Source organism: Tasmannia lanceolata, unplaced genomic scaffold (assembly GCF_043159265.1).
Source record: "Tasmannia lanceolata isolate RefF3 unplaced genomic scaffold, GAP_Taslan_0.1 ptg000018l, whole genome shotgun sequence".
Classification (NCBI taxonomy): Eukaryota; Viridiplantae; Streptophyta; class Magnoliopsida; order Canellales; family Winteraceae; genus Tasmannia; species Tasmannia lanceolata.
This window is the reverse complement of record NW_027518695.1, coordinates 26,276,650-26,348,738: the sequence shown is the minus strand read 5'-3', so window position 1 is coordinate 26,348,738 and position 72,089 is coordinate 26,276,650. Positions and strand designations below refer to the sequence as shown.

At 38.5% G+C, this 72,089-nt stretch overlaps 1 protein-coding gene and 1 long non-coding RNA gene across 11 annotated transcripts; one reads left to right on the top strand and one right to left on the bottom strand.

Annotated features, from left to right (window-relative positions):
* Positions 1-28,729: 28,729 nt before the first annotated feature.
* Positions 28,730-32,156, bottom strand: LOC143851955 (alpha-terpineol synthase, chloroplastic-like). Its single transcript, XM_077361469.1, has 7 exons — positions 31,685-32,156; positions 31,190-31,451; positions 30,438-30,819; positions 29,856-30,074; positions 29,617-29,755; positions 29,270-29,518; positions 28,730-29,164 (listed from the first exon to the last, which is right to left on the bottom strand). The coding sequence occupies exons 1-7, from the start codon at positions 31,811-31,813 to the stop codon at positions 28,862-28,864; spliced, it is 1,683 nt and encodes a 560-aa protein (XP_077217584.1). The 5' UTR covers positions 31,814-32,156; the 3' UTR covers positions 28,730-28,861.
* A 2,239-nt stretch (positions 32,157-34,395) lies between these two features.
* On the top strand, positions 34,396-69,017 carry LOC143851039 (uncharacterized). 10 transcript variants are annotated; one of them, XR_013236186.1, is made up of 9 exons: positions 34,396-34,733; positions 35,480-35,501; positions 41,774-41,940; positions 42,029-42,139; positions 56,952-57,032; positions 65,363-66,414; positions 66,515-66,738; positions 67,231-67,471; positions 68,095-68,570. It is a non-coding gene; the product is annotated as an uncharacterized LOC143851039 (long non-coding RNA). The 10 variants fall into 10 exon arrangements; XR_013236184.1 differs by lacking the exon at positions 35,480-35,501 and having other exon boundaries at positions 34,397-34,733; XR_013236182.1 differs by lacking the exons at positions 34,396-34,733; positions 35,480-35,501 and adding an exon at positions 68,645-69,017 and having other exon boundaries at positions 35,815-41,940; positions 68,095-68,422.
* The last annotated feature ends 3,072 nt before the right edge of the window (positions 69,018-72,089 follow it).

Sequence of the window (72,089 nt, the reverse complement as noted above, 5' to 3'; positions counted from 1 at the left end):
ATTTTCTAGAATTTTCGAGATCCGAGCTCTAAATGTGTTATTAGGGTTATAATTAGCCTAATTACTATCAGATTAACTACTAGATCTCTTAGAATTTCAAATTACATTGAATTCCATTGTAGATCTATGGGAATTATGGAGAAATTGTCCACACTTCTCATGATCTTGCATTTGATCTCACTGGAATTTGAAACTACAATATAAATCTAAATAAAATGAGAAAAAACTTAATCTAGATATATCAAAATTGGGAGAAAACCTTGAGAATTATAGTTGCAAACCCTTCCAACCATAAGTCCCTAGGTTTTCGCCTAGACCTAGATTAAACAATGTTAGAAACTGAAATTAAACAAAACAGGAACCTAATTGGAGTGAAGTTCTACCGATTTCTGGCAATCCAAGCAGCAGAGCTCCAGTCCCTCAACTTTTCTCTCTGGCAATCTTGATATAGAATTCATCATAAGAGATGAAAAAAGGCCTTTAAAACCTTGTTTCCCCTCTAGAATTTCTCATGCAAGAATTCTGATTGGAATCCTATCGACTCCGGTGAGAATTTGAACTCTCTCTCTCTCTCTCACACACACACACACACATAAGGGAGGGAATTTTTCCACTTTTGAAGAATTTTGAATTTCAAATTTTTCTCCTCAAATACATATTAGGGCTTATTTATAGGCACATATGGGAGGGAAAATTCCCACTCATTTGAATTTTTTGTCTGAAAACTTGACATTCGTACAATCTGGAATTCGTACATTTGAAATTTGTACAAATGGAATTTCGTACATTTTAAAACATACGAACGTGCAAATTGACAGTGGTAGGCTAGCTCAGAGTAGTTTATGCTGGTTTCTTGGATCCTTCTCAAGGGTCTCAGACGTTCAAGATCAGGACTGTAATTACAATCTAGGTGGGTCAAATTTGAACATACTTTGAAGGTAATTTCAGGGTCAAAAGGCTATAAGCTGGAAATTCTTCCACTTTCTGTGCCTACAATAGAGCATCATTCTACTTGTCCAAAGAGTGTTGAAACTTTTCAGATCTCATTTTGGAGATACAATATGACAAGGATATGGATGTGTGGATCCCATCCCGAGGGGGGTCCACGAGGGTGTGTGTTTTTATGATGATAGCGCCTTTGTCCATTGGATTTGAATATAGTTGCTTTTCTCATAAATTTGATATAAAAATCCTAATTTACGAGAGAAGTCAGGACCAGAGTCGCCACCTAGATTAGGGATCTAGGACCCATGATTAACTCTGTATATTTGGTCTACGATTTAAATTCTGGGTAAGTTACCTGATTACGAGATCAGAAGGTGTACCGCACGAAGTGTACAGTATCGATCTTGCCTGACGAAAGTCAAACTTTACCTTTTAAATGCTTTAGTGGTTTAAGTTTTAACTAAAGGGGGTAATTGTGAGTTTTATTTGGGAAATCTAAATATTACTAATGATTTGGCCGTTCACAATTTTGACTCATGCGGGCCAGGAGTGCATCCTACATGCAACTACATGCCTATGTGCCTATGTGAGTGTTTTTTATATTTTATGAAGTTGGGGAGATTTGGTTGAAGTTGAATTTGATTGATTAATTTGAAGTGAAGTGACCTATGCTATATGAACCTAGATGTAATGCAATTGACCTAATTTGCATTTTTACAATATTTGTGAACTTTGGATTCTAAGAATTCTATTTTGAGGACCTAGAGTGTGATTTCTAAGTTTCGAACCTTTAACTTTATGTTTTGGAGATTGAGATTTTCCAACTTAGATGATTAGGAGTTCTTAGATTCTTTAGGATTTTTAAATTCTTTTGAGTTCTAAATTTAACAAACACAACTAATCATGCAAAGAAAGCAACTAGCATGCAAAGTACCAAAACAGGCAAAGAGCAAAGCAAAACAACTAGCATATGATTCTAAGCATACGATAAGAACAATTAAAGAGATTGAAACATGCAACTAATCATGCAACTAAGCAAAAAGAAACATCTAACATGCAAAAAGGCTTAAGTAAAATGAAAGAGTGAACAAGGGAATGGAAGGGATGAAGAAGGGTGTAGGGGAACGAGAATGATGGAGAAATGTGCGACTGAACTTAGGAGTGCCAAGTTGCCTACGTACCTCGTGGTGGGATCAAGCCACACGTAGTTCCATAAGGGACGAAATTGGGTTGGGAATGGATTTTAAGGATTTAGGCCAATCGGGTTTGGGCATATGGATGCAACTTGATTAGGATCCAGGGGTTCCACTAGGGGGGCTTACTTGACTGGGGTGCGTCCACTTGATTAGGCATGGGGTGCAACTCGATAAAGAAAGAAGGTCCAACTTGGTTGGACTCAGTTAGATGATGGGTGTATGATATGGGTTATAGCCGCTGTTTGGTTGCAGGAAGTGGGTTTCCGAGGGCTGTTTGGTTGCAGGAAATGGGTTTCTAGGTGCTGTTTGGTTGCAGGAATGGCTTTAGGGTGCTGTTTGGTTGCAGGAAATAGGTTTCTTGATGCTGTTTGATTGCACGAAATGGGTTTTTGGGTGCTGTTTGGTTGCGGGAAATGGGTTTCCGGGTGCTGTTTGGGACTAGATTTTGCAATTCAAGGGGCTGTTTGGGAGCGGATTTTAGGTTCCAATCTTAGGCACTAGTTGGCATCCTTAGGCACTGGACAGGTAATTTCTGGGTGGGCGTGTTAGGCACTGGACATGCAATTCTGGATTTCGACTTTAGGCACTAAATAGGCGTTTTCAGGCACTGGATAGGCAATTCTGGGTGGGTGTCTTAGGCACTGAATAGGCAATTCCAGGCACTGGACAGGCAATTCTGGGTGGGCGTCTTGGGCAATTCTGGGTGGGTGTCTTAGGCACTAGACATGCAATTCTGGGTGGGCGTCTTAGGCACTGGAGAGGCAATTCTGGGCACTGGAGAGGCAATTCCAGGCACTGGAGAGGCAATTCCAGGCACTGGACAGGCAATTCTGGGCACTGGATAGGCAATTCTAGGCACTGGATAGGCAATTCTGGGTTAAGGTTGGGTATGGGTTATGCAACATGGCCGAATGGTTGGGTTCACTTGGGTTTTGATCTTCGGCTCATGGATCAGATGGATTTGGGTACAAAATAAAAGAAAAGAGAAAAGAAATACCAAAATGACAATCCAAATTTCTAGCCAATTTTAAAGTTATATCTTTAGAAAACTTGATTTCCGAGGTTGGAAAATAACTTTCTAAAAATATAGCCTTCTAGATTTGAAAGCTTCTAACTTAAAAAAAAGAAATACCAAAATTACAATCCAAATTTCTAGCCAATTTTAAAGTTATATCTTTAGAAAACTTGATTTCCGAGGTTGGAAAATAACTTTCTAAAAATATAGCCTTCTAGATTTGAAAGCTTCTAACTTAAAAAAAACTTGTATAATTAACTTAACTTCCATTTTAAAAGAAAGTGGGCCTACCTCGCTACGATGCTTGAAGTTGATCCTCGCCTTTTGATGTAATCCAACGGAGCCCGATCCTTTAATGAAATTTTGCCGAGAGTTATAGAAGATGATTGGCCACGATGTGCGCGGTGGGGGTATGGAGGTTTTTCTTATTGAAGGGGAAGGAGACAGAGAGAGAGAGGGGAGAGGGTGGGACGAATTTGGAGAGAGAGAGAGAGAGGGAGCTGAGATTTTTTGTATGGGCTCTTGGAGTATTGAGTTATGTCCAGAGGAGAAGAGAGCATGGGTATTTATAGGTGAAGGGTGAGCTAGGTTGCCTTCTTAGGAGCCTAAAGGTGTACGGTGGAGATTGAGTGATGAAAAAAGGAATGCAAAATGATTGTCAGGATTGTATTATTCCATAATATTCTTCTTGCTCTTTAGCAGCTTCTCTTTTAAACATGATCTTTTAAAAATAACAAGTATTTGTGTGGCATGGATTGAGCACTAAAGATTTAGAATCAATTCAAGGTCCAGGACGACGCCACTTGTCCTTAGAATCTTTGTGGATTTGGAAGAAAATTTCAAGACAAGGGAAACGTCCAATTTGGTTGCCTTTGTAGAGAATGGCAATGATTTGGATGGCTGCGATTAACTGCAATCTCCATGTGATCGAAAGAACGGGCGAGATGAGGTCTCCAAATATCCTGAAATCTTTGCAAAGATTCAGACTAAGATTGGGTGGTTGAGATCAATTGCAATCCTTAGGGGATCAAAAGAATGGATGAGATGATGCCTCCAAATCTCCTAAAATCTTTGTGAAAGATTTTCAATATATTTTGAATGTGAAAATCGAAAAATGCGGTTTTCAGGAGATTTTAAAGTCCGATTTCGATAATTCTTTCACCGTTGGAATCGTTGATTTTTTCTCTTTCTTTTAAGCCCGATATTGCCATAGAAATACTGATTTTGAAATTTTCGACCAGTGAGGGCTCCCGATCTCCGCCTGGAGATCGTTTTTCCAAAGATCGAGCAAATCGGCGATCTAAACGAACCAACCGATTCGATCAACTTTGGGTCAACGGTTAAAACCATTAAAACATGATATTGACAATGATTGAGACATTAGAAAGTTTTGATATCGATGATTTAATGGGATGATTTCGACGGATCTCGCTTATCCCGCCTTGATCCGTAACTTTTCACTGGGTTTTTGCTTAATTAAAGTGGCCCAATGTTTAATCCAAATTTTGAGATTGACCTTAATTGATATTATTTTGAATAAATGATCACAAATTCTTGGTAAAGAAATATACCCAGGTCAAAAATTAGCCCTCGATCTGACGATTTACGGAAATCGGGTCTCGGGATGGAATCAGGGTCCGAGTTGTGATGTGACCCTAGCTTATTTTATCCCGATTGATGATCCGTAAAGTCAGATCGAGATATTAATGCCCTAAAACATATAAATCCATGATAAAGGGACTCTTACATGGATTTAATACTCTAAAGTCACGAATCAGGGCATTTTTTCAATTTTTCGGATATAATCATCTTACCAGGTACATCTCTTTATTATTTTAATTTTCAGGGAATTTAAGGATGCATATTTTACCAGTGAAATTCTACGGATCAATATATTAGGTTATTGTTGGTTAAAGTGTAGCAAAATGAGGGAGTCTACAGGATGGTCCCCCAAGCATGGATTCATCATTGGGACCATCATCGTGCCAGACTATCGCTAGTCTGATCTTGGAAAAATGGGATGTCTACACAAAGATACTACAAATAGGGGTGACCTTGGGGCTGTTTTTTGTAAGGGTGCCTTTGGTTTATCATTTATCCCTAAAAACCCTATGCCTCTTGTATGCCATCCGATCCATTGATCTATGCCAAATGCACTTGACAAAAGACCCCGGCCCTAGATCAAACGATACTCATTAAGGGTTCAACTAAGTAAATCTAAACCGTTGATTTTGTACTCCTTTCAGAATGGGATGAATATCATGGGTCGCCTACTGATGACCTGCAAGATCATGGTCTTGATCTCACATTGATGCCCCCCTTAAGAAACTTCTTATATTATGCACATAGAGATTTTACATGGCGTGTGGCCGTATGGTCCAATATTTTTTTTCAAAAAGTACTATACACCGTAATTCAAGGATGATCCAAACCGTTCATCTGTAAAGACACAACGTAAATAGGTTGCACCCCAATCCTATTTACATACCATGATCCTAACCCTCTGATCTGTAGAGGTTTAAATAGCGATTGGAGGGTTAGGATCATCCTATGAAAATGAATTTTTGGGTTCAAGAAGCATTGTACCGGCCACACCATAGGATGATCCAAACTGTCCATTTGTTGGGCCACACAACATAAATAGGTTTTGCCTCAAAAATTATTTTCGTAGGATGATCCCAACCCTCTGATCTAGAGGGTTTCATAATATGTAGATTCTGATCTGAGGCCTAGAATCATACTATGGAAAATGATTTCTTTGGGCACAACCTATTTATGTTGTGGCCCATCCAAATGGACGGTTTTGATCATCCTATGGTGTGGCATATAAAGTACTTTTTGAAAAATACTGGCCTAAACAGGCTTACACCATATAAAAACTCATTAACAGTGTGACTTTAGAGAGATTTTATATGTTGCAAGCCCTTATAGTCCCTTATTTTTCAAAAAGGTATTGTACAGTCCACATCATAGGATGATCCAAACCATCCATCTGGTGGAACACAATGTAAATACGTTGTGCCCCCAAAATCATTTCCAGAGGATGGCCCTAGCCCTCCGATCGATAGAGGTTTCCATAATATGTTGTTCCTCATAGATCGGATGGCTAGGATCATCCTCTGGAAATGATTTTTATGGGTACAACCTATTTACGTTGTGGTATGGATCATCCTATCATTTGGTCTGTACAGTACCTTTTGAAAAATAAGGGACTATAAGTGCTAATACCATATAAAATCTTAGCTTTAGAAATGGACAGTTTGGATGTAATTTTTGAGAAAATACTGGACTATACGGCCGTATTTATAAAATTCTCATCAGTTGAGACTTGAGATCACAGGCTTTGGTGTGGCCCGTACAAATACGAATCTTCTTCGGTGATAGTTTTTGGTTAATGATATCCTCTGCCACCCCACTAAATGGTTTCTATGAGAATGGTTCACTGCTTGAGGATAAATTCATCCCTCTAACATTTTTTCCCTTTAAAACTTAACGAATAACGTCAGGGGAGATGATTTTTTCCGCCAGGGGGTGTATCATTTCTCTTTATTCAAAAGGGGAAAAATTCTAAAAAAAATATAATATCCTTACGGTAACAATAAAACAATGAAATTGAGAAAAATACCATAAATTGATGGAATGATAACTAAAATGCCCTACTAGGGTGTGAAACTCAGTTAGAAGAGGGCATTTTGGTTATTTACAAAAATTTTAGTATATTTATAAATAGCAAAGATGATACGGGTGTTATAGGGTCTCACAATTTTTTTCCAATTTTCGGGTATTTTTATAAGATTTGTAACTAAGTCACACAAATTTAATGTGGATAACGTGTGTTCGGCAACCATCTAGATAATGACTTCTGCCTAATTTTTCGGGGTGGAGAATGAAAAAAAATAAGAACTCCTAGAATCTTGTTTGGCACACCTGACCCATCAGAAGCCCGTTTCTAAATTTTCACACTTTTACGCGTTTTATACCCCAAAAAAATTGGGATTCTGTGGAGCGACTCAGAGTTGTTTCCCATATCTCATCAATCTGTTTCTCGCCTTGTTAAAATGAGAAGCCTTGACAAACTGTAAGCCCAAGGGTTCCCATGGGTTCAATCATTCACCTTTACCTTCTTGTTTTGATGCTAGCAAACCCAAATTGATTAGTCTTTATGGACTAATGGGTTGTGTTTGAGTGTTGTGCCTTAGACAGGAACTTGACATGTCATATCGTCACTACACAACTCAACACAACACATAGCTTGCGGATCAACACACACAAACCAAAGAGCTTGTACACATATGGGAGACATCATCATTGGAAGATGTTCAAGTCAATGAGCTCAAGTTGAGGATCCAACAAGCAAGCCTAGCATATGCCAAGAGGAGCTTGAAGATGAATAAGCATTGGTTACCTACTCATGCATTCAAAGTGAAGATCCATTCAAGAGAGAGAGAGAGAGACAGAGAGAGAGAGAGAGAGACTCACATGGACCTAAGCAATTCAAGTATTCACTTCCAAGCCCAAGACCCCAAGGAAGACCTTTGAAGCCAATACGATCAAGGTGCTAAGTAGTTTTACATTTCTAGATTGTATTGGAGATTTTTTTCATGTGGTTTTATATTTTAAAGAGTTTTTCATACCTTTTTCAAAACCACCATTGAGACGAAATTATATTTCATGAAAAACTATTTTCAAAGGTCCTAAACATTCTTAAAACAAAATGTCCTAGCCCAAGGATTTAAATCTCAAGTGCTAAGTTAAGTTGAAAAGTGAATGACATCAAAATTGGCACTTGAATAGTAGACAGCAGCTTATTTCCACTTTAATTGATTCAAAACATTTTCAAATATTTTTGAAAATATTTTTAACAGATAGCGCTCATTTTTCTCATGTCTGTAGACACAAGATCTTTAAAATCTGACGAGAAATGAGTGAGATAAATTTTACAAGCTCGAGCAAAAAACTGTTTTTTGCAGCCGCGGTCGACCGGGGCAGTAAAAATTTCATTTTTTAGAATTCCAGCAGCTCTCCCGCGGGCGACCGTCCTACCCCGATCGACCGCCACAGCGTGAGAAACTAGCAGTTGGGGCATAACGGCTAGTTGGGTTTTTGACCCGTTTTTTGTCTTTTGTTGCCCAAACTACCCCCAAACGGTCATGAATCATTGTGGGCTATAAATATGTTGTTCTATCATAGATTAAAAGACTTTTGGACTTATTAAAAACCTCATTTGAGCTTAAACCTTTATATCCATTGGTTTTCTTCAAGAGCTTTGAATTTGCATTTTCCATACTTGATGAAGATCTCCATAGGGCTTTTATTTGCTTAATCTTTTGGAGAGTTTTATGAGTTATTATCTTTGTATCAAGCCTATTAAGAGGCTATGAGGGTTTTTCCTTTTCCTTGTTCTTCATTATATTGAGGGTCTCCAATTCGGCCCGGCAAGAAAGGTGAATCAACATTGTGGAGAGGGGTTTTCGCTTCAGCCTTGAAAGGAGAAGCTTGATTGGAAGAGGGTCTCCGATTCGGCCCATTAAGAAAGGATAATCCGGAGCTAGAGGGTTTATCCCCTCGGAGGCGGAGAAGATGTTTGTAACGCTTGGAGATTCGGCGTGTAGAATCTCAACATTAGTGGAGTACCCAAGTTGCCAAACTTGGAAGAGTGGAGTAGGTCTTGTTGATAGACCGAACCACTATAAATCTTGGTGTCTCTTCTTCTCTTGCTCGCCCCTTTCTCACATGTGGTGATTGATAATCTCTAACCTTACTTGTGTTTATGTTTAATTGAACAAGGGTTACATATAAATGGCTTAAAATTGATATTATATCATTCTGCATTTTCAACCAAGCATATTTGAACAAGGGTTAGAATAATCTAGGATTAATCTCACACACCCTTGTATTTAAGGGAAAAAAATTAAATTGAACAATTCACGCCCCCCTCTTGGGTTGCCACACTTGTATTTCATTTGGTATCAAAGTCTAGGCTCTTAAACAAGTTTTTAATTTAAAACCCAGTAGAGAAAAGATCATTGGCAACCTAATGGCATCTAGGCTTCCTAGCTTTGATGGAACCGACTTTGGATCTTGGTCGATCCAAATGAGGTCTTATCTAAATGGTCTAGATAATTACTTAATAAAAATAATTAAAAATGGTTTCACCTTATGCAAATCTAAAAGAATTAATGAATATGACAAAAACTATTTTGCTCTAAACTCTAAAGCCATGAGTGCCATATGTTGTGCTTTACCGGCATATTTATTTGATAGTATTTCTACTTGTAGAAATGCTAATGAAATATGGACTAAACTTGAAAACAATTTTAATGCAAAATGTCTAGTTATTTTGGAGAATTCAAATGATAGTATATCTAATGAAACTCCAAACATCAAAGAACTTATTGTTAAATGTGAAGAATTGAAGAATGCTTTAAATATTGAACTTTCTAAAAATAAAAAACTCAAACACTCTCTTACATCTATTTCAAATGAATTATTAGAATCGGAGAAAGACTATCAAGATCTATTAGATGAAGAAAATGAGTTAATTGAAAATAATAAGAAATTGGAAAAAGAAATAGAGGAATTGAAACTAAAGAAGAACATTGTGGACCCCGATCCGAGGGATGGTGGGGGACGAGCCCCCAGCGGCCTCTTGGATCATCCACGTGTGAAGGAGAGCTCTACCAAGGAACTCTCGAAACAAATGCCACCCTCATAACATAGCACGAGTGACGAGGAAAGAGATATGTCTTAATCCGGAGCCAAGGCTCGAAGCCAAGACATACCCAAAATGAACTCAGAGTCGCCATCCATGGATAGGCCATGGAACCCCAAAATCAAATCCTCTGTGCAATGGATAACTAGAAATACATATAGGCTCGCCTGATTACGAATGGAGAAGGTCCGAAGAGCACCCCCAATTCGTCCGAGTGCAAGCACTTGGTCTCTTATGCCATTTATTATTAACCTCGAAGAGTTTCGGGCGAAAATCATATGAAATGGGGAACAGTCCTCAGGAGTCGTCTACCTAAGCATGCATTTCCTGAGAATACAAATAATAAGCACATAAAAAAGATAAATGAAAGAGGTGCCATCTAAACATTACTAGGTTATGAGTGACATACCTAACTGGTGTCTAAGTTCTGATGGACAAACACATGCATGCTACAGCTAAAGGTATAAAGTCTGAACATGAAAGTAAGAAAACATAACAAAACACACAACATAACAAATCCTAAGACTCTAAACGATTGAGCCCGAGTCCTTGGATGGTCTGATATTCATCCAAAGAAGCCTACGTATCCCCGCCTTCGCAAGAATCAGAGCAACGTAATTCTTCGCGCCTATTCTAAGCTATGATGCCTAAGACACCTAGACTCGATATAAAAGACCGGACTAGTTATTAAAGTTTCTTGTGCGATTATTTAAATTCCAGTGAATTGTGGATTTTAGGACACCCTATATGCCCTAACTAAATACAGATTAGCCCTAAGCTAATGTAGGTGGTTCCTACAACCTATGTGTAACTAGGCTGTGTTTCCTAAGGAAAACAAAGGGTGGACTAACTTATCCTACTCTAGTCATCACTCGGCGATGTGGATCGCCGACTGATCGGACGGAGGCGTTCCTAAACTCTAGGACAGACCCCTAACTCTAAAACAAGCACACAACAAACAAACAATCAAACACCCTATCAAAAGAAACTCCTAACTCTAAAACTCTTTATCTAGGAGAAACTCCTAACTCTAGAGGAAGATCTTTTGAAAACAAGGTTTTAAAGGTTGCTTATTCAAAAAGATTTAAAATGCTATTTACAAAAGTTTGGCTGGACTTGGGATGTAAATCCCAAGCTGTACTACGTACCTCGTGGAAGAGGATCAAGCCAACGTAGTTCAAAAGGAACTCTCCTAATTACTACTTCCTAAAACACTCAACACTTTAGATTCCTTTTCCTTAAGGTTTTCAAATGTTTTTGATATTTTAAATTTATGATGTTTTTGAGTTTTGAATATTGTAAAATGTTTTTGGATTTTAGATTTCTGATTTCACCCTTTTAGTCAAAGACCGGAGGGAACATACAAAGCAAAACCCTAGGGCCAAACCCTAGGGCAAATAGGGGAAACCCCTAAACATGGTAAACTAATGATCAAGGATAAAGACAACGATCTAAAATCCCAAAAGGTAAAGCTCTAATGAGACTATGCTAGCCCCTAACAAATAAGAGTGACGACAATACTAAGGAGAAGCTCCTAAAAACAACTAAAGAAATGGGGGAAATGAGTCAAAGACTCTCTAATACCGCTATCAAAGGACGAGTGAGTCAAAGACTCTCTAACAATAACACAAAAGCAAACAACAGAGTCAAAGACTCCCTAATAAGGACAAATGAGAAAGATAAATGAGTCAAAGAATCTATAATAAGGACAAATGAGTCAAAGACTCACTCTAAAAGAAGGGGGACTCTAACTTGAAGCTGAGTAAACCTCTTAAAAGGGGGAAACTCCCTAATGAGACAAAGCTTGTCTCCGAATAGGAGCTCTATAAATGAGGCAAGGCATGCCTCCTACGAGAAAACTCTCTACCAAAGTAAGGCGACCTCCCCAAGGGTAGGTCCTAAATGAGGTTTGTCTCCAAAAGAGAACTACCTCAATGAGACAGATTGTGTCTCCTAGCGTAACCCACTAATGAGACCACAATGGTCTTCTAAATGGAGGGATTAATGAATAAGGGTGTCTAAAAGACTAAGTAAGTCTACTAGTTAAAAGAAGGGAGTGCTACTCAGATTAAGCAAGTCCCCTAAAATGGGCTTGGACTAACACCTGCATTGCCCTCAAACAAGAAGGGCTCTACTAATCTCTAAGAGTAATTAAAAATAAGCAGCCAGACTAGAGAAGAAAGATTCTTATCTACGGAACCTGCCTACAAATGAGAATACACTGACTTGGCTCACATTCAAATGAAGACTTAATGTTAGACAAACATTAATACAATCAAAGTAAAAATATTCTTACAGTACCATTATGAATATGAGGTAACAGCGCCCCAAAGTGGCCAAACAAAAGAGTGACATAACAATGTCAAAGAATAACTGATACAACAATACGATTTTTAGGACATAACAACTATCCACATTACAGCTCGGTAAAAAAAAAATGAATCCAATCACATCGTACACAATTCTTTCCTAATGAAGTATTTTTATGGAACAAAGAGATACCCAATTACATTCACATTATACCTGGCTGGAATTTCAGAAAAATAAGATTCCTTATATCCAATTCAAAAGTAACTTGTATTCTTGATTGTAAACAGTAGGAAGCATGAGGCTGCTATTGAAACAAATCAAGACACTTGAGCATACCATTGTACCTTATGAATAAACGAAACAAAATATGCTTCTAAATTTCTTGGGCAAATATACCACAATATGCTCTAAATTTCATAAGTAGAATCCTTTTAATGATTTAAACATTCTCTGTAAAATATGGTCATTCCCTACTCAATTCATATGGACTTTCATTTTAGCAATGACACAGACAAATGAGCTCATATAATAACAATACATGTACTGCACTACAAACCAAATCAACTAGATTTATAAACCTAGCTTACAGAAGCATGGTCTGAACTATAAAATGGATGAACTAAATTCATAAACCTATAAGACATGAGTTGACCTGCAAGTGAATAATCTAACCTTATTTTACAAAAAAAAAGGAACTGAACCATGGATTTGTATTGTGCAAAGCTAGAACTGACCTAGTGCAAAGTTGGGTATTCTGCTCCCTTTCAAATTTTATTCCAATGCAAATCAAAGCTGAGATCAGGTAAACATAGGACATTGGCTGGTCTTACACAGGAGGTAACACTTCCCCTTTTAATATAAATGTCATAGCAAGGGTGTGGGACTGCACATGTCAAAAGGGTTAAGGTTGCCATCAACAAAAGAGTTGGGGCTACCAATATCAAATGTATAGGGCTACCATTATCATAAAGGTCACAGGGCTGCAATTAACAGGGTGATGAGAGGGCTGCAATGTAAATGGCAAAAAGATAATGGTCGGGTCTGAACAAAACTCATTGAGAGGGCAGCAACTATATGGACTTTTACCTCAACCAAAATCACAAATGCAAAAGGTATAACCTGTAAGATGTTAGATTCACACTACAGGGCAGCAGCTATACAGTTCAAAACAAATATAATTTATGACCCTAGAGTGCCTAAGCCTACCAAAATCATAACTGTAGAGGACCAAAATCTATTGGACAACAGCTATGCAATGTAAGGCAACAATTATTTGCTCTTATCCCAACCCAAAATCACGAATCAACGGAGCATATAACATGTTGGGACAGCAGCTACAGACTGCAGGACAGCACATTCGCTTACTCAAAGCGCACACAATCTCACATACACTCACAAACCATACTCATGCATATCTACATACGCATTCACATATAGATACATAGGCACACACACCCTCATGTACATTCTCAAACACACAGCCATATGCACATGTACACTATCACGCTCACAACCATGCTCATACACTCACAAACCATACTCACACACACGTACATTCATAGCCATTCATACACCACAGAACTCAACACCTTAAATAAATTTGGGTTAAAGAGCATAGGACTACATCTTTACCCTATCCCTTGAGATCATTAAGCAAACGATATGCGAGCCCAAATTCACAACCTATTACAAGTTGGAGACAAAGAAGGCACAGTTGTGCACAATATGTCTTATTCCAAAGCTTCTCCAACACTTAAACATGAGATTCCCAAAGAATTCTGGCTGTCCATTTTTCCGAACACATAACTACAGAATTAATGGCAGCAAAGCAGCAACTGGGTGCTTTAAGACAAATAAAAATCATAATTGTACATATCTAGTGGCTTAAAGAGAATATTCTAAGAGAATAATATAATAAGACCATGAAAGTCAGTTAAAAGCTGAACTAGTGTAAAACCCAAAACAACATATAAATCATACAAATCAACGAGAAACTGAATCAGTTAAGAGCTAAATTATACAATGACCAAACCAATGTGTAAATCATATGAACCATTGAGACTAAACCAATTAAGGACAGGAATCAGTGAAGAAAAAAACCCATGTATACATCAATAAGATAGTATCCAGGTATTTTTAATCAAACAAAGTCCATAACTGTGAGTGTACATATTTCAAAGGTATTATCAACTTGGAGTTGTTATATCTCAAGGTAAGAGGGCAAAAGACAATTCATTACATAGACCATTGCTACATTCTTTAACCATTTTGTGATCTCGAAGCATAAAGTGAAAACCAACTCCTAACATGGACCATTTCTCCCTCATTTTTCAATTAAAAATAAACTCAAGATTGAAACCAGGAATCAAATGAAGATCAGGTTCATAATCTGAAAATTATTTTTATCATAAACAAGTGGTGCAACTTAAACAAAGTGTATAACAGGCATATGGTGATATTAAGCTTGAAACAACTACAGACATTCCTTCTTTAGTAATCACACAAAATTCAGCTTTCATTTTGAATAGCACACAGGAGAAATGAAAGAAATGATATCAGAACACACTCAAAATTATCTCAGATATCAGAACACACAGGAGAAACAAAAGAAAATGAATATTTTACATCTTCTTATTTGAATAACCCATAAATTCGACAATCTAATCTTGCCTAAGCCATTCTTTCACACACAGATACCCAAATCTCACAGATCATCTTAGCATTATATGATCATTTTTAACAGACATTCAGTTGGCATATTGACATCTCTGATGATAAACTAATTATGAGAAAACCACATCCTCATGCTAATATATTGATGTCAAATCAACAGATACATATAGCAATCAGCAAGATGAATAACTTGAAGAAAGTAACCTGAAATATGAGGACAAATGAACATCTAGGAATGTGCCATAAACAAACCCCAAGAGAACTATGATAAGTTCCAAACCACATCACAACAACATGCTATCAGCTCCTCATAATAAAGAAATTTTCACACATCTGAAAGAATCAAAGGACGTTTCAGGAAGAGAAAATCCATTACCTGGGATCCTTCTCACAATTGATTCACCACGATTACTTTGCTGAAGCTAATAGAAGACCATCGATTCAAAGATACCACGTACCTCTCGCTTGCTTTCTCGAACCTTCTTCTTCAATACAATAGGATGGAGGATCTACTCAAGAACACCAAAACAGCAGCACCAGTGTCTTGATACGAATTAGAATTGTTCCAATCGGGATGGAAGATACCACCGAATTACTTAGATTTTCACAAAGAATTCTCAGATCAGAGTCAATGTTGATAAACTTGATATTATAATAGAAAATACATCGATCTATGTTTTGCACAGAAAGATGAAGAGAGGAAATTGCCTCTGGAATTTTCTCAAACTAGTTAGGGTTTCAAGGTTGAAGATCAAAATTAGAGCCCAAAGAAGATAGACAAAGGCAGAACCGAGTGGAGAAGAGGGATTAATTGAAATTTTAGCCGAAATCTCACCGGATCCTGACCGGAGAAGAGAGATAAAAAAAATGGTCCTCTCCAGGCTTGAATTGAAGGCAGGAGAAAGAAAGCTAGAGCACAAAACTAACAGAAGTAAAATCCGATCAAAATTAGCCGGAATCCGGCAAGATCTTGATCGGAAGAGGGCTTGAAGTTAGGGTTTGGTAATGGCTCTCTTTCTCTCTCGTTCTTTCGATTTCAAATCCAACAGAAAATCTTAGATCTGGAAAATGAATGAAAGGGGATGGAGAAGATAATGAATAAAGGAAGCTACAATGGTAGAAGGAATGGAAGTTAGAGTGGTGGAGATAGGGTTGGATGGCGGTGGAGGTGAAGATCAGTAGTGGCTGAGCAATGGAGAAGATGGGGAAGATCAGAAAATGGGACGAGCTCACCGGAATCCATGGGGCTTGCCGGAATTTTTGCAGATCTAACCGGAGAAGATGATAGGGTTTACACAGAAGGATCCATAACTACAGATCTAAGGTGATAAGATTGCCGGATCTCCAGTAGAAATGATCTAGGAAGATGATCGGGACATGGCCGGAGCTCCGGCAAGCTTGGCCGGAGAAGAAAATCCAAAAACCCTCTCTCTCTCGCTCTCTCTCTCTCTCTCTCTCTACTGCGAAAATGAGAATTTTCTTTCTCTTACTTTCTGATTTTTATATATATATACTAAAATATCAACGGCCGATATCGGCACCCTTAATTGATGAGCGCGCTAAAACGTTGAGGAGCGCGCAAACTTGGCTCGGCTTTGAATAGGCTGATTCACCCCCATTTTTTCCTTTATACATACATGATATCCCAACCCTCCCATTTCAACTGGACAGCCCCCTTATGCAGATAATTCACCCCCTTTTCAATCACATTTCCATTTTTATTTGGTTCGCTTGTTAGGTGCAAGCGCTCAGACCTCGACGAAACTTTACAGGGACCCTGGTGGGCCTTTGATCAAACAAATTTAATAAGGGGTCGGTAAAAAATGGGGTGTCTACAAACATAAAGCAAACTCATCTCATGAGTTAAATGTTCTAAAAGAAGAAATTAATGAGATGAAAATGAAAAATGAAGAACTTGCCCTAAATAACCACAAGCTACAAGAAGAAAAAGGTAAACATCCATGTAAGCACTCTTGTGTTTCATCATGTTCATCTACCTATTCAATTGTAACGTGTGATTATTGTGGTAGAAATGGACATTACAAATCTAGGTGTAGGCTTAGATTTGTAAAAGGTACTAAGTTTGTATGGATTAGAAATGATTCATTATATAGAACAAACTTGAGTGGACCCAAGATGGTTTGTGTTCCAAAATCCCCTATTTGATCTACTATTGATTCTAGTAGACTTAGGGTTTGTGCTTAAATGCCAATTCTTCTGAAAATTGATTACTAGATATATTATACTTAGTGTGTATTCATTTTGTATCTAGTAAATGAATGTTAGATACATAATACTAATTTATCATCATTTGTATCTAAACCTATTATGCCAAAATGATAAATCATTGAAATTCTATTCTAGACATGCTTGAATATTATATGTCTAGATGTTTGTGCTTAAAAGATCACATCTTTTTAAAAATATTTTATAGATACACACAAGCTAATCTTGCATAATCTATATGTATCTTTATATTAGTGTTCTTACCATTGATAACATAATATATTATATTAATATCTAAAAGCTCATGTTATTGTACACAATAGATTACTCACTCTTGTTTTGGTATGACCGTGTACATTGGTGTAACTGTTTGATGTCTCACTTAAAATTTGTTCATGCACTTAGCACCTTCATTGACCCATAGGAATAGCTTAGTTTAGTTCATGCTAGGTCCCTAAGTCTAATACCTTGAAACATGAACTTAAATATAAATAAGTCTTGCTAGTGCTATATTTCATTGGTTTAGAGTTATTGATAATATCATTCTAGCAAACATAGAAGAAATTAAAAGAAAATGAGAAAATTCATTTTAAAATATGATGTCTAAGCAAAATCATTAAAATTCAATCCTTGGACTTCTTTAAACAAACAAGGTTGGGTCAAAATACAAAACTTAGTGAACTTCTAAAAACTATTGTTAATATCATTAAAAATTCACAAGTTGGTTCATTAGCCCAAAGTGGTTTTTATTCATGAGACACTCTTGAATGTCCTTGGTTTTTTATATAATTCTCTTGGAACTTGAAACCTTATAACATTTAAGGAAAATTGAAATTTAGTTCAATGTGAGAAATCCATAAAGCTATATGAACCCATCATTGAACTAATCATGTCTAAAAACTTCATTGTGATCATTCACTATGACATGCAACTCACTTGTTTTGAAATGAGTATAAGTTGAACCATAAATCAAACAAACAAGTGAAATTTGATTTAAGGATGTGAGGTGCTAAGAAACCTTGATTATCTTAATCCCTTCACATCAAACCTATGTGCACTAGAAAAATAAAAATCTAGGTAAAATCCTCTAAGTCTGCACATTAGAACACATGGTCTCTATGGAGTGTACATGATGTTTGATAACATATATATATAATCCATATGACCTTGATTTGTTCATAAGAATTATTGAACTTGAAAGATACAAATGCTTGTGAACTTCAAAATTTAAGTGGAATCTTTAAAAGTTATGATTATAAAAATCCACTTAATAAGAGGCATGTGATTTAAAACGATATATTCACACATTTACCTATTATATGTGACCTATGTATGACATAGTAAAAGACTCCCAAGCTAGATCTCTATAAGTTTGAGTTATATCCATCATATACTCAAAGTTGTATCTCATGAGTTCATTGTAAATTGTGAACATCTTCAAAATCATGAGATTATACCTAAAAAGCCAAAAGTTTACTCAAAATGGAGAAATATGTAAAATTGGATTTAAAGAAGAAGAAAAGAAATGAAATGTGTTTTGAAAATCGCACTCAATCATTTAAATTGAACTTAATCCATCAAAACACATATAATAAGCAAATAGGGAACATGAACATGAAAATGAAATTGAACATTCCCTAAAAGATAACAACTAGCTTGGTTTTATAAGAAATCTTTAAAGATCTAGTTGTGCTCACACTTAAATAGAGTTGCTTGCCCTAGGTTTGTTTGCTTAGATGGTCGAATTCATTCTCCTAGATGTGTTGTTTATTTGCTTATTTATAGCACTCCATATATAAGTAATATTCACCTTGTGTGGTATTAACTACATGGTAAGATGTTAAACCTTAAAGTTAAAAGCTACTCAATTGGTGCTTTTAGCTTTCTTACTAGTTAAGAGGGAGACTGTACCTTCACTTTAATTAATACATCTAATTACTTTGGCTTTTTGTCAGCATCTTCACCATGATAAGACATATGTGACTTGATCTGTTATTTATATATGTATTATACGCACATAGTTAGGGGGGGCATGTGTTACTAGGATACCTCACCATCTCATTTTATATCAATTGAGTGTCCTTAGCAAACATGTAGTTGTAGAGCAAGGGTTGTTTTTCAATTATTCACCTCTCAAACCCTTGGTGACTCTGTGTTGGACAGCCCTTTGAATTCATATTCTATATGAGTCTCTAATAAAGGGGGAGCTATATATGTAATATTTGTCCTTGTTAGTCTTATCATATGTTGTTTGATATGTATACTACATTACATATGATAAGTACACTCATTTGGAGCCTCATTGCTCCATTTGTGTTGTAGTTAGGGCCTGTCTCATGCCTTCATTCTGAGATCATCTCTCATTTATGACAAAAGCCCATAGCTTGAGCCTTAGTGTATATCTTTATTAAGCTTCAAACTTATCTTAAATGGCCTCATGAGAGTTATCACATTTACCATTAATAAGTTTATATCTTTGTGCCTTATCCTGCAAATCCTTGAAATCTTATTCAGAGGATCTTATCTTACCTGATAAATCCTATATCCTATGAATCTTCACTCTTTTCATGTGCTTTTGAAGCTAAGTACATCACTTACCATGATAAGATCCATTGGCTATGCTCTCACTGTCACATCTATAGCCAGTTTGCCTTGTCATGCCTTGCCTCATAGGTTTTACCCAAGTCCAATGACAAATACTTAGGGGGAAAGCCAAATTGTCTTACTTTCATGTTTATATGGACTATATTGATGTGCTCACATTGTCCATTACCCCATTAGTTGTGCTTATATTGCAAATCTTGTATATAAAAAAAATCTGCTTGGCATGCACTGTACTCAATGCTTCTTGCTAAATTCTTTATGATAAGCATTATGAGAACTCAAAATGTTATATCATTCATATTTCATGGGCCACAAGGTTACTTTGTTGTTACCCTTTTCCTGTGCCCATCTTGCATAGCTCTACTTAGGACCAAACATAGAACTATCTTGCAAATGCCAATCATGTCTCTATGTTTTTGCTTGTCCCTATTTCTATCATGTGTATTCAAGTTGATTACCTTATAATCATGATAGTTTCTCAATAGAATCTTCAAATGTCATATCTTCTCAATCACTTCACTTGTTATGCCATGCCTTGATTGATCTTTGTTCATGCATAGTAAAATTTAGGGAGAGTGCTTAACTGTCAAATCTTTTGTGTTCATATGCTTCATAGGATTGTGTTTAAAATGGTTATATTGCTCAATACCCTTTAGTTGTTCTTAAGTTGTCTATACTTGCATACCTCAAAAAAATAAAACAGGGTGGATATCTTGTTTACCTATGATGCTTCATTCTTATCATGCATTATTCACTTTGAGCACATCATATTCATGATAAGTAGACAAGGAGAGTACTTATTGCACATCTGGGCATATTAGTTTGAGCTTTTACTGTTGAAACCTCCCTTTTTGCTTCTGCCAAAAGGGGGAGAATTTTTTGAATTGATTAGATAGTCTATAGTCTATATGCACCACATGTTTTACATTCATATATTATACTTGTGCATATAGTGAGGGGGAGCTATACTCTATGGTTATATCATTTAATGCTTATTTGTCTATTCTTTTGATATCTCCTACCTCCCTATTCAATTTGGTTTGCCATCATAAAAAAGGGGGAGAATGTAAGCCCAAGGGTTCCCATGGGTTCAATCATTCACCTTTACCTTCTTGTTTTGATGTTAGCAAAACCAAATTGATTAGTCTGTATGGACTAATGTGTTGTTTTTTAGTGTTGTGCCTTAGACAAGAACTTGACATGTCATATCGCCATTACACAACACATAGCTTGCGGATCAACACACACAAACCAAAGATCTTGTACACACATTGGAGACATTATCCTTGGAAGATGTTCAAGTCAATGAGCTCAAGTTGAGGATCCAACAAGCAAGCCTAGCATATGACAAGAGGAGCTTGAAGATGAACAAGCACCGGTGACCTACTCATCCATTCAAAGTGAAGATCCATTCAAGAGAGAGAGAGAGTCACTTGGACCTAAGCAATTCAAGTGTTCACTTCCAAGCCCAAGAGCCCAAGGAAGACCTTTGAAGCCAATACGATCAAGGTGCTAAGTATTTTTACATTTCTAGATTGTATTGGAGATATTTTTCATATGGTTTTGTATTTCAAAGAGTTTTCAATACCTTTTTCAAAACCACCATTGAGACCAAATTATATTTCATGAAAATCTATTTTCAAAGGTCTTAAACATTCTTAAAACAAAATGTCATAGCGTAAGAATTTAAATCTAAAGTCCTAAGTTAAGTTGAAAAGTGAATAATGACAAAATTGGCACTTGAATAGTGGACATCAACTTATTTCCACTTTAATTAGTTCAAACCAATTTCTAATATTTTTCAAAATATTTTTAACAGATAGATCTCATTTTTATCATGTCCGTAGAGTACAATAACTTTAAAATCCGATGAGAAACGAGTGAGATATGAATTTTACAAGATCGCGGTAAAAAACCATTTTTTGCAGCCGCGGTCGACCTCAGAACCCCGATCGACCGGGGCAGTAAAAAATCTATTTTTTAGAATTCCAGCAGCTCTCCCGTAGGCGGCTGCCCTACCCCGGTCGACCGCCACGGCGTGAGAAACTAGCCGTTGGGGCATAACAGCTAGTTGCTTTTTTGACCCGTTTTTTATCTTTTCTTGCCCAAACTACCCCCAAACGGTCATGAATCATTGTGGGCTATAAATATGTTGTTCTATCATGAATTAAAAGACTTTTGGACTTATTGAAAACCTCATTTGAGCTTAAACCTTCAAATCCATTGGTTTTCTTCAAGAACTTTGAACTTGCATTTTCCATACTTGAAGAAGATCTCCATAGGGCTTTTATTTGCTTAATCTTTTGGAGAGTTTTTTTAGCTATTATCTTTGTATCAAGCCTATTAAGAGGCTAAGAAATTTTTTCATTTTCCTTGTTCTTCATTGTATTGAGGGTCTCCGATTCGGCCCGGTAAGAAAGGTGAATCAACATTGTGGAGAGGGGTTTTCGCTTCGGCCTTGGAATGAGAAGCTTGATTGTAAAAGGGTCTCCGATTCGGCCCGTTAAGAAAGGAGAATCTGGAGCTAGAGGGTTTGTCCCCTCGGAGGAGGGGAAGACGTTTGTAACGCTTGGAGATTCGATGTGTAGAATCTCAACATTAGTGGAGTACCGAAGGAGCCAAACTTGGAAGAATGGAGTAGGTTTTGTTGATATACCGAACCACTATAAATCTTAGTGTCTCTTCTTCTCTTGCTTGCCCCCTTCTTGGATGTGGTGATTGGTAATCTGTAGCCTTACTTGTGTTTATGTTTAATTGAACAAGGGTTAGATATAAATGGCTTAAAATTGATATTATGTCATTCTTCAATTTCAACCAAGCATATTTAAACAAGGGTTAGAATAATCTAGGATTAATCTCACACACCCTTGTAGTTAAGGCAAAAATTTTAAATTGACCAATTCACCCCCCCCCCCTCTTGGGTTGCCACACTTATATTTCATAAACACGCCAATGTGGATAGTTAAAATACTTAATAATTAAATATCGTATAAAAATTTGAAATTTTCCAACATTTGCAAGTCTTAAAATACCAATAAAATAGGAAAATACCAAGGATTTTATCAGAACATGACCAAAATACTCAACTATAATGTGAAATTCAATCAAATGAGGGTATTTTGATCATTTACAGAGAACCAATGGTGGTTTTATAAATTGCAAGATTGGGCAGTTTTATGATCTCATATAATTTTTTAAATTCCTTTTGGAATTTTTTAGTATTTTATCGTATTAGACAAAGTAGTGAAAAATGAGATATGGTTTTGTTAGGGTCTCATGCAATTATTAGAATTTATTTTGAAATTTTTGACATTTTATCCAAAATTTTAAGTTAGACAAACGAACTTAACATGGATACTTAAACTCAACATGAGGAGAGGAGAGGAGAGAAGACATACAACAAGGGGAAGTGGGATAGAGGAGAGTGTGCGCAGGGATGATTTTTTGGGCACACCCTATCTATGTTAGGGCCAATCAAATGAATGCTTTGGATGATCCACCGACCAAAAAACACAGTGGGCCCACATTGTTTGGATGATCCAAAGCATTCATTTGATGGGCCGTGACATAGATAGGGTGTGCCTAAAAAATTAGCTCCATTGCATCATCCTAGCCCTTCGATTTGTGGAGGTTAAAATGGATAGATTTGTGGAGGTTTATACGCATCCATTTTAACCTCCACAAATCGAAGGGTTAGGATGATCCTATGGAGATGATTTTTAGGCATATCCTATCTATGTCAGGGCCCATCAAATGAATGCGTTGGATCATCCAAACAACGTGGGCCCACTGTGTTTTTAACCTCCACTGTCCAATTTTAATGTTCACAAATCGAAGGGTTAGGATGATCCTATGGAGATGATTTTTTGGGCCCACCCTATCTATGTCAAGGCCCATCAAATGAATGCTTTGGATCATCCCAACAACGTGGGCCCACTGTGTTTTTTGTTAGCGGACTAGAGAAGGTTCTCTAGTCGACCGACTAGAAACACTTTGCTCATATGTATATATGGGGGGTTTACTGTTCACCGCTAAGGTGGTAGCCCTCCCCTTCCTCCCTCAAATCTACGTGGCAATAAAATTCCAATGTGGCAATAAGAAATCAGAAGTATTTTTTCTTTTCCTAACGTGTCCTTTCCCGTCCCAAATATTATTCCCTTTCGAAAGTAACCGCTTTAAATAGCAACGTTTCCTTTATTTTAGCCATTAATCTCTTATTAAAATTTGAGTTACCCTAATCAAATTCAAAAATTTTGGAAAGGACACAATTGACCTCATACCATCCTTTAATATATAAGTATTCCTTTCCTTTGGTATTCCTTTCATTTGGTATTCCCAAATTCATGGCCACTTTACTAACGCATACATCCCACTGTTTATGGAATAAGTCGTTTCAATACAATTGTGTCCTATTCCACGTTTTTGTTATTCCCTTATATATATATATATATATATATAGAGGAAAATGATTGTGAGCTTGAAGCTCATATAGCTTATATGAGCTTGAGGGCCCAAACACATGTGGGCCTACATTGTTAGGATGATCCAAAGCATTCATTTGAAAGGCCATTACGCAGATAGGGTGTGTTCAAAAAATCAGCTCCATAGGATCATCCTAACCCATCCAAAAGTGGAGGGCAAAATGGACAGACATCATTTTCCATAAATCTGCCCATTTTTGCCCCAGCTTTTGGAGGGGTTAGGATGATCCAATGGAGCTGATTTTTGGTACACACCCTATCTATGATGGGGCCTTGCAAATGAATGGTTTAGATCACCACAAAAAATGTGAGACCCATGTGTTTGGGCCCTCAAGCTCATTTAAGCTATATGAGCTTCAAGCTCACAATCATTTTCCTCATATATATATATATATATATATATATATATATATATATATATATATATAAAGAGAGAGAGAGAGAGAGAGAATAGTGTTCCTGCGCAGATAGCTTATATGAGCAGCTGCTTCAAAAACTCATGTGGCCCACATTTTTTGGGTGATCCAAAGCATTCATTTGAAAGGCCCTTCCATGGATAGGGTGTGTATCAAAAATCAGCCCTATAGGATCATCCTAACCCAATCAAAGGTGGAGGGGGAAATGGACAGCCACTGTTTCTGACCATTTTTTCCCTCCACAAATGGCAGGGTGAGGATGATCCTAGAGGACTCATTTTTGGTACACACCCTATCCATGGGAGGGCCTTCCAAACGTGTGTATATATATATATATATATATATATATATATATATATATATAGAGGAAATTGTTGGTGAGCTTAAGCTCACCAAACTTATGGTGAGCTAGCTTGCCCAATCACATGGGGGCCCACTTTGTTAGGATGATTCAAACCATTCATTTGAAAGTCCCTTACATAGATGGGGGGTGTACCAAAAATCAGCTCCATAGGATCATCCTAACCCCTCCATTTGTGGAGGACAAAAATGGGCAGATTTGTGTCTGTCCAATTTTGTCCTCCACAAATGGAGGGGTTAGGATGATCCTATGGAGCTGATTTTTGGTACACTCCCTATCTATGATAAGGCCTTGCAAATGAATGGTTTGGATCACTCCCCAAAATGTGGGACCCATGTGATTGGGCAAGCTAGCTCACCATAAGTCTGGTGAGCTTAAGCTCACCAACAGTTTCCTCATATATATATATATATATATATATATATATATATATATATATATATATATATATATATATAGAGAGAGAGAGAGAGAGAACGGTTCCTACACATATGTGTAGAGAGTTCTCTACACATTAGCTTAAAATACAGTGGGGGCCCACATTGTTTGGGTGATCCAAGCCATCCATTTTAAAGGCCCTCACATAGATAGGGTGTCTACAAAAAATCAGATCCATAGGATCATCCCAACCCTACGATTTGTGGAGGTAAATGGATGTCTTTAAACCTTCACAAATTAGTCCATTTTTTGCCTCCACAGTTCGAATGGTTAGGATGATCCTATGGATCTGATTTTTTGTGGACACCCTATGTATGTGAGCGCCTTAAAAATGAATGGTTTGGATCACCCAAATAATGTGGCCCCCACTGTATTTTAAGCTAGTGTGTAGATAACTTATCTACACATGTGTGTAGGAACCGTTTTCTCTCTCTCTCTCTCTCTCTCTCTCTCTCTATATATATATATATATATATATATATATATAGAGAGAGAGAGAGAGAGAGAGAAAATGAACTAACCATTAAACCTTCACAAATTAGTTCATTTTTTGCCTCCAAAGTTCGAATGGTTAGGATGATCCTATGAATCTGATTTTTTGTAGACACCCTATCTATATGAGGGCCTTTAAAATGGATGGCTTGGATCACCCAAACAACGTGGGCCCCCACTGTATTTTAAGCTAGTGTGTAGAGAACTCTCTACACATATGTGTAGGAACCGTTTTCTCATATATATATATATATATATATATATATATATATATATATATTTGTTACATAGGGTGCCTCCACCCCCTTTGGAAGTAGGACTATTCCCTACGGATGCACGCAATCGCCCATAAACCACGCGCATCAGATAATCCCGGGTGGGATTCGATCACAAGTCTCCAGGGAGCAAACCCGTGACTTATGCCTAAGAGCCAACACCCATATGGGCAATTTTATTTTTTATTTTTCCCTTATATATCAGATAACGTATATGTGTTCGTGTATTCCCTACATACATGGTGGTGGGTTTTGATCGGGACACATTTGTTTATCAGAATTAGCCTTGTGTCTCTTTTTAGCTCAAAATTTATTTTTGCATCGTTTTGTTCTCTTAAGAAATTCTAATTAATCTATTATTCATTTCTTTGGGGCAGTCTAACCAAAGTACTATTTAACCAAGGCCTGAATCTGTAAGTTTCCATGCTTTTCTTTTGAAATTTTCACGTGTCATGTTAACAATCAGTGTTTATGACGATAACCCCTTTTGGAAATGTCACTTTTATGAATCCATTTCCGTTTTAGCATGTCGGTATTGAGAGAAATCTTAGAGTTTCGGCTTTTTCTCTGCTCACTCTCTTTATAGTAAGATAGGATTTTCAGATATTTTAAAAATGTAACATAGGGTGTTGGGGTGATTTAAGCCTTTTTGTTAATGAATTTGAGAATGGGTTGTGATTGCGAAATTGCTTATTGGATTTTCAATTTATTCTTTCACCATCTCTGATTCCAAACTGATTTTAACCTATTTAGGTGTTAAATTTTTTATTTTTTCTTTCACCATCTCTTTCAACCCGTCTGATTTGTTCTTTAATCAACTTTTATTTTATTTTCAATCTTAATGGACTACCAAATTGTGCATCGCACGGTTGGACCCACTAGTATGTGTGTGTGTGTGTGTGTGTGTGTGTGTGTATATATATATATATATATATATATATATATAGAGAGAGAGAGAGAGAGAGTTTTTATATGGTGCCTGATCAACAGCCTCTTAACAAGTGGGCTGTTGTTGGATCAAATATATGGTGCCTGATCAATAGCCTCTTAAAAAGTGGGCTGTTGTTGGATCAAATATCAAGGGTGATACTTGAACTTCATGCTTGGGCAACATATGATTTCTCAAAAGAGAGAGGTCAAATGTTAAAATAATGGAAAGAACAGGAGAAATGAAGAGAGAATTCATTTTCTTTTTTGAGAAAGTACAAATGGCTTTTCAATGAATTCACAAGGGTAAATTGTGTCTTTTTCCTTGTATGACATGTCTGTCTTTGACAAAAAGGACTGTAATTGGTAGTCATATATATATATATATATATATATATATATATATATATATATATATATATATAGAGAGAGAGAGAGAGAGAGAGGAAAATGATTGTGAGCTTGAAGCTCATAAAGCTTATATGAGCTTGAGGGCCCAAACACATGGGTCGCACATTTTTTGTGGCGATCCAAACCATTCATTTGCAAGGCCCCATCATAGATAGGGTGTGTACCAAAAATTAGCTCCATTGGATCATCCTAACCCCTGCAAAAGCGTAAGGCAAAAATGGGCAGATTTGTGACAAATGGTGTCTGTCCATTTTGCCCTCCACTTTTGGATGGGTTAGGATGATCCTATGGAGCTGATTTTTTGTACACACCCTATCTATGTAAGGGCCTTTCAAATGAATGCTTTGGATCATCCTAACAATGTGGGCCCACATGTGTTTGGGCTCTCAAGCTCATATAAGCTATATGAGCTTCAAGCTCACAATCATTTTCCTCATATATATATATATATATATGAGGAAAGTGTTTCTACTCGGTCCCCTAGATAAGCTTATCTACTCCTCCCTTTAAAAAAATACAGTGGGCCCACGCTGTTTGGATGATCCAAAGCATTCATTTGATAGGTCTTAACATAGATAGGGTGTGCCCAAAAAATCAGCACCAAAGGGTCATCCTAGCCTTTCGTTTTGTTGGGCACACCGTGTCCAAAATGGACGCATATAAACGTGGACGTTTATATGTGTCCATTCTGGGCACCACAAGGCACTACAAAACGAAGGGCTAGGATGACCCTTTGGTGCTGATTTTTTGGGCACACCCTATCTATGTTAAGACCTATCAAATGAATGCTTTGGATCATCCAAACAGCGTGGGCCCACTGTATTTTTTTAAAGGGAGGAGTAGATAAGCTTATCTAGGGGACCGAGTAGAAACACTTTCCTCTATATATATATATATATATATATATATATATATATATATATATATATATATATATATATATATATATTTGATGGGTAAGTTGGGGTTAGGCAAGACCCCGACCAGAATACAATAATAAAGGATGGTAGTCATATTTAATGAGTCTTTTCTCTTGAGAAACTGATGACAAGGACTTTTTCCTTATTATTGTTTTCTCTGTTAGTGTCAAGAGTAATATATTTTAGCAATATCTGGAGAGAAAAATGAATAAAAAATAACTAACACACAATCTTCTATATAAACCTTATTTGAAATTATAGCAACAAACTGAGGGTTCTACACCACACCGTTGAAACACTGCGAGGGAAACATTATCATGATTAACCATAAATATAAATTGTATATCTTCTTATACCGATCGAGTTCATTATTCATATAGATAACAATACATTTGCACATACATTGCTAAACACTAATATGATCTAATCCCCATCATTTTTTCCTAAGCCAAACCGGGCTTATTGTTTCTCAATTGAAATAGGTTCAACCAACAATAACATGACTCGCTCCTTGGTTTCGTTGTTTGGAACACCATATCCGTCATCGTATTGGTAAAAAAAATGGCTCGCCCGTGCCATACCCACTGTTGCATTGATAAAAGGCTCTGGAAAAGGAGAATTAGAGATAGAATCTTTATTCATCTTCTTCCACACATCACTAATTAGACCCTTTATATGCTCGCGAGCAACTGCCTCTGTAGAGCCTGTTTCATGCATGTAACATTGGACGGATTTGGGAACATCTCCTCTCTCTTGCTCTGCCTGAAAAAATACACAATGAAAATGATGATTCAAATAAATATTGTAATACTTAGAAGTCATATGAGAGAAAAATCAACACTCCTGTGTGTAATATAGCTTATGTACCGTGCAAGTCCCCAAATCATCAACAAGTCGAGCAATAATCGATGACCAGCGTACGATATTCGGATTGTTGGTTAGGCATTCTTGTGCCTCCTTTGTTACCTTTTGGGTCAATGAAAAATAAACGTGTCCCATGATGAGAGGTATTGTTGATGAAACCCATGCATTGTTAAGATACTCATCAAGTGTGGGTGTGTATCTATTGTTATACCACTTTGCCTCCACAAGGTATGTATGACATTGATCTGACCACTAAATTAAGGAAAAACACTTACTAGTTAAGTTGCAGGTGTGAGAATGAAATTAGATTTTGCATCGCCAAATAGGGAAAATTAACTTGATAGCCATACCAGTTTCTTCAGGTACGCAATGGATTCCCATCCATGTTGTTGTAGGGTGTCATAAGCCATTTCATTTATAGTGTTGAAGAGAGCTAGAAAACATATCTTCATATACAGTGGAAGTTGTTCTGTCGCATTAACATCCCATCTGAAAAAAATTCATCAAATAGTTAGTAAGTATGAGAATTAGACAATAGGCAACGACAAAATGTCTAGTAGAAAAATGGGAAAAATATACAAATACTAACTTATCAATGGCATCTGTAAAAAGCTCAAGTTCTTCAAGGGAACCATAAAGATCATAGACATCATCAATGGATGTTAGTAGTTGAGCCAATTTTGTAACCACAGATCTACCGTTCCAAAGCTCGGGTTCAGAGACAGTTCCAACAGCCCATATAAAGCACTCCAATAAACGGTCTCTGGCAAAGTTCAAGTGCTTTCCAAGACCCAAATTTCCCCACCACCTAAGACGGAAGAGCGCTAGATAAGAATAATGTAATTCCATTGGGAGGTGCCTTACACACCCACTCACATTCTTAATATGTGTAAGAAAATGATATCAAAACTTCCCAATTTTGATTTTCAAAATTATATGGTTAGTAACTCAAGAGAAAGGGTGAAGGAGAATATTCGAAAAAAAAAATCAAAAAATCACCTAATTTCTTTTTTTCTATATAGTATATGTATGTATGTATGTATGCATGCATGCATGTGTGTGTGTGGCATTTTGCAGCTGGCTGTTGCATGAGAGAGCAGCCACATAGGCTCACTTTTAGATTTGCATATAAATAGACGATATATGAGAAAGACATCTCTTGTCCTCTTACTTTGACATGGCTTTAGCATTGGTCTGATACATGCCTTGCACCATGTTGTAATCAAGCTTAGCCAGCTCAAATAACAAATGGCTCATGTCCTCTTCTCCAACATATGTTTCTTCTATATACCACCTAGCCTCTATGGCTGGCACCCTCCAATTCAAGGGACTCTCTAAGGCATGCTCTACTTGTCTTTCCAGCTTCTGCTCTATGCTCTTACTGTTGAGTGCATCCTTGAGATAAATGGTCGTGAAGGCTTTGGCCTCGTCCAAGATAATTTCTCCTTCAAAAGCAAGGTACGAAGCTTCGTACAAGCTCAACATCCCCTTTGTATCCTCACAAAGCGATACCATGAAATCACCCTTGTCATCCTTGAAGCCATTGAAAACATCTGTCTCACAAATACCACAAAGTTTAGATATCATAGCAAGTTTACGTGAACCATTATCTGATGAAGAATATGGGTTGAAGTATATATGAATAAATAACACCAACTCTAAAAGCTTAAGCTTCATAGTAATTGGTTGTTTCACATGGTATTAGAGCTATTGCCTCACGGCAGGTCTTGGGTTCAAAACCCAACAACTCTTTAATGTATTGAAAATCCATGTGTATGGCCAACCCAAAACAGGGGCCCATGAGCCACGTGTAAAAAGAAGGGCCACACATGAGGGGGAATGTTGAAGTATAAATGATTAAATAACACCAAGTCTAACAGCTCAAGCTTTTGGTGTAATTGGTTGTTTCACGAGATTATACACCTTGTGAGACCTCAAACCCATGTTGTCTAAGGAGCCTAAAGTGGAGAGCCGTAGCAGAGAGACTGTCCCCCCTCAGCATGTTCTTGTCATTGATGGATATGATACGTAGTGCTTCCTTGATCTCCTTCTTGAAGTGATATCCCAACCCTAGGCATTGAAGGGTGTCAATCAGCTTCAGTCGATCTAGAGGTTGGTCGACCTTTTCAAGCAAACACCTCACTTCTTCCTTCAACTTTTGGACTCGTTTCTCATAAACCTCCCCCTGCATATTGAATGGAAACTTGGTAAAATCCACACACGAAATGATGGGAAATTAAACCGAAAACATTAAGGCCATGTTTGGAAACCATAAAAAAAATTCAGGAAATATTAGTTTTGTCAAGTGGTGAGAAATGGAAAGAAAGAGTGGGAGAGGGAGAGAATTAATTGAGAGGGTAGGACGGAGGACTAAAATTTCATGGCTAGGAAACATGGGCTATAGATTGTGATTATCACCTTGTAATCACTCTTTAGTGACTGAATGAAATCATAATCCGCGAAGCTTTGTTGGTAGTTTGCTGATCGCCGAGTGATTGTTGGCTGACTCGGCTTCAGTGTTTGAGTGCATAGAACACATGTAGCCATGTTTAAAATTATCTGAGTTCTTGGCGGACGGATTAGGGATGGACAGGAAGAGGAGAAGAAAGGCCGTCTTATGATTATGTGACAAATGATCGAATTATTTATACCCACTTCACTCTTATGTGACAAGTTTTTTTCCCCTATAAAGAAAGATTGCTTAAACCCTCTTATATTTCATGGAACATGAGGCTGTTTTTTTCCCAATAAGGAAAGATGGCTTAAACCCTCTTACATCTCATGGAACATGAGGCTTCAATAATTGCTGCCCTTTTATATGGTACTTCAAATCCAAATCAATTGATCTTCATCAACCTCTATCATGTCCAAGGTCTTAAATTTTGTCCAAAATCCGAAATTTCGGACCGAATTTTGGATTTCGGTCAAGACCGAAACCGAAACGTTCCGAAACTGAAATTGGCGAAACGTACCAAATTTCGGCCGAAATTTCAGAATTTTCTTTAATTTTGGCAAAATTTGAAAAAATATATATTAATTTTTTATTCCTTTCCCAAATTTCAGCCAAAATTTCGGCCCAAAAATTCGAAATTTCATGTATTTACCAAATTTCGGGATTTCGGCTGAAATTTCGGTTTCGGCTAGGTCCAAAATTACCCCCAGAACATAAATTTAAAACCTTGATCATGTCTATGTATTATGATTGTATGGAATATTACTTTGTGAACACGGTCACGCATGCACCACATTTTTGCATAAGGATATGGTAGACTGACAGACTGATTGTAATATGACTACTCTGATTAAAATTTAAGAATGGGGTATAAAATACGCTTCTGATGAATATAAAGATGGAGGCGGATTATTAATTTCAGAAAAATCAATCATTGTGTATAGCATGTGCATGCTCGCAAATTGTGGAGTCTTGCCAACTTGGTCACTCTTCTTGAGAATTGTATTCACTCCCTACAGGAGAACCGAGATGGGTGAACCAACCTCCAAAATAAAACAGCCCACATACTCTAGTAGACGTGCATTCGCATACTCATATTCTTGGAATCACTTCCAAGATGTGGTCAGGTACGGAGCTGATGGTGGAGGAATAGAGAGCGAGAATCTTGAGGTGTCTTCTCTATAGCAGTCACTTTGCGTGTTCAAACAAGTCATTTAGGAAGAAACAACCACGACCCAGCCCGGCCCGGCCCGACCTGGCCAGGCAAGCGTGCATTTGTTTATTTTAGTTCAACTTAAAATGGGCTCACCCAAACAAATACAATGCCCCTTGAAAGGCCCAAGCCTTTTCTCACAACACTTCTTATAAGGAGACAAAAGTTTTCTCCACTTTCCAATGTGTGACTAAACTTTTTAGATTGGATTTCACACACACATGGAGCACACATATATAAAGGTCTTGGGTTAAAGTTTAAAACCTCACTGAATGACAAGAAGTTTATAAGGCAAGAGGGAGATTCTTGTTTTGAATTTTGCCTCCAAATTTTAAGATAAAATTCCCAACACTCAACCCTTTGAAGTTGTCCTAGTCACAATTAGACCTAGCAATGTAAAAACACGGGTCGGGTCGGGTCAACCCGCGGGCACCCGCTCGTAGTGGGATTTGCTAGCATCCTTCGCAGAAGACATTTTGAGGAGGAAAAGAGGACGCTAGCAAATCTTTAGATCCCCTTTTTCACACCATGTTCTTCTACTTATCTTATCTCCGGTGGCTCCACCGCTTCTTAATCCGCCTTTGGACTTCTTCTCCGCCTTTAGCTTCTTCTCCGGATGGGTTTCTTCTCGGCGCCCATGGAGGAAAAGATGATTATGGATCGCGTATTTTAGACAAAAGTAAAAGACAAAAGGTGTTTCATACTTTCATGTCTAGCATTTAAAAACTGGCACGTGTAGGTGGCGGAGAAGGGCACGTCACCGTTCTTATCCATTAGATGATGTGGTAGGGTTAATATTTAATTAAATATTGAAAAAGAAGAGAAGATTCATTGCCTCTTCCCATATCTTTAAAAAAGTATATCTATACATTAATTGATGCGACGGGTTAAATTTTTATACATTGAGAAATGATTTCTCGTTAGACGTTGTCATTGTCAATGTACAACAACCAGTGATAACATTTTCCAGAATAAACAACGGTTTGAATTTGCGGGTGACCCGCGGGTTGACCCGGCCCTCCCGCGGGCCGCGCGGGTCACCAGAATTCTGACCCGCAAAAATGCGGGTCATCTCCTGACCCAACCCGTGTGACCCACACCCGCATCACCCGCGGGTTAACCCGGCCCGACCCACCCGTTTGCCAGGTCTAGTCGCAATCCATTTACAACGGCGATTTGGACAAGGGCAAGGAGTGCCGAGATGTTCAAATCAACCAGACAATGGTCTAACCGAACGCTTTGATAAGAGGCATAGGGAATTAGGGGCACTTTGAGCGAGACTGTCGTTAGTGTATGAGTAATTCTTGAGTGAAAATATTTAGAGAAAAACCAGCCCCTTTTATAAGTAGAAATCTGGATTCTAGTGGTACTTTATGTTGGCGTTTTGTGTAGCTTACATTGGGTGGGACCCACATATAGAGAAAACGTTTGGTCTTCTGGATCCCTTATCCACTATTGTTGTGTTTGCAAAGGAGTCTTAAATATAAATCCCAATTGTTTTTAAACTTAAGGAAAAACCAAGTGTTTTGAAGAGCGGTGGGATTCAAAAACATATGATCCCATAATCTATAAATGTGCGTTGAGCTTGATGGGAGACACACATTGTTTTATAGCTAAAGTTTCCATCTAAAGAGGGTCCCTAATCAGAGAGGAAAATCGCGCCTGCGATTCCATCGATCGAGGCTAAGGTCTTCTTCAGATTAGAAGAACACTATTCCATTGTTTGAGGCGCATCGGAGTTCTTAGTTTCAACAAGGTTCAAGGGAATTCGCAATCTCAACTTCTAATCGCCATGGCCGGAGGTAAGTTCTGCATTAATTACTTAGTAATGTAAAGTTTACAATTGGTATCAGACAACCTTCGCGTTGTGGCGATTGATCAAGAGACTTCAATTCGTTTTGAACGGATAATTCAAATCAATTTTATTCACCCGCCCTTTTATGGTTAAATCGAATTCAATTTGATGAACTTTTTGAAGAGCGGATGATGTAAAATTAATTTGAATCATAGCAATTTTGACTATAGAATAAAGTTACAATTTCCAGTGAAAGAATGGTGAAAACGCTATTAAAATCGGCAAAAAATCAAGTTTTTTTTTGTCTTTTCGACCACCGTCGGAGTTCTGGCGATGTCTCCGGCTATCCGACCGTACGGATGCATAGCCGCCGATGGTAGGAAGCCAATGCCACTAACGGCGGGTCATTTGGAGTTCTGTAGCTCCTCCGGTGTTCATCGAAATTCCGGCCTGAATTAGGGACACATCTAGAATTTTCAAAATAGTGGTTATGGTCTATTGGGGAAGACTACCGAATCGACTCACTGAGTCGACTAAGCCAGATCGACTCAACCCGAACTGAAGCGAGTTGACTCGGGCCCAACCCTAGCCGAGCCGAGCCAACAAGATGTACAGTTTATGTTATTATTTTACTAGTATGTTAACACCACTCTCCTATTTAATTAACATTCAATTTTTGGGTTACCTTAATCAGTTTTAGAAAAAGTGTTAAATTGTACCCTAATGTTTTTGGGCGTTCCTGATCCAATGGAGGTGGTTTCGGAGTGATCAAAAGGTCGGTTCATACAATTTTAGTAAAAAATGTGTCTTCCTCCCATTAAAGTTGAACCCAAAATTTAAGTGCAGTGTTTGGGCCTTTTCCGATAACTATTTCAAAAAGTTGTAAACTGTACTCTAAAGTTTTTGGGCATTCCGGACATAATGACAATGGTTTCAGAACCATCAGAGGAACATAGGTTACTGTTTTTGGTATCCCAACTTTAGGAGGGTATTTAAAGTTGGGTTTAGAGTTTGGGATTCACCCCCAAACTTTTATGGAACATGCCCAGCCACTTATGGCAATGTTTTAATCAGTCCAACAAAGTTTTGGACTTATTGGATCAAGGGACTCTAATTACTAGGGGCCTATGTTGCGTTTATTCTTTTTCACATACGACTAAAGGCTGTTGAAAATTAATTTGGATTCCCCATGAGGGTAATCCGATCGATCCAAAACTTTTGCAATGAAGTTTAGACTTGCCCCAAATATTTCGAATCTAAATTCAAACTATTGTTGGTTCAGTTTCTACTTTGTGCATGTTTCTTTAAATTTGGTTGTTTATGTTATATGCAATCCTTCCGGTTCGTAATGGATGTTTGGAATCATTTGATTATATCCCATAAAGTAAAATCATTTTAATATAACACAAGGATTAGTCATATATTAGTGTACCCATAGATACAATTATAAAGAGGTATTCTATTAGTTTGGGAGGGGCCACAACATCATATGGCCATGAGAATATAAGTGACAATTGGTACATTATTAATGCCCATTGATGCATAAAATGTAACTTTTCAGTTGCTTCACTCTAATGGTGTCTAAAATTGCAATGGATTTATAATGCATAGCCACTTGGCCCACAGGAAGGCGGTTGTGTATTGTGAATTGATTGGAATCGTGAGATCAATGAGTTTAGATCAAGGCCCTTATCCTAGGCCCACAGGTATGGAGAAGGGATGAAAGTCTAATTTAGTTGATCGGTGCGATTACTAAGGGTGGATCTAATGCGTGATGTAACCTCGGTCCACATGAGGGTTATAGTGACGTGCTACATTTACAACCGGATATGTCAATATGGGTTGGCATTCTGGTATTATGGATTAATTGGAATTTAGCATGTAGTGAGTATGTGTTGTAAGTTTAAGTTTTACAACTAATTAGTCAATATTTTTGAATTATGAATCTACAAGGATCCCTTTCCTTACTAGGGATAATTATTCTAAGTGGAATGATAGGATTACACACATTTTGGGTTAGATGGATCTGGATCTTGCTCTCATAGTGGATGAATCGTCCACTCTTACATATGAGACTCAAGAAGAGAAGGACCATCACAAATAGTAGAAGAGATCGAACCGCTTAAGCTTATTGCTCATTTAGAGCCATGTAGCTCAAAGCATCAGGTCATCTATCCTTAAAACTACTAATATCAAGGAATTTATGAAAGTTGTTCAAGAACAGTTTGTCAGTTCAGATAAGGCATTGACTGTGACCCTCATGAGCAAACTCGTATCTTTGAAGCACACTACAAACAAAGGGGTGTAAGAGCATATTGTTGTCCCCTAAAGGTTTAGATCTCTGAGTCTTTCTTGCTGTTCTTTATCCTCAACTCCCTCCCTAATTAATATAGTCGATTTAAGATTGGATCTAATATTCATAAGGGCAAATGGTCTATTAATAAACTATTGACCATGTGCGTACATAAGAAAGGGAGGATAAGACAAGAGAATCTAGAAACAAGTCATCTTGTCATTCGAGGAAAGAATCAAGGAAAGAATGGCAGGAGTGTTCCGATGAAGAAGTCAAAGAAATCATCAGTTAACCAAACTGGCGCTAAGGATAATCAAGTAAAGTTCTTATTTTGCAAGTAGAAGGGACGTGTAAAGAAAGACTGCCTTAAAGTAATGCGAAAAAGTAAGGTGATCTCATTTCGTTTGTATGAATCTAATATGGTTAATGTTCAAAATGACACATGGTGGATTGATTCCAGCTTTTCAATCCATGTTATCAACACCTTACAAGGATTAGTCAGCCAACAGACATCGACGGGAAGTGAGAGGTTTATTTTCTTAAGAAACTAAAAACGCTTACATGTGGAGGCTATAGGGACCTACCAGCTTGAGCCATCTACAGGATTTGTTTTGCATGTAGAAATGACCTTTTACATGCCTATATATGTCTCTAGACTTTTGGACCATGATATGGACCTCAATTTCCATTTTTCTTCATTTGATAGAATTAAGGTTTATGTTATCATTAGAGTGATGGTACCTTGATTGATGGCCTATGAACCAGAATTATTTTCCTCATAATACCATAACTTTGCAAAAATGGTGTTGGCATTAAACGTGGTCATGAGAGCATGCATTCCTCTACATTATGGTACAGGAGATTAGGTCACATCTCCATAGAGCGTATTAAAAGGTTAGTAAAAGATGGAGTCCTAGCGACTCTTAACTCTTCTAACTTTGAGACTTGTCTGGACCGCATAAAAGGAAGGCATACAAACAAGTACAAGAAGGGTGCCAAGAGGAATTCAGAAAAGTTAGAAATTATAAATACTAATAGTTGTGGGCCATTTCCTACTCCTTGTGTGAATGGTGTAAGGTATTTTATCTCATTTATTGATGATCTTACATGATACATGTATCTCTACCTTCTCTTTGATAAGGTCGGGGTATTGAGTGCCTTTAAAGGTATACACAGTAGAAGTAGAGAGACAATCTAGAATGAAAATAAAGATTGTAGGATCAGAGGGGAGGTGAATGTTGTGACAGATACACTGAAATGGGATAAAGGTCAGGTTCATTTTCTGGATTCCTAAAGGAAGAGAGCATCATTGCTTAATATTCCATGCCAGGAACACCATAACAAAATGGTATGACAGAAAAGAGGAATTGCATGCAAATGGACATGGTTAGAAGTATGATTAGTAACTCAACACTCACATTAAATTTATGAAGCGAAGCCTTAAAGATGGACATGTATGTCGAAAATAGGGTTCCTAGTAAGGCAATTCCTAAAGCTCCCTTTGAGTTGTGGAATGGTTGGAAACCCGTTTAAAACACTTAAGGATACGGGGTTGCCCAGTTAAGGTTTTCAATCCACATGAGAGGAAGTTGGACCTAAAGACCGTTAGTGACTATTTTATAGGCTATGCTTAGGGGTCCAAAGGTTATAAATTTTATTGTCCTAATCATACTACCAAGTTTGTTGAATGATCAGGTTATAAATTTTATTGTCCTAATCTTACTACCAAGTTTGTTGAATGAAGGAACGATGTCTTTCTTGACGATGATGACAATAGTGGGAGCAAACCAACTTGAGACTTAGTCTTCGAGGAAGTGCAGACTCCGGTTACTATGTATACACCTCAAGATCTAGTGGTCGGAATTCATAACCCTCCATAGAATGTGGTTGTAGAGAACATGCCAAATGATGGTATATCACCCCAAGAGGATGTTGTCGCTGAAGATGCCGAAAAGAATCCACATGAATTGGAGGATGTAGTGGCACAAAGGAGATCTTCGACAATAAGGAGGCCATCTACCCTCCTGATTACATTATGTATCTTCAGGAAATTGACCAGGAATGTGCATATGATGAAGACCCTTTAACGCTTTCACAAGCTATGAGTGGTGATGATTCTAATTTATGGCATGAGACCATGAAGGATGAATTAGAGTATATGGCCAGGAATCAAGTCTGGAATCTTGTCGAATTGCCTAACGAGGCTAAAGCCATTGGCTGTAAATGGGGTCTAAGATTTGCCTAACGGGGCTAAAAACGACTTGCCTCAACTGTAATTTAGTGGAAAGGTATACATAATTCAACCTGAAGGGTTTTTGTCTGAAAATGGTAGTCATAAGATTTGCAAATTAAGAAAATCTATATATGGACTAAAGTAGGATTCCCGTAGTGGTACCTTAAGTTTCTTGACATGATTCTACGTATCTTAAAGTCAGTGGGAGTGATTTTATCTCTTGGTCCTATATGTAGATGATATTTGGCTAGCTGCTAATTTTTTAGAAAGTGAAATAGTTCCTAACACAAAACTTTGATATGAAGGATATGGGTGAGGCTGGTGAAGCCTCATATGTCATTAGCAATGAGATTCACAGAAATAGATCTAAACATATCTTGGGACTATCTCAGAAGGCCTACATTAATAAAGTTTTAGAAATGTTTATGATGTAGAATTGTTCTCCTAGTGTAGCACCTATCCTTAAAGGTGATAAACTTGGTGAGGTACAATCTCCAAAACAAAGTTTTGGAAAGGGAACAGATGAAGAATATCCTTATGCTTTAGCGGTTGACAGTTTGATGTCTTCACAAGTCTATACTAGACCAGACATCGGATACGCTGTAAGGATGCTATGGAAATACCAGAGTAATCCTTAGATGGATTATTAGATAGCTGCAAAAATATTTTACGGTACATTCAGGGTACAAAGGATTACATGCCTACATACAAACGATCGTTTCACTTGGAAGTGATTACAGACGATCGAATCACTTCGAGGATATTCAATTTCAGACTTTGTCGGTGTCTTGATACTAGGAAGTTGACATTGGGGTATGTCTTTCTACTTGTTAAATGCGTCATTTACTAGAAAATCATAAAGCAAAGGTTAACTGTTTCTTCCACTAGGAGGCAAAGTTTTTTGCGTGCTACAATGTCACTATGCAGGCATTATGGTTGCAAAATTTTATCAAAGCCTTGGGATTCTAGATTCCATCTCCAAGCCGTTAGTAATTTACTGTGATGATTCTGTTACGGTAACATGGAGTTCCTTAAAGTTAAAGAGAACTTTGAATCATCGAGTGGCTATTAAACTCATTCTACGGTGGATCATGTAATTAAAGGGCTTCCGAATGTAACATATAGATCATTTAGGTCTTGTAGTTTCTAGTGCTTAATTGAGAACTTTGAATCATCGAGTGGCTATTAAACTCATTCTACGGTGGATCATGTGATTAAAGGGCTTCCGAATGTAACATATGGATCATTTAGGTCTTGTAGTTTCTAGTGCTTAATTACACTTATGCCACTTTTAGTTGCAACATAAAGTGGATGATTCTATTTATATGTTTTTACATATTCTGTTTTATATAAGGTGCGTGCACGTTAAGGTTTGATAAAACGGATTGTCCATGAGGACAGATAAAGGTGGACCCGAATGGACATTTGCGGGCCTATTCAATAAAGTTTTAAACCACACATAAATTGTACATTATTGTGAATCGGTGTATGTGATACATAGAAGTTAATACTTTTCGGTTGGAGGTGTATGCTCCTATGATTCGTACATTTGAGACATACTATAAGGGTGTATAATAAAGATAAAGTTAAAAATATTTGGGATTGAGGATTTTCCAAAACTATGGACATAAAGTTTTCAAAATAAAGTATCTAAGACTCTAAGTTACTTTGTGAATGTATACCAATGTGGACCAAGTGGGAGAATGTTAGCATTTTGTGTGGCCCACGTTGGGTGGGACCCACATATAGAGGAAACATTTGGTTATTCTGGATCCCTTATCTAGTAGTGTTGTGTTTGCAAAGGAGTCTTAAAGATAAATTCCAAGTGTTTTTAAAATTATGGAAAAACCAAGTGTTTGAAGTGTGGTGGGATTAAAAAATGTGTGATCCCATAATCTATAAATATGTGATTAGCTTGATGGAAGAACACACATAGTTTTAAAGCTAAAGTTTCCATCTAAAGAGGGTCCCTAATCTGAGAGAAAAAAAAAGAGATTCCATCGATCGAGCCTAAGGCCTTCTTCAAAAGAACACTCTTCCATTGTTTGCGGCCCAACGGAGTTTGTAGTTTTAACAAGGTTTGAGGGAATTGGCAATCTCAACTTCAACTTCTAATCGCCATGGCCGAAGGTAAGTTCCACATTAATTATGTAGTAATTTAAAGTTTATAGTTTTGTCTAAGATGAAGTGGTAAATCATCTTCTAAGAATTCAAAGGTATTCTTGAATTTTTGGTAAGATCTCTCTAGCCATTAGATCATGAGATGTTGGTTGATGGGATGAGCTTAAACTGTTCATTGACTTTAGCTTCTTACTTCCTAATTAGTATGCTTGCTTACTCATGTTGTGCACCTTGGCATCTTGAGGTAAGAACTTTCAAGGTTAAGAATCCAACACAAATGACATGTTTGGATGTATTTATTTATTTTTCATGGAAAACACTTTTCCCAAAAGCTAGTTTTCCAAGGTTTAGTAGAAATTCTTCTTTCCCCGAATAAAACTTTCTCTGTTTCTTTACCCAGACGGCAAAGGCAAGCATGAAGTTTTCTTGTGGATGAGAAGATGGTTAGGGTTTTCCGGAAAGCATACTAAATAGGAAGGGGGTGCATTTAATCTTCCCTAATATGGGTCTTCTCAGCATCATTAGAAAGATCAAAAGGAAAGAGAAAGAGATGCGGATTCTAGTGGTGTATGTTCATTCAAATCTCATCCTCTTTCCTTAACTTACATTGCTGTTACTCTATAAAAATGGTTCATTAGTAATTTTTCTCATGCAGGGGCCTTGATAATTCTGGAAAAACCACAATTGTACTGAGAATAAATGGTGAGGACACTAGTGTTATCAGTCCAACTCTGGGATTCAATATTAAGACCATAAAGTATCAAAGGTTATTTCTGTTCCTTTCTTTTTATCTAATCATCTATCTATCCATCTCTATTGAATTATAACTTATCATACATTGTTGTCTTCTCTTTTATTAGCGTGATTGCCGTGTTGAAAGAAATTCTTTTTGTTAATTGAATTGTAACCAAAATGCTTTTTTGTTCATGGGTTTGGTTTCACTAGCATTTTCACACTCAATGCATCTGAGTGCTTGCCTTATCCTAAATTGAAGGCATTCACATCTTCAGTGTTTTTTTTTTTTGAGAAATGGGGAATCTATATTACTGAAAAACTCAAATAAAACCTGGGACGAGAAGTCCCAATGCTCAGAGGAACAAAATGAAAGTCATCTTCCGAAATTCATTGGTGTTTCTGTTCTATGAAGCATTTGTTTGTCTTAGAGGCAAGCTTTTTATACATAAGCTGTGAAGATTATTTTGTAATGTGCACATTGTTGCTAAAAACACGTGGTTTGATTCAAATCTCATAGAAAAAGATTCACTATTATACTTGGCCCTGATTTGAAAAATGCAGCTCACAAACCATGAAGTTCGTTTGAAATAGAAAATGGCATATAGTGTACTTCATATATTTGATAAAAGTCTCACACAAAGCATGCCCGGCGGGTCAATGGCTTTATTTGCATTTCTTCTATTTTCTTGCAATCCCCATTTTTTCTTTTGTTATCCTAAAGATGTTAACATGGATTTCTTGTACTGACAAAAACTCAAAACTCGATTTGTCCTTGAAGACAGTTTGATTCCTAGTCAATTGAAACTTGGTTCAGCACATGTTTGGCAAAGCTTTTTTCTTATAATTTAACTTGTTTGTCTTTTCTTTGCTCAAAAGTTTTTTCTAATAATTTTTCTTTTCTTTTGTGGTTCTTGATTTTTGAGTAATCAATCAATATTTTCCATTTGTTTTTTAGAAACCGAGTTACCTTTAACTCAACATATTTCTTGATAAAATTTAGTCAACTTGGCTAGTTCATTTTGTCCCTGACCAAGTTTTGAACACTTGAACCGCCTTATGCCACTTGCGTTTCCTATCTGAATTCATTTTAGTTTTGACGCTTGAACTACCATAATCCACTTGTGTTTTCTATCTGAATTCATTTTTATAGTACAAATGCATTCTGAATTCACTAATCTGAAAGCTCTGTCCTTCTTGAGAAACATGTGTCATGAAGCAGGGGGAGGGAAATCTCTCTCTCTCTCTCTCTCTCTCTCTCTCTCTCTCTCTCTCTCTCTCTCTCTCAATTTTATTGTTGGAACTATCATTTGTGTTATAGTCACTAAAGCTATGTAATGCAAAAATTAACTTCCCCTGACACCAAATATTCTTTTAACATGGCAGAAATCTTCCAGTCCAACCCATTATGCAAATATAATTGGAACAAAACACCATTCAAATCGCGGAGTAGGTACTGATATGATTTTGAGGACAACAAAGCACAACAAAGAAGAAGCTCAAGGCTAATATTCACAACTCATCGAAAATTACGGTAGTTACATCCCATAAATAAAAACTTTTCACCTCCAAAACACTTGTTCCGATACAAAAGTACACTAGACCGTTCCTAATCATTTGCAAACATCCAAACACTGCTGAAGAAGTTCCAAGACAAGCTAAAATCCTTCAAGAGCATGAATAGAAACTATATTGAATTGACTACAATCTCCTGTAAATAAAAATTTCCTATCATAAATTGTTTCAAACTATAAGGCATAATTCAACCTTCTTACTTTGACTTAAACCTTCTTAATTCAAAAGAAAAACTCAAGAAGCCTCAAGCAGTCTCACCTGTTTTTGAAATAGGGACTTTCTCAAACAAAATAAAAATATCCCCAAAATTTAAATAAAAATCAGCATACTTAATGAAAATTTCTTTATTAGAGTTCTTTCTTCCTTCTCCAATTTGTGTTTGAAGGGCGTATTGAATTTTTGTGTCACTATGAGGCATTTATTATGGTCGAAAATTCTAGCTGAAAGTTTTTTGGACAAAGCAAATTAGTGCAGGATACCGTGAAACAAAGAAGGCCCGATGTCAGGCATGTTTCAAGTTCTTTTTCTCATATGGTTTTGAGTAACAGAGAATGCCCAGTAGGGTCAGGAAAGTTTCAAATTCTTTTTCTCTGATGGTTTCGAGTTTTCTTTTTGGAATGTTTTGTATGAGTTGGCTTTTCTCATAACCCAAAACCAAGTTTAAGTCCTCGACATGCATGGTTTCAATCTCGTTTATCTTTCATGAAGTATTTCAAGTAGTCGTTGTGGTGCACAATAGCCTCATGTTTGAATTATTTAGCTACAAGGCATGTATCTCTCTCTGTTTTTTTTTTTTAATGGTTACTAGCCATGTATCTTATTATCTATTATGAAGCATTTCCAAATACTTTTAGGTTTGCACTAAAATTGTTTGATGAAATTGGAAGGATTTTCAAATGACACGTTTGGTTTTCTTAATATGGTCCTAACTACTTTTTATATGCCTAGGGATCTACTTTTCTTGGTTCTGGTCCTCAGCTTTCCCTACCTTCAGTGGATAAGTCCTCGGCTCACTCCTTTATATTTTTCATTCTTTTGTTGAAATAGACAATCAAATGTTCACCTTACTGGTGAGGGATTGTCAAACCGTATATACAATGACATTTTGGACATAGAAAACAAAAATAAAATAAAATTAAAGAAACGTTTGCCACCTTAGGTTCACTCCTTTGTATTTTTTATTCTTTTGTTGAAATAGACAATCAAATGTTTACCTTACTGGTGAGGGTTGATTGTCAAACCGTTTGTAGATAGACATTTTCTGGAACAAAAATAGGAGAAAAATTGCAACCCAGACCACTACTAAAGCTAAATTAAGGATTTGAACTTGAGACCTTGTCTGCTACAGGCTATATCTCCATTTAACCTTGAAATGGTTTGGCCAAACTCTTTTTATCCTTATATATACATATTAACTCAACTAAGCCTGTTACGATTATCTACTATATGGATGCACAATATCTTTACCTTGGTTTTTCCCACGGCTCTCATTGGGCCAAACAAATTGACTTGGCCCACCTCATTACATGGTATGATGCAAATAATCTCTGAAGTAAGGTATCATGATCTATGAATTATGAAAATGGAATATAATGTGCGCGCGCTGTCTCTGCAATGTGGTGTCAAAATTCAAAGTATTGCCTCAACTTGTTAGATAAAGTGGAATACAACATTAAGTCATTAATTATTGAAAAATTAAAAAGTTATGATCCAAAATAGTCATAACTAAAACTAATTCTATTCTCACCAGTCTCGGGAAGACTACAAGAGCTATGTGCTCAATCAAATTCACCATCAATGGAATCCTCAAAACTAGGATGTTGAGAAAATGATCCATTGAATTGCTCCCTCTGCCAATTTGTCATGGAAACACGATAATTCTCCTATCAGATCCATGTCTATTCTTTTCTTTTTCGTCACACACATGGTCATATTCTCCATGTCTTGGTGATGATCATTAATCTCTTCAAATAGGGAAGGTTTGGGGGGTAAAAAAATTGGTAATTGACAGTTAGTTTAAGATAGTTGGCTTGATACGCACCACTGCAGTGTGGCTATAAGGAATGGGCATATTATAGTCTTATCTCTTGGCTGGACCCAAGGCAAAGCAAAATCTATCCGGTTTATCAAGAACAAGTTCTAATGGCCCTAGGACCAAATACAAACATTCTCCAAAGGCTAGACCAATTAGAATGACCCTTTAGTTTTCCTCAACAAAATCAAAATCTAGAATCAATCATCTTTATTTGGTAGTGATTGCTTCAACTAAAGTAAATGTCCAAGCAACACCTTTGTAAAGAAACTGCTTCTCTGGAGGAGGTGCTTTTAGATCCAACTCAACAATCTTTTCTGTGCTTTCCATCATGCATTGGTCTCTGCAAATACAAATAGGGGACCAACTTAACGTCCATAAAATTGTCACTATGCAGTATAACCCTAGCAATGATTTGTTAATAATCTACCACAAGTCATCATCATAAATGCAATAGGGGACCAACTTAGTATCAGTCCATGCATCTTTATTGATTTCACTTCTTATAAATTTAAAAGAAAAGAAAAATAGTAAAAAAATAGTAAGATACTACAAATGATCCACTAAAAAAAATTGGTGTAGCATCATGGTGTGTCAAATCCAAGAATCTATGATTTTGTTACCCAATTACATGCAATTTAAGAAAACAAGAAAAAAAGGGAAAAATTTTACACATACAAATAGTAAAAATAATAAAGGTAATGGTCTAATCTTCATGCATGATAGATGTGTGATCTACTGCCATATCCATGCTTCTATAACGTTCTTATGTGCTAAGCCACCCCCAACCCCCCCCAACCCCCCCCCCCCCACCCCACACACACACGCACAGAGAGAGAGAGAGAGAGAGAGAGAGAGAGAGAGAGAGAACTATAGAAGAGAAAAACAATTAAATATATTTCTAGAATATTGCTAATTTACCATTAATCACATTATATAGAGATAAATTTGGTGCCAAATTCATGGACTGATGACAATATCGTAGATATTAGGTCAAAATTACATTATAATTTTGAAGTCATAAAAAAGACGTCCCTCAAAAGGAAACTCCTAAAAATGGGTTAAAGGAGACTGACTTATCGACCCACGTCCAATTCACATTTCCGATGTTTAGTCCCTCTAAATGATTATTTTTCTTACTTTTTAGCAATAGATGATTGTTATTCAAGGAGGATGGGGGGATACGAGTTTTTTATCCAAAAAATAGTTTTTTCAGGCATATGCTTAAAGGCCTCTCTCATATGAGTGTTTTGGCCTAAACATTTGTATTTGGCTGTAACAACCAAAACATATTGAACACACCCTAACAAATCGAACTAAGTCCTCAACGATATAAATTATTGATGAATGTTATTGTCTTGTAGCAGGGTAGGCTGAAACAGAGTCATTTTGGCCAACAACACAGTTTTGATTTATTTTTTTCTTGATGAGTCCTCTAGTTTTTTCTTAGAATTGCCAAACGAAAGCTTTGACCCGTACACTATTTATCTAAATTTGTAAATGAACTCATCTCTTTTACATATATTACATAAAATTACTACCAAAGAAAGTCAAATTTTGGGTTGAGATTGTCTCAATGCATCAACCCTGATGTCAAGGGTTCAATCTAGCTTATTAGAAAAAAAAGTAAATCTTCCACATTGCATGATCCTAACCGTTACACTTGTGATTTGTAAATGGTGGGCTCCAAAAGTTAGAAGCCAATGGTGTGAAAATCTCCACAAATCAGAAGGTTAGCAAAAAAAAAGGGATTGTCCGAAATAGGTGATTTGTTTTGTAACAGGTGCATCCATTGTAGGGCTTAGCTGAGGGTTGCTTTAGATCACCAAACCACTTACCTTCATCATAGTGGGTTGGACCTCTTACTGATCTGAACTTTTCAGTCGATAGGCCTTTATTTGGATCCTCTATGTCCCAAAAATCAATCCAATCTTCTGATCCTAACATCCAATAATTTGAATATTTTTTCGTTGAGCATGGATGGTCAAAGACCACGTATAGGCAAAAGATACTCATTATTGGATGTTAGGATCAGATGATTGGTGAGATTTTTGGGACAAACAAGATCCAAAGAAAGGCCTATCGACTGGCTGGTTCAGATCAAGCAAAGGTGGAACTTTCTATGTCATAATGGGTGTGACTCATTGTGTTACAATGAGGTTGCACCCTACTGAAGTAATACATTGAGGCTGCACCTACTGAAGCATTCTTGTATTCCAAACAACATTCTTCTTATGGAGTGTTCAAAAATTAGATAGCATTACCAAATTAGAGTATTCACATCCACTCACACAGATTAGAATAGTACTATCTCCACTTTGTATCAAACTGAATTACTACTATTAGATAGTTACTTATACTACAAGTACCATGCCTTGGTTCCTGACTCCTTATCTTATCACGTAGCTCGCCTGTGATTCCTCCCTTCTTCCAAACCCTCCCGGTCTCATCCACAAACGAGCATTGCCAAATGTGTGGATTCAATGTTAGGCAAGCATGACTGTATTTTTTTTCCAATTGTTTAATTTGAACATGTCAACCTGTAGTTTCAACTTTTTGTTCTATGAACCAAGAGTGTTCCCTCAGTCCCTTAATCTTTTTCTTTCTCATATATTTTACTAATTTTTGCATCAAATTGTATAAACTCACCTACTCTCTACCAATTCCTACATCACATGGTAACAATCAAATAACTTTCTCTTCATTTATGTATTCACATGAAGAGATGGATATCAAGAAAGAAGTAAATTGTTGTTGATGGAGCTCAAGATAACTTCTTGTGAACACTGCATCTTAAGATAATTTCTTGTTTCAGTTCAAGAGCGGCTTAGTCAAATATTACATATTTAGTTGTTATTTATCATATATCACAGTTCCTTCTTGCACATCTTTTATATGCAAGTATACATCCTGATTGCAATCATATTGTTTTGTAAAACCATGTGCTTCAAATGTGCAAGGTTTGCATTCAGCATGCCTTCAATACATACTTTTTTAGATTCTATCTTTTCTTATGGATTTTTTTTCTACTGTTTTCAGGAAAATGGTTTATACTATTCCTGTAATCATATTCATAGAGACATCCTGCTCAATTGGAATTATAATTCTTTTTGTAGTGTTTGTGCAGTTCTCATTCATTGTAGAAAATATTTCTGAAGAAATTTTAAGAATTTCTTATGATGTTAGCTAAGTATATTTTGTAGAAGACAGAATTAATCTTAACAAGGTCATTGACCTATGCAGTTTGGTTATGCTTAAGTGGCTGCTATACTGTATGATTTTTTTTCTATGAACCAATATTATTGGTTCATATTTTATTATGCTAGGGTAAGAGGGTTTATATATTGTATGATTTTTAGAACTTATTAAGGGTAACATTCAATTAGTATCTTTTTTCTTTGAGATGTGCGTAAAATAGACAGGTACACATTCATTGTCTTTAGGGAGTTTGATTCTCAACTACAATGACTATATTGCTCACCAAATTAGTAACCTCATTGCTTATTTTAGAGCAATTTAAAGTTAGATGCATTTCATTATAAATCAGATATTGATATTGTTAACAGGTCTTTAGGTCTTTATTGTAATGCCCAAGGGCATACTTGTCTTTGTACTTCACTCTTTATTATTTATATTACATGAGTGAGGGGGAGAACCCTAACTCAATCTTTTCTCTCACTCTTTACTTTCTCTCATTTCTCTACCTCTCTCAACATGGTATCAGAGCTCTAGGGCATGGATGCCTAGGGCCATTTTTTTTTTCTCTTTTCTTTTCTTTTCTTTCTTTCTTTTTTTCCCTATTCCTAACCTTAACATCCACCTCCATCTTCTCCATCCCTAACCCTAACCATAACCCCTCCATTCTTTGCTACAGTACCCGCTACAGTACATCGCTACAGCACTACTACAGTACTGCTACAGTGAATCGCTACAATACATCACTACAGTACCCTCTACAGTACTGCTATAGTGAATCGCTACAGTACCCTCTTTTCCCCACTCTTCCTTGCCCTAATCTGATCCATCATAATCTCTTCTTCTTTTGGGTCATAGCTATGCCCTAGATTTTCTTGTTCGGCTTGATCACTATCTTCATGGTGTTGTTTTGGATTTGTACTTACATCATTGCGATGTTTGTGGCTCAGAGTTGTCTCGACTTTGTCTTTATGTCGTGAGGCTATCTCCTCCCTTATGCATATGTTGTCCTCACGAAGCCGCGGTCTATTAGCTTGCTTATAGTCTTCATCCTTGTCTCTACTTGCTCGTTGTTGGTCCTCTTCAGTCTTCTTCCCGGTCTCTTATGGAAGATACCCCTCATATTGAGGACCCTACTATTCGTACTCCAGCTATGGCTACTAGTTCCCAGCCACGTCAGGCTGCGTCGTCGTCTTTGTTTTCGGTGGATGCGTCATTCCCACCGATTACCACTTCCCGTCTTGATGGATCCAACTATTTGACTTGGAAGATTGCTGTGGAGACATATCTGAAGGCCCGACAAAAGATTTCTATTATTCGTCGTGATCCCCCTCCTGAGACTGACCCTACCTTTGATGATTGGGATGTAGATAGTGCCCTTGTTCGTACACTTCTATGGCAGAGTATGACCCCCGCCATTGCTAGCACCATGATGGATCTCCCTACTGCCAAAAAGGTATGGGAGCACACTGCGGCATTATATTCTGGTGAGGGGAATGTCGCCCGTCTTTGCGACACTTATTCGCGCTAGATGGGTCACAGGCGCTGGATTCTAGAGTCCATGATTACTACAGACAGTTTGTCTCCTATTGCCAGCAGCTGGATGCTCTTATGCCTCTCACCACTGATCTTACCACGGCAGCCAGATAGCGCGATCAGCTCCGTGTTGTTCATTTCCTTGAGGGTCTTGGACCAAAGTTCACTTATCTTCGACAGCACATCCTTGGGTCTGGTACTGTACCCACTCTTCAGGAGGTATTTTTACGAGCTCAGCAGTGTGCACTTGGCATTACTGTTCCTACTCCCGTGGATATCTCGACTACTGCTGCTTATGGAGCCACTGACCACCCTTCCCGAGGAGGAGGCATTTTTTGTCGCGGTCGTGGTCGCAATACTAGCCGAGGCGAACATGGCGGCGGCCGAGAGGGTGGCCGTGGAGGTCGAGCTCGGCCCTATTGTACTCATTGTAGGTGTGAGGGTCACTATCACGAGACATGCTTTGATCTCCATCCTAAGCTGCGTTACACTCTATATCCTCATCAGGGCCGTACTGCACATCTTACCCTTCCAGATTCGCTTGCTCCTATTGGCAGCCCCTCACAGACACCACTGGCTACTCCGACCGATCAGATGGTCGTCTCTCGTGCCGACTATGATGAGCTACAGTGTTTCAGGTCTGCCAGCCGCCCTCCTACTGCTGGTCTTGTTCAGTCAGGTAGTTCTCCTGCTTCGTTCATCTCTAGTTCTAGCTCCTGGATTATTGATTCGGGAGCATCTTATCACATGACAGGTACCCAGTCATCTTTACATGATTTCCATCATGTTGTTTCACGTTCTATTACTCTTGCTGATGGGAGTACCTCTCCTATCACTGGTGTTGGCAGTTGTTCCCCTTCACCAGGCATTACATTATTATCTGTGCTCTGTGTCCCCAAGTCACCTTTCAGTTTACTTTCTGTTAGTCAATTAACAAAGCATCTTCATTGTTCTATCTCATTTTTTTCTTCATATTGTCTTTTTCAGGATCTCTCGACTGGGACAATTGGCTCGGGCCGTGAGGTGGATGGCCTTTATCGTCTCCATTGCACTCCGTCCCATCCAATTCTACATGGCTCGGTCGATGCATACCAATGGCACTGCCGTCTAGGTCACCTGTCTATGGAGCGTTTACGCAGGATTCCCTTCATTCCTTCTTCATCTGTTAGGTCTTTTCAGTGTGAGGCCTGTGAACTTGGGAAGCATCATTGTGTGCCATTTCCCTCTAGGACTGTTAGTCGGGTTTCACATCCTTTTGCTCTTGTTCATTCTGATGTATGGGGTCCTGCAAGGACTACCTCTTTATTTAGATTTCGCTATTTTGTGGTCTTTATTGATGACTATTCACGTATGACATGGACTTATTTAATAAAAGATCGTTCTAAAGTTTTTTCTGTGTTTCGTGATTTCTATGCTGAAGCTAGTAATCAATTCTCATGTTTTATCCAATGTCTTCGCACTGACAATGCAAAGGAATATTTTTCTTACTCAAATGGTTTTCAGGAATTCCTTTCTTCGCGAGGCATTCTTCATCAGTCCTCATGTGCTCATACCTCTCAGCATAATGGAGTGGCTGAGAGGAAGCTTCGCTCCTTGTTAGATGGGGCCCAGACACTACTCTTTCAGATGCAGGTCCCTAAGACCTATTGGGCTGATGCTGTACTCACAGCATGCTACCTGGCGAATAGGCTTCCCTCTTCGGTCCTTGGTGGCACCTCTCCGTTCTCGATTCTCCGTCCTACCTCTGACCCTTTCCCTCTTACACCTCGAGTTTTTGGCTGTCTCTGTTTTGTCCACGTTCTTGGGTCAGGATTAGATAAGTTGGATCCTCGGGCCGAACGGTGTATCTTTCTAGGTTACTCTCGGACCCAAAAGGGTTATCGTTGTTCCAGCCCTCACCTGCGACGATCCTTTGTCTCGGCGGATGTTACATTCTTTGAAACTCAGTCATTTTTTAGTCCTCTATTTCTCTACTTAATACTCTACAGGAGGCACTTGATCATCAAGGCTGGCGGGCGGCTATGGATCTTGAGATGCAGGCCCTTCAAGCCAATCAGATATGGGATTTGGTCCCTCTACCATATGGTGCTCGCCCCGTTGGTTGTCGCTCGGTTTATGCAGTCAAGCACCTTCCTGATGGCACAGTTGAGCGCCTTAAGGCTCGACTTGTTGCCAAAGGGTACACGCAAACATTTGGGATTGATTATGGCGAGACTTTTTCACCAGTTGCGAAAATTCCTTCTGTCCGTGTCCTGCTATCCCTTGCTATGAATCATGGCTGGCATCTTCATCAGTTGGATGTAAAGAATGCCTTTCTTCATGGTGATTTGGAGGAAGATGTCTATATGGAGCAACCTCCTGGATATGTTGCTTAGGGGGAGAGATCTTCTCTTGTTTGCCGTTTGAGGAAATCCATTTATGGTCTCAAACAATCTCCGAGAGCCTGGTTTGGGAAGTTCAGTGCTACACTTATTTGCTTTGGCATGAAGCAGTGCGCAGTTGATCACTCCGTCTTCAGTTTTCAGTCTCAGGCTGGTTGTGTTCTGTTGATAGTATATGTCGATGATATCATTATCACTGGTAGTGATACAAGTGGCATTCAGAGGCTCAAATCCTTCCTTCAGACAGAGTTCTCTACTAAGGATTTGGGTCGTCTTCGGTATTTCCTGGGGATTGAGGTTGCCTATTTGACTAGGGGTATCTACCTCTCACAGAGGAAGTATGTTCTGGATCTTCTTGATGAGACAGGTTGTTTGGGAGTCAAGCCTGCCTCAACTCCTATGGACCAGAATATGAAATTACTCCCTGAGGAGGGAGTCCTGATAGAAGATCCAGGGCGATACAGACGGTTAGTTGGTAAGCTCATTTATCTTACTGTTACACGTCCAGATATTACCTTTGCAGTTAGTGCTGTTAGCCAGCATATGAGCTCACCTCACACTTCACACTGGGCTGCTGTACTTCATATATTGAGATATCTGAAGAGTTCGCCAGGTAAAGGGTTGTTATTTCAGAGGCATGGGCACCAGAGAATTGAAGGATACACTGATGTAGACTGGGCAGGATCTCCGGCTGATAGGCGGTCTACTACAGGATATTGCACCTTTATTGGAGGTAATCTTGTTTCATGGAGAAGTAAGAAACAAGATGTCATGTCTAAATCCAGTGCCGAGGCAGAATATGGAGCTATGTCTTATACGAGTGGGGAACTCATGTGGCTATGTTCCTTACTTTCAGAGATTGGATTTCCTCCTTCTCCAGCTCAGTTATACTGTGACAACAAATCCGCCATTTACATTGCCACGAATCCAGTCTTCCATGAGAGGACCAAACATATTGAAGTGGATTGTCATTTCATTAGAGATTTGATTCAGCGAGGCTACATATCTCCCGTGTTTACCAGATCTATAGATCAATTAGCAGACATGTTCACGAAGCCTCTAAGTAGAGCTAAGTTAGTTGATAATTGTAACAAGCTAGGAATGTTAGATATCTACATTCCAGCTTGAGGGGGAGTGTTAACAGGTCTTTAGGTCTTTATTGTAATGCCCAAGGGCATACTTGTCTTTGTACTTCACTCTTTATTATTTATATTACATGAGTGAGGGGGAGAACCCTAACTCAATCTTTTCTCACTCTTTACTTTCTCTCTTTTCTCTACCTCTCTCAACAGATATATTAGTTTTATAATTCTATGCCAGGTATACCCTTAATATATGGGATGTTGGTGGGCAAAAACCGATCAGATCTTATTGGAGAAACTACTTCGAACAAACAGATGGCTTGGTGTGGGTTGTTGATAGTTCGGATGTTAGAAGGCTAGATGATTGCAAAATGGAGTTGGAGAATCTTCTAAAGGAAGAGGTCTATTTAATTTTTCCCTCCCTTCATATCTTCTATAAACCTTGTCCACTTATTCTTGTGAAGGAGCTTATCTGTTCTTGCAATGACATGCACACTGCCGTGATAAGTTCCATATCCATTTGCTTTTGTTTGTATTACTATCCAATGTTGAGTCATTATCATTTATGTGCCGTGGATTTTATAAATTGACGCTTTTGTTTGAATATTATTTGCATTGTAATATTGAATATTTATTGATTTTTGTTTATAAATTTTATGGTATGATTTGGCCAATTATGTATTGCTGGTAGTATGCCATTAAAATGGAATGTTTGAGCATTACATTACAATTGCAGAGTGGTGATTGTTTTCATTTGCATTGGGATTTCCCCATTGGTTAAGGGTACAAATATTTCAGTTTTGCTATAAGTGCATTATTTTACTTAAAAAAAAATCCTATCCAATCCTTATATTGACTTGTGTCTTATAAGTTCCAGCCAAGGGGACCCACATGCTTTTAGGACATGTTGCCTTGTTTCTTATGGGTGTTAATATGCTTTTGGCATGTTTCTTTGAGTTTTTTGTACATTTTGCTTTGCATGGTGGAAAGAAGAAGTTTTAGAATGGTAAAGCAGTTTTTTCTATGAAAGCTTACATCTTCATTGATGAGAAAGTAGAAGAGAACAATGGCTTCATTTAGTTGATAATTTCACTAGTGCTTTCTTATTCTAAATTATAAGTTGGACAAGCATGATGGCTAGCAATTTTTTTTTTTTTTAAATTGACAATTTCATTGATACTATGAAGATTACATTGGGGACCAGGGGTCCCTACTTGCATTACATAGAATCAATTAACGGTGGCCAGGAGCATACTCCTAGGCCATAAAAAAACCAAAAGAAGTGATCTTATGGGTCAACCGCTACTATGAGGTCCACACTTCCATGCGCTGCCACCATGCCGAATAACTATTTTACTTCCGTTTCGAATTCTTCATCTACTATCGCAGCTGAGAGTGCCTTCACCATTCCCCCTTCCTTTCCTTTACATTGCCCAATGGTCTCAATTGAATCGAATCCAACAAAAAAGTGCCATATTTGTGGGCCCCATCAAGTCATATGACCTGCCACGTCACATAGACTTCTCCACCACTTTCTAGCTGGCGAATTTGATTTTCAATAATCCCGCTCAAAGGCCTGAAGCTATTGTGCGCCCCTAACCGCGCACGATAGCCAACCCATCAAATCCGATCTTCGGCGGCCTCCACCTTGCGCTACCGCCCGTCCTGGGGGATCCCTTTTAAACCACTAAGCCAAAAACGCTAGTCTAACCCTAGAGACCACCATTGTTAACCCTAACTTCTTCCTGTTCACCTCCACCAGAAACTAAACCCCTAACCTTACCTTTCCTTCCACTTAACCCTAGAGACCACCATTGTTCACCCAAACATTCTTCCTCTTCACTTCCACCAAACCCTAAATCCATAACCCTACGCTACCTTCTACCTAACCCTAGTCTCACCTCCTTCCTCAACCACTATGACTCCAGCCACCGCCTTCCACCACTCCAGCTAACTACCTACAACGCAAAACACCTATCCTAACCTAACACCCCGGCTCTTCTAGCCTCAACCTTGCACCTCAATCAAACCCATCTTTACCCCCCCAATCCCCATACGGCTACCCCAATGCTATATCCGGCTAGGGACTTTGTTTCTTTCAAATATATGAATTTATTTGTTTGTGAGGTCTTTTTAAATTACTATTTTCACAAGTTTAAAACAAGATTCTTCTTGCCAACATTTAAGATAAGCTATACATAGATGAGAAGAAAATAACACTACAAAATATGTCTCTTGTGAGGTTTTATTGGAAGAGGGATTATGTCATAAAGATCTTTGGGCAATTGAAGTAGAGGATATGAGGACATTGCTTCCAACAAAAATTTATACATGAAGATATGGATCCTCTTTCTACTAAAGAGATTATTGGCAAGTTAAAGTGTTAAACTGATGCAAAATTTGCTCACTGTCATGGTTCTAAAGGAGTCATCTAGAAGATAAAGGTGTTTCACTCTGTAAGCAACTCAGGGTATTAGAAATTCAATTTTCTTTCACCACACAACTAGAAGACAAAGGTGGTGAAGAATTTTATTGTTGTCGATTATTATAATCTCTATTCTTTAGAAGAAGAGAAGATTGGGAAGGGAATAAATATAGCCCTTTTAGATGATCATCATGGACAAAACTACCTTAAGAAAGTGAAAAGTAACAAAGCGAAAAAATATCTACCGCAAATAAAATAAAATGGCAGTTTCCTTCTTAATTTGGTGCATAATTCTATTAAGGTCTTCAAGCCTTCCTCTTGCCCAATGCTTTTTGTTGGAAACTAGTGGCATTTTCCTTGTTTTTTGTTCCTGTTTTTTCCATTATGGATTGGAGGAAAGCCACAATTGATATTCTTGAAATGCTAAGATCGGTTAATGAACAGCTGCACTATCAATGTTTCGTTTTCTGTTGCTAATTCTTTGAAGTTCCCATTTTATAAGCTAGATTATTCGGTTCTTCCAATTGATGTTATAGAACTCCATCTTCTCTCTTGTATTTTAGAGTCTAGTCCTAGCTTGAAATTATTGACATGGTTCACTTGTTTGTTACTGTTGGCAGAGATTATCAGGAGCGTCTTTATTGATATTAGCAAATAAGCAAGACATACATGGTGCTCTTACACCTGCAGAAATAGCCAAGGTAAGAGTATAGTGGTTCAATCTTTAGTACATAATTGTGGAATATGATCTTGGTTGAAGGTTTTCAGTGAATATGGTGAAATGTGGTTTGACTTAATTTTAACTGACCAGAATATTAGTCTAGTATCTTTACTTAAAATGTCGATTTCAGTTGCTTGTGTTTGCAATGCGGATAAACTATTGGTTGCGTGATAATTTTCCTCTAATATGCAACTAAAATAGTAGCTTGCCTTACAATTTATGAGCAATTCTTATTGGGTACATATGGGATTGTATTTGCTGACTCCAATAATCAGTTTTGGACTCACAATCAGTTCTCAAAATCCAAAACAAACAGGACCTTTGTGTTTTAATTTGATCAGAAGGTGCGCAGGACTCTGAATGCATGGTAGCTGTTTCTTGAAATACTTGCATATGGAAGTTCTTTCTCATGATGTACTTATCGATTTACTCATTTCGTGTGACTCAAGTGCATCGTTACTGTAGCAATCTATTAACCTAATAAATAATTTACACCCAAAAAATCTTGTGGCGATAAAATATTGACATCTTGTTTTTAATTCAGGCGTAATTACCACGATTTAGAACCTCAGAGAATTGCCTTTTAAAATCAGGAGCCAATTTGAGTCAACTCTTTAAACCTGATGCAACTTTTTTCTTGCTCATCAGACCTACATTAAGCCTGACTCAATTATGTTGATGCTCCTTATGATAGCGAGCATACTGATTTGGGCATTTCAGATAGTATAAGCCATAGTATAAGCCACGGTTACTGTAGATTTATGCTTATATCATGCTTTTTTTAATTCCTTATGCACACTATTACATGCATAGTCACCAATATTTGCCTCAGGGAATTTCTTGGGAAGTGTCTATGTAGGGAGATTTAAAATTTTCTTGTTACTTTGTCAGGGACAAACAGGAAAATAAAATATTTAAAAATATAAAAAATCTGATTTAAGAAAAATGAAAATAAAAAACGTAGTAAAATTTTCTCAATATCACCATGATATTTTCACAAAAAATGATAAAAAAGTAAAAATTTCAGGATTATTTTCGGGTTTTGTTGTTTTATCAAAATATCATGATAAAATCACTATATTTTGAAAAATCAGAGATATTTGTGACTATGATTATATGTATAGAATTCTCTATCGTTGAATTGTTGGGGGCTATAGGATCTGTAGTCCAACATTTTATGGTCATATAACTAATCATTTCAGGAGTTGTGAGTATACGTGCATGATCTGGATCAGTATCAGACTTTTTACTTTAAGTCCAACATTATGTGTAATTTTCCTTACGGTGCTGATAAATTCGTCCCCGAAGTTCTGCATTTGCCCCTCTAACCCCCTTTAACGATGATGTTCAGGTCTATTACTGCTGAAAAAATAAGTCAGGTAACCAAGGTTTTTGAAATTTATGGCAATTATAATTCAATCCAGCTTTCTCTGCCAATTGTGAGGCCAGAAAGGTAGTGGATGTGACAGAAAATTGTTGTAGGTCCAAGGTTAGATTAGAGTGTTGCAATCTGGGAGTCTTTGAAGGATTAGGTTTATTTTATTTTATTTTGTGTGTGTGTGTGTGTGTGGGGGGGGGAACTCTTGCAGTAGCTGTTGTTCCTGTCTATGATTAAAGATTTCAACGCTGAAATTTATAGCAACATGCTTGTGTGAATTGAAAACCGCATTCTCTTATTTATTTTCGTGATGCTCTTTTCTTTTTTTTTTGGAAAATTGACGTTTATTATTCCAAAAAGTGCCAAATAAGGGACAAGTTGTCCCCGAACAGGCTACAACAATATTGCCCCCTACATACACTAGAAGTAGCTTACATATCCGTTATATGCTACCCATCCCAATTCCCATTACATTACCCAATTGCCTACTTATATCGAATCCAACAAAAAGTGCCATATTTGTGGGCCCCACCAAGTTATGATACGTGTCCGCCATGCCATACAGACTTCTCCACCTCAATCCAGCTGGCAATTTCGATTTCAAGAATCCCGCTCGAAGACCTAGAGCTATTGTGCGCACCTAACCGTGCGCGATAGCCATCTTCACGACCCGATCTCCGGTGGCCTCCACCTCGTACCACCGCCAAGCGTAGGCGGACCCCCATTAAATCCGGCACCAAATCTGTTTCTTCCACCCTTTTCTCCATTGCTATATCCAACAACCCCGGGCCTTACACGGCCTTCTCCTTCAGCATCCCGCTGGCCTCTCACGGCCTCCACATTTGGCAACCTACGGGCCTCCCACGGACTCCCGGCCTCTACGGCCTCAACGTCCTTCCAGCTCCAGCCTCCCGACGGCCCCCAGGACCTCCAGATCTGTCCTCCAACCAAAAGCCAAAGGTTCTGAGTCATAGCTTTGAAAATTAATTTCCAGAAAAGCATGATGACGGGAATTAATATGGAACGGGACGTGGTCAAGAGGTATGCTATGATACTAGGCTACGAAGCGGGCTCTCTACCGATAACTTATCTTTGTCTACCTTTGGGTTTCGGAATTCCCAGTAGCTCAGTGAGACTCGGTCATTGAAACAATTGAACGGGACTTGTAAGAGAAGATACATCTCGCTAGGTGGAAGAATCACATTGATAAAAGCAGCCTAGCGAACATGCCTGTATACTTCATGTCGTTATTCAAAAAACCAATAAAAGTGGCTCTAAGAATTGAAAAGCTTCTGAGGGATTTTCTATGGGAGGGGGATGGCACCACCAAGAAGATGAAACATCTAATGAATTGGAAGAAGGTATCGAAATTGAAGAAGAACGGGGGCCTTTGAATTAGGCAAAATTAGAGCCCATAATACTTCGTTACTGGAAAATGGTTATGGAGGTATGGAAATGAAAAATCTGTGCTCTGGCACAAGGTCATCGGAAGGAAATACGGAACGGGATGGGGTGAATGGAATGCTAGAATCCCAGGCCCTGGCAAGGGGTCTGGGGCCTGGAGGTCTATCTGCTCTGTGAAGTCAGATTTCGAAGCTCTCATTCGCTTTAAGGTTGGAAAAGGATTTGAGGCCAGATTTTGGCACGACTTATTGTATGGCGACAAAGTGCTCTGCGAATCCTTTCCGAGGCTCTTTAGGATAGCTTTGAACCCCGAGTCGTCCGTGGTGAATTACCTAGTAAGAGAGAATGACATGAGCAGGGTTTTCTGGGATGTGAAACTGAGAAGGGACCTCAAGGATGAGGAAATCTTGGATCTCCAGTTGCTCCTCACACAATTAAAGTCCATGTACTGGTCGAATTTAAAAAATGACGAGAGAATATGGATACTAAAACCGAATGGGAAATTCTCTGCTAAGTCGTTTTTTGCCTCTATTAATAGTGGTTGGGCTTCTTCTAGCTGCAGGGTATGGAAGTCCATGGCTGCACCAAGAGTAATGGTCTTTGTACGGACACTGGTCCACAAGCGAATTAACCCTTATGACCAGCTTAAAAAAAGGTGTTTCCATCTAGCAAGTTGATGCTGCCTGTGTTTGGAGGCGGAGAAAACTCTCTATCATTTAATGCTGCACTGCCCCTTATCTTTTAAACTTTGGACTAAGGCGTTTAGAATCTTTGGAATGTCATGGATTTCTCCTAAATCTATCAGGAGAGTACTGCTAAACTGGAACTCTAGTCCTTTTGGAGACTTAGGATGATTACTATGGAGTACCATTCTGTATGCCATTGTATGGAATGTCTGGAAAGAACGCAATCGTCGGATATTTGAAGAATCGCAAAGGAGTGCAAGTCGTGTTATTGCGTATATTAGAGTGGAAATCATCTCCTGGGCAAAAGCAAAAAAGAGATTTCCATATGGATTATCTGGCATTCTACGAAACTGGTGGACGATCATATGGGACAAAACTATTCGGACGAAATCGATGCCAAAATGGAAGCCACCGCCCTCAGGTTGGGTTAGTCTGAACTTTGATGGGAGCTCCATAGGTAATCCAGGTAAAGTTGGGATTGGGGGTCTGATAAGGGATGAAAGGGAATCAACCATCATGTCCTACTCAGGACCGGTAGGTGAATGCGATGCAAATGAGGCAGAAGTAAGAGCCCTTCTTTTTGTTCTTCGATAGGCTTTTGAACATGATTTGAGGCATATAATTGTGGAAGGGGACTCAACTAATGCAATTAGTTGGGCTTCGAATTCTTCAAGGGGCCCTTGGCGGATTCAAGGGCTAATTGCTAAGATCTTGGACCTGACACGAATTTTGGAACCCAGGATTGAACATGGAAGAAGATCGGCTAATGAGGCAGCGGACATCTTAGCAAAGGAAGGAGTATTTAGGGAGACCATGTTGGTTACTGCTTCTTAAATTTAACTAATGTGGCAGATTCCGTAATTGCTTTAATTCCCGCATTTGTACTTGGCATGGGACATCTTGTCCCCACTCTGATTATTAATGAAATTGTCAATTTTCAAAAAAAAAAAAAGGGATCTACACTCAGTCATGCACAATAGGTAGAGAGAGAGAGAGAGAGAGAGAGAGAGAGAGAGAGAGAGAGAGAGAGAGACTATACATGTATAATTTGAACTCCCATGGAGAAGAGAACAAAAGCCACACTAGAAGACGACTTAGGGGCTTGTTGCAAGGGAAAATGGATTGAAGAGGTTGTTGGAATATGTAACATGCCTAAGGGCATAACGGACTTTGTACGTGTTTATGGTTTAGTATAAATATATGAGTAAGGGGGAGATTTCTCCAACTTATTCATTTTTCCTCTCTAACTCTTTTTCTTAACACTCTTAACATGGTATCAGAGCCTAGGGTTAGCGTGCCCTAGGGACGTCCATTGAAGACCTCTTGTCTTCTCCTTCTCCGCGCCGCCGCCACTCACTTCCATGCCCTAGATCTCTCTCCCTATTTTTTTTCCTTTTTTCTCCCTTTTCTTCTCTCTCTCTCTAACCTTCACGAAACCCTAACCCTAATCCTCATCTCGCCTCCCCTTCACAAAACCCTAACCCCATCTCCTGTTAATCTCGCCCCACCCCTCTGTTACTCTCTCCCCGCTCCACCCCCTGTTAATCCCGCCCCACCCTCTATCCCCTGTTAATCCCGCCACACCCCACCCCTGTTATTCCCCCCCCCCTCCCCTGTTAATCCCGCCCCATCCCCCTCCCCTGTTAATCACGCCCCCCACCCCTTATTATTTCCTTCCCCCCCACCCCCTATTAATCCCGCCATGCCCCCCGTCTGTGATTTCCGTCCCCCCTCCCCCCTTTTTCGGGATTTCCCTACCCAACCTTTTTTTTTCTTTCCGCAATCACAGAAACCCTATCCTACACCTAACTCTCCATTCACTCTTACCCCTAGTGTCTTGATGCACTAGATCTTCACTTTACATATATCTTTGTTGTTGTTCTTCGCGGCTCCACCTTGTGATTCATGGACTTCGTCTGGCAGTGTTACTTCAATGTATACCCTTATTGGAGCCACGTGTAGTGTTCTCGGCTTGCCCTAGTTTACCCCTTTTATTGGCCTTTTTCATTGTGTTGTGCATCACCGTTATCAAGGTAGTCGTCTGTTATTATGGATCCAGTGATTGAGAATCCATCAACATGAGTGGTTCCTGTCGTCCGCCAAACACCCTTTTCGGCATCTTCTTTGTCATCTTCTATCTCTGTGGATGGTTCATTCCCACAGTTTACTACTGTTAAGTTGGATGGGGCAAACTATGTTACTTGGAAGTTTGCCGTCGAAACCTATCTTGTTGCTCGTGGTAAAGCTCACATTATTCGTCGAGATCCTCCTCCTAAAACCGATTCCACATATGATCGATGGGAACATGAGGATGCTCTTGTTCGTACTCTTCTGTGGCAGAACATGGCTCCTCACATTGCCGGACCTCTGATGCTTTTCCCTAACGCCAAACAGTTCTGGGATCATATTACTCTCCTTTATTCTTGTGTAGCCAACATTAGCCGTATAAGCTTTACTTATTCCAAGTGGGCCCGTCTTCAATGTGGTGATCTTTCACTTGCAACTCACTACAGTCAGTTTGTGGCCTTATGTCAGCAGCTTGGTGTCTTCATGCCCCTCACGACAGATCTTACCGTCGCTGCTCGTCAAAGGGACCAGATCCGTGTTGTTCAGTACCTCGAGAGTTTGGGTCTGGAGTACACACATCCCAGTCAACAGATTATTGCATCTGGCAATATTCCTTGACTCACAGAGGTCTACTCCAAGGTTCAACAGTGCTCTCTTGGTGATCCCTTGACCTCTGTCCTTGTTGATGGCTCGGCTCTAGCAGCCTACGATGGTAGTACTCGCCCCAGTCGTGGTGGGGCCTCCTTTGGCCGTGGCCGTGGAGGTTGGGGCGCTGGTCGTACTGGTGGTGGCCGTGGCCGGTCGTTTTGCACTCATTGTCAGCGAGAGCGCCATCACATTGACATTTGCTATACTCTTCATTCCGAGCTTCGTCAGTCACGCTCGGCGCACCTGGGAGCTACTACTTCTTCTTACCCCTCTCCAACATCTGCCTCTGTCCCCGTGTCAGCGGATGACACATATACCTTATCCCGTGCCGATTATGAGGAGTTCCAGCGGCTTCGTCTCAGTGCTCGCCCTCCTACTGCAGGTTTCGCACAGCCAAGTAGCTCACCTACTACCCTTCTATCTAGCTCATGGTCATGGATTATTGATTCTAGAGCCTCCAACCACATGACTGGTAACTCTTCTCAGCTCCAATCTTTTCGTTCATTTCCATCTACATTTCAGTCCATCACCCTTGCCGATGGGTCCACTACTCCCATCACCGGTGTTGGTACTATCTCCCCTCATCCTACTCTTACCATATCCTCTGTTTTATGTGTGCCTAGATCCCCTTTTAGTTTGCTTTCAGTTAGTCAGATTACTAAAGCTCTTCATTGCTCCGTCTCATTTTACCCCTCTTATTGCCTATTTCAGGATCTCTCGACTGGGAAGACGATTGGAGGTGGGTCGTGAAGTGGATGGACTCTATCGTCTTGACTGCCGGCCGCCTACTGTTTTACATAGTTCTGTAGATACTTTTCAGTAGCGTTGTCGCCTCGAACATCCTTCACTTGAGCGGCTTCAGCAGACCCATCTGGTTCCAGGACCTCTTTCTTCTTTTCAGTGCGAGTCATGTGAACTCAGAAAACACCATCGCGTGTCATTTCCTTCCCGGGTCATTAGTAGGGTGTCTAGTCCATTCGAGTTAGTTCATGCTGATGTATGGGGACCCTTTAGGGTCGCGTCTAGCACTGGATTTAAGTATTTTATTGTCTTTATTGATGACTTTTCTCGCATGACCTGGGTATATTTACTTAAAAATAGATCTGAGGTGTTCTTTGCTTTTGGCACATTTCATTCTGAAATTAAAAATTGATATAATTGCAACGTTAAATGCCTTCGCACTGTGTTTACTCGATCAGTGGACCAGTTAGCCAATATGTTTACAAAGTCTTTGAACAAGGCCAAATTGAGTGATATATGTAACAAGCTGGGAATGTATGATATCATACATTCCAGCTTGAGGGGGAGTGTTGGAATATGTAACATGCCTAAGGGAATAACGGACTTTGTACGTGTTTATGGTTTAGTATAAATATATGAGTAAGGGGGAGATTTCTCCAACTTATTCATTTTTCCTCTCTAACTCTTTCTGTTAACACTCTTAACAGAGGTGAAGGTAATGGTAACCCATCGGAGAGAGATGAGACTTTGGGGTGGAGTTGTTGGCTTTTCTGTCACCCAGGCTCTACATATCTTAATGGGGTGGTTGTTAGATAGGGCGATGTGATGGTGAAGCCAAGCTCAAATGTTGGCTACTTCAAGATAAACATAATTTGTTGCCGCTTGTCTTAGCCGGTAATACATTTTAACGCCACTGTTAAAGGGGGCAAATTTATCTGCGCCCTTTTCCTTATTCTGTCTACACTTGGGAACAATAAGATATGTGATCCCAGTAGATGTTGATGCATTTATTTTTCAGGCTGAAGGCCTGTAGTCCAACTCCGATCCAAACATTTTTTGGATTTATTTAGTTTCAAAGAGTACTTGAACTAATCTCTTGCATATACACAATTCCTGAGAATAATATATACCCTATCTATGTAAGCATGTTCGTGGGGGTCCTGTATTTCTTGGTTTCAATAGGACTCCTTGCGAGCGTTGTTTCTATCTACTATTATCTAAAAATAATCAAGTTATTAATGACTGGGCGAAATCAAGAAATAACCCCTCACGTGCGAAATTATAGATCTCCTTTAAGATCAAATACTGGTGTTCTCTTCTCATTGAATTTTATCCACTCTAAATAATCTGGATTTTTCAGGCTGAGGAAGTTCTATTACTATGCAGGTTCTGATTTTGGATGCTATGGACAAAACCAGGCACTGTGAAATTGTGGGTTGTAGTGCTTACACTGGAGAAGGGTTGCTCGAGGGATTTGATTGGCTCGTTCAGGACATTGCCTCCCGAATTTATGTCCTCAACTAGCGTAGTCTGTGTAAATATATCTCTTTGACACGATTTTCTCCTGAACTCTTCTGGGAATTTCTGAACTTACTCCTTCTGGGAATTGCACTTCTGGTGAAGGGTGGTAGGTTTTCCCATTCCTTGTCACTTGGGTCATAAATAATTTATTTTTGTGCTCTTTTTTGCTGCTTCTGATTTTACCACTTCTAAAATGCTCTCTCCGTAGCATCTCAAACGAAGTGGATATTGACACAGTTGCCTTGGTATTTTGATTTGAACTGAGTTAAATTTGAGTAGCCATTAAATTTTCCTCTCTCTCTCTCTCTCTCTCTCTCTCTCTCTCTCTCTCTCTGTGTGTGTGTGTGTGTGTGTACACACATGCTGCTTGCAGCAAGTTTGAGGAGCAGCGAGGGTGAAGGTAATTGCTACGAATATTGATTTCCAAATAATGTCTCGCAGAAAAGATTTGATCAGTTTTTTTTTTTGGTACTGTTGTAGCTGATTTGGAAATCTATGGATATGATCCAGTTCGAAATCTCAACTGAAAATGTGAGAAATCCAAATCTAAATCTTGTTGGTATCCAAACATGGCCTTATTGAAATGGGTTTTCATGACTTTACTGACCCATCAAGGTGTTCTTTATTGATGACTTTTCTCGCATGACCTGGGTATATTTACTTAAAAATAGATCTGAGGTGTTCTTTGCTTTTGGCACATTTCATTCTAAAATTAAAAATCAATATAATTGCAACGTTAAATGCCTTCGCACTGTGTTTACTCGGTCAGTGGACCAGTTAGCCAATGTGTTTACAAAGTCTTTGAACAGAGCCAAATTGAGTGATATATGTAACATGCTGGGAGTGTATGATATCTACATACCAGCTTGACGGGGAGTGTTGGAATATGTAACATGCCTAAGGGCATAACGGACTTTGTACGTGTTTATGGTTTAGTATAAATATATGAGTAAGGGGGAGATTTCTCCAACTTATTCATTTTTCCTCTCTAACTCTTTCTCTTAACACTCTTAACAGAGATGAAGGTAATGGTTTCTCTCAACGCTCTTAACAGAGGTGAAGGTAATGGTAACCCATAGGAGAGAGATGAGACTTTGGGGTGGAGTTGTTGGCATTTCTGTCACACGGGCTTTGCATATCTTAATGGGATGGTTGTTAGATAGGGAGATGTGATGGTGAAGCCAAGCTCAAATGTTGGCTGCTTCAAGATAAACCTAATTTGTTGACGCTTGTCTTAGCCGGTAATACATTTTAACGCCACTGTTAAACGGGGCAAAATTATCAGCGCCCTTTTCCTTATTCTGTCTATACTTGGGAACAATAAGATATGTGATCCCAGTAGATGTTGATGCATTTATTTTTCAGGCTGAAGGCTTTCAGTCCAACTCCGATCCAAATTTTTTTGGATTTATTTAGTTTAAAAGATTACTTGAACTAATCTCTTCCATATACACAATTCCTGACAATAAAATATACCCTATCTATGTAAGCATGTTTGTGGGAGTCCTATATTTCTTGGTTTCAAATAGGACTCCTTGCGAGCGTTGTTTCTATCTACTATTATCTAAAAATAATCAAGTTATTAATGACTGGGCGAAATCAAGAAATAACCCCTCACGTGCGAAATTATAGATCTCCTTTAAGATCAAATACTGGTGTTCTCTTCTCATTGAATTTTATCCACTCTAAATAATCTCGATATTTCAGGCTGAGGAAGTTCTATTACTATGCAGGTTCTGATTTTGGATGCTATGGACAAAACCAGGCACTGTGAAATTGTGGGTTGTAGTGCTTACACTGGAGAAGGGTTGCTCGAGGGATTTGATTGGCTCGTTCAGGACATTGCCTCCCGAATTTATGTCCTCAACTAGCGTAGTATGTGTAAATATATCTCCTTGACACGATTTTCTCCTGAACTCTTCTGGGAATTTCTGAACTTACTCCTGCTGGGAATTGCACTTCTGGTGAAGGGTGGTAGGTTTTCCAATTCCTTGTCACTTGGGTCATAACTAATTTATTTTTGTGCTCCTTTTCGCTGCTTCTGATTTTACCACTTCTAAAATGCTCACTCCGTAGCATCTCGGTCGAAGTGGATATTGACACAGTTGCCTTGGCATTTTGATTTGAACTGAGTTATATTTGAGTAGCCATTAAATTTCTCTCTCTCTCTCTCTCTCTCTCTCTCTCTCTCTCTCTCTCTCTGTGTATACACACACAGAGAGAGGGTGCTGCTTGCAGCAAGTTTGATGAGCAGCGAGGGTGAAGGTAATTGCTACAAATATTGATTTCCAAATAATGTCTCGCAGAATAGATTTGAGCAGTTTTTTTTTTTTTTTCTCGGTCCTGTTGTAGCTGATTTGAAAATCTATGGATATGATCCAGTTCGAAATCTCAACTAAAAATGTGAGAAATCGAAATCTAAATCTTGTGGGTATCCAAACATGGCCTTATAGAAATGGGTTTTCACGACCTTACTGACCCAGCAAGGAAAAAACAGTTAAGAGCATGATAATATTTGTGTGTGTGTGTTGGGGGGAGGGGGGGCGGTGTCGCATATGGCTTACTAATACTAATAGGAGCTCTCATCCGTTTTTCAGCTGGGTGGGAAAGCGATTTGGCCCCTCCCTCCGATATTCAGTCTTGCTGGCCGGTTCACGATTTGGCATAGGGCCCCCCGGAAGCCCATTGGTTTGATGGCACGGCAGGGAAATAATAGGAATTCCAGTTTCTCTTCTAAACCCTTTCACAGGTCTGTCGGATCCAGTTTCATCAGAGCTTTTCTTTCTTCGAAACTGTCTGTCTTGGGACTACCGGCTTGCGTCTATTACCTTACTATCCTATCTCAAACAATCCACGCAATGCTTCTCAATTCAGCAGATGCCAGCCTACCATTGGACTGTTGCCCCTCTATATTTACTCATTCAGGTATGTCGCGTCTTTTCTTATTTTTCCTTTGTGGCTTCCTTAATGTACATTACACTCTTGCCTCTGGAAAAACCTGTAATGATTTTGAGGCCCTGGTTGGATAGCAGGAATTTTCTAGAAACGTTTAGAAAGGATAAATATTTCTAAAGTCTCTTCCTTTTACACATGGAAAAGATAAATAATGCAGACACCCTTCTGTTTCTGCTCTGGTTTTGTCAACAGATCCACTTTGGATTGGATCCACCTATGACTTAGTAGGGATCCATTCAAATTCTCGGATTTGGAGTGTTCTTCGGATCGTACTTTCCATGTCTTGGTCACGATCCCTTTCATATTGGACCCTTCATCGGTGTGTCCTGGTAGGTACTACTTACATTGTACACAGTTAAAATTCTCATAAGAGCGTGCAGTGCAGTGCAGTGGGAGCGTCAACGGGTGGAGAAGGAAAGAAAAAGAATGATTCAAGACCTGAGAGAGATGAATGGCAAATGCTAACAATAAGAACAGTTTGAAAAAAAAAAATGCATATGCTTATTTTTACTAAAATACCCATGAAATAAAAATTAAATTTTGTTTTTACTAAAACAAAGTTCTAAAAAATTGGATGTTATTTTCATAAAATGGTATAATAAAATTGGATTTAGGACTCCCACAGGTTTTGTTAGTTTTTTGGATCCTATAGTAAGGATCCGAAATGTTGCGGGCCATCACAAGTTCGATGTATTGCCCTAGATCTCGTCCTCATCGGATGATTCTAGACCTTAGATCAAACATGATGAAAGTAACGGCCTTATGCCTTCAAGATCTCCATTTGGTATCAAACTTGGACTCACTAGGTTGCCATGAGATGATGACCCATCGGATCAATGGTCCCCTGATCACCAAGCGCATATGCCACATGTTAATCATGATTGGTTTTGTTCATTAAGGCGCGATCGGCTTGTTATTCAATCTCACTGACAATAAATCATAAGAGAATCGCAGTTTTTAAATATTGCGTGGCCCACATTATTCAAGGATCCAAACCATTCATTTGTTGGGCCCCAATGTAAATTGGTTCTACGCTAATTCTAACCCTCTTTTTTTTTTTTTTTACCAATGGTAGAAGTTTTCATTAATACCGAAAGAAGACCAAGATGGTCAGTACAAACAGCATACTGAAAATACAAAAGAAACTCACCGATCTGTTGATGTTTCTAAAATGTCTAGCCCCTGGCCATTTTTTAGGGTTAGTATCATCCTATGGCGATAGGTTTTTAGGGCAGGGCTTATTTATGATGGGGGCCGGGGCCCAACAATTGAATGGTTTGGATTATCCAATAATATAGTCCACACTGTATCTTTAAAAAGAGATTTATACGGTGACCGATTGAGCACTTTCAAGGGCGGGGCATACACTTTTGATATTTGATCCAACAGCAGCCCACTTTTTCAGATTTTTAAAGGGCTGATGTTGGATCAAATACCACCATATAATTTCTCTTTAAAAAAAATGTGGGAAATGATATATTTGCACCCTTTTCTTCCCTGAACCACCCGCTTCGAATATAAAACAGTAGTCATAAATACACTAGAAGATGGTGGCCTGGTCTTTCAAATGAATTGGTAGAGTCCATGCAAAAGGAATGTCGCGGCTGGTCTTTCACATTTCAGACCAGCCACCTCGTGAATGGGGACAACATGGACCATAGCAAACACCACCCCCCCCCCCCCAGGGGAATTGTCGTATCGGTTTATATACTGATATAAGTAGGCTAATTATCTGCCACCTTGTGATTACAGATCAAACACGCATAACCCTGACCATTCTCTGTTCTCTAACACTTGTAATTCAATTCTACTGTTCAACTCCATTAAAAAGAATGCTAGTCTTTTAATGAAAGATTCGTCCACCAAAACCATTAAAAAGAATGCTAGTCTTTTAATGGAAGATTCGTCCACCAAAACCCAAGACCAAAGTACACACACCAAGTCGCATTCAGAACACTGTGGGGCAAAACACACAAAAGTAACACACCCAAAATATGTGTATATATGAATGACATTCTCCAACCATAGAAAATTAGAAACCTTACATGGTTACACTAAAATGTTTTAAATTTCGACCGAAATCCGAAATTTCAGGAAGGTTGAGACCGAAACCGAAATTGGGTGAAATGGAAACATTACAAAATTTCAACCGAAATTTCGTTTTCCCCAAAATTTCGGGCCAAATTTTAAGGAGTATCTCCAAAATATCTGTTTTTAATTCGTTATTTAATATTATCCCGAAATTTCGGCCGAAATTACTAAAATTTCGTCGAAATTAAATACCCTATAAAATAGCCGTTGGGAAGATTTCGTCAGATTTCGCTGAAATTTCGGAAATTTCGGTTTCGGTGAGGACCGAAACGCATTCCGAAACCGAAATTTAAAACCTTGGTTACACTACCACATTCCCACTTGCTGTCCAAGTAATAGTATATACTTGTATTATTGGTATAAATCTTTCCTAACAAAGGTAATCTCTTATAAGACTTTCGTTTTTGGGCTAGTTTTCGGTCAAAGAAATCCATAACTACTAGCATCAAGAAATGCTCTAGCTTGGAACTTGGAAGATCTAACTCTGCTCCCACCCACCATATTTTTAAAAGATAAAAAATATATATGGCATGAGGTCACGAGGCTCCTCGTTTACATTAATATAATACATGTATTAGTTTAATTTAATCTTAGGTTATAAATAAAATATACAGTTCATTTAGGGGATGATGCTGTCTTGACAAACAGGAATGATGATGGTCCACCAGACATGTGGGATTCGTTTTATAATCAGGGCCATCAATTTGATGGGTCATCCATAGAAGACACAATTTCGCAAAAAGTCATTTCGCGGCTCACTTTTGCTGGAGAGAATAGCCACCTCATAAGGATTAAATGAATAAGACAAAATCTACTAAGATGTGGCTGTTCTCTCCGGCAAAAGTGAGCCGCGGAATGGCTTTTTGTGAAATTGCCAATATATTAAAGACATTGTCTGATATTTTGCGGATGGGAAATGATATTCACAATCTATTACTATATATCTTATTCTGGTAAGGGCATTCGACACTTTATAACAAAATGTGAAATAAAGAGTCGAGTGACATTTTTTTTTTTTTGGTAGCAAAGGGTGTCCCCACCCCCTTCTGGGGTAGGACTATTTCCCTACAGATGCGCGCAATCACCCGGAAACCACGCGCATCGGGTAAGCAAGGGGGAATTCGAACGCTCATCACTGGGAACAAACCCATGACTTTACGCCAAAGAGCCACACCCTTCCGGGTTCAAGAGTCGAGTGACATTATTATAGGGAAAATGTTAAAGTCACTTTTAGGCTTGAAAATGTTTATTGGACCCACTTCTGCCTCAGAACATTCATGTGATTAGATTTGTTGTTGCAAATTGGCAATCGTAAGGCCATCCAAATGATGTTGAGAACACCTTGTTCGGATGATCAGGGCCCTGATCAAGTTTAAATTAGAGTTCTGTTACGGTCCTGAGTGGGGGCCCGCCTAGGTATGGGACTAGGTGGGACCCAGCCTGTTATGGGACAGGTTTAAAGGGCCTTGCCTAACGTGTTCCATCAGCTCTGGAGCTTTTGGCGTATCGGTAAGGTACCTAACATTTGGTATCAGAGCAGCCACCA

Coding starts and splice junctions, on each gene's coding strand:
- LOC143851955 (XM_077361469.1), bottom strand. CDS start 31,813: ATGGCTACATGTGTTCTATGCACTCAAACACTGAAGCCGAGTCAGCCA. Junction 30,820..31,189: donor TGGGTTTGAGGTCTCACAAG/GTGTATAATCTC, acceptor TTTGTGAGACAG/ATGTTTTCAATGGCTTCAAG. Junction 29,756..29,855: donor TTTACAGATGCCATTGATAA/GTTAGTATTTGT, acceptor AATTTTTTTCAG/ATGGGATGTTAATGCGACAG.